Here is a 72,089-nt window from a genome sequence, read left to right as displayed (position 1 = left end):
CATGTCTGCTATGACACTAACTGACACCAAAATCGACATTTTAGCAACTTTTAATACTATTTTTCAAACAATTTAAAATGGCCGCTGTCAAACTCCATTGTCGTTTTAGGTAGATCTAAATCTCACTTTAATGCAATTATATGCAATTTTAAGAGACTTCAGGCGGCAGCAGGTCTGTATCTTTTTCTTTTTTCCCCCCACAGCGTTATTAAACTTTGAAAATCCAAAACGGTCATAACGACCGTCTTGGTCGTTATAGTGTTATTCTGGGTCACTGAAGTGTTGTGCATTCCTCTCCATTGTTTTTGCTCTTTAGTTATCAGCAAAATGAGGAGGAAAAAGGGACATCATGTCCTGTTTCGCTGCCTGCAAAAATAAAAACGACAATGATGAGGCAGACATTGAGACAGAGCCAGATGATCAAGGTGTTGAGAGAGTTGAAGAGAAAGAGCAGGAAGTGGAGAGTGCCACAGAGAGGAAGCCAGAGGACTTGTTAGTTGGAGAGACTGGTTTTCAAAGTGAGGGCACAGAGCAGGAAGGAGAGATAGATGAAGATGCCGAGAGTGAGGCTGAGGGTGACATGCAAGCAGAGAGGATATATGTGCATCCACAAGCACTAGACCATCAGGTTTGTGATGTTGAAAAAATATTCGCCTGCGTGTAAGGCAGTGTAATTACAGTTCATATGGTTTGTCCATGTAAAAGTGTGTAGTCTTATGATGTTATGGTGTTTCTTGATTGCTAAAGTATATGTCTATCCATCCATTATCCAAGCCGCTTATCCAAATTCAGGATGCTGGAGCCTATCCCAGCAGTCATTGGGCGGCAGGCGGGGAGACACCCTGGACAGGCCGCCAGGCCATCACAGGGCTATAGTATGTGCCTTATATATCATCCATCCATTATCTTAACCGCTTATCCTGCTCTCAGGGTCGCGGGGATGCCGGATCCTATTCCAACAGTCATTGGGCGGCAGGCGGGGAGACACCCTGGACAGGCCGCCAGGCCATCACAGGGCCTTATATATATATATATATATATATATATATATATATATATGGTAAATGGATTGCATTTTTATAGCGCCTTTCTAGCTGCAACAGCCACTCAAAGCGCTTCTATGTATATATATAAAATCCAGGTAGTCGAGTAAATCTTTATGAGACAGTACAAGCCTGTTTCATGCCATAAGCAATCATCAGCGGTCAATAAACACACACACAAACACACACACACACACACACATATATATATATGTGTGTGTGTGTGTGTGTGTGTGTGTGTGTGTGTTTGTGTGTGTTTGTCTTTCTCCACAGATATCAGCAAAAGTAAACCCACTGATGTGATTGCATGGAGGGACTATCAGAGAGCTGTAACAACTAATGCAACACCGGCAAATGTCCTAAACAAGGAACATAACAACAAACAGGTTAGAGAAAATCGGGAATAGATAAAATCAATAGGGGAAGTGCTACTAACTGCCATACACAACATTGCTCAAAGAGGACACAAAGAGTCTGCGGTCTCAGATAATAAAGGGAACTTAATGGCAATTCTAAATTGCTAGCCATAGCAAAGCAGTTTAAAAAAAAAAGTTTGACTACCATTCATAATGCAAAGTACACAAGCAAAAACATTCAGAACGAGGTTCTGGATTTTTTGGCAGACATGGTTCGAACTGATATTACAGAAGAATTGAAAAACAGTGAAGTCTTCAGCATCATGGCAGATGAAACAAAAGATGTAAAAAAACAAAAACAAAACAAAAACAGATTTCTCTAGTACTCAAGTACTATTGCAATTGAGCTATCCAGGAGAGTTTTCTCCATTTTGAATCTGCTGAGAGGCTAGATGCAGCAGGGCTTACTGAAAAAACAATCCACATAGTGGAAAGTCATAGTCTAGAATACAAAAACAACCTTGTTGGCCAACCATATGATGGTGCTGCCGTCATGAGTGGTAAGCATGCTGGGGTCCAGGCTAGAATCAAAGAGCAAGCGAAGTATGCCTTTTACATCCATTGCAATGCCCACTGTCTAAATGTAGTTTTAGTAGATACAGTCAAAGCTGCCCCAGCGGCAGAGGAGTTCTCCTTTCTAGAAAAACTGTTCGTATCTGAGTCTATGTCCATTCTAATTGGCTAACTATACAAAGAGATATACGAAGGTGCACCAAGAGAACTCCAGTGATTAAGTGACACTCGATGGGCCTGTCGATTTATAGCTCTAAATAACATTATAGATAGATTTCTTGCCCTTAAATCATCCCACAAGTTATCAGAAATGATAACTTGTGGGATGACGTGTTGAACCTTTATGAGCAATGCGATACTGCAATACAGCCAGCTGCAAAACGACACAAAAGGCTAAGCTCTAAACTCGGTGAACACTGTGTACTGACTACTGTTGGTCAGAGAGTCAGAACCAGATAAAGACAGGCTGCGTGTAGCCTTATTCTACCCCATCATTAATCAGATGCTCAGTGAGCATAACAGATGGTTTTCAAAAACAAACTGTGACATAATGAATAGCATCCAAGCTCTAAACCCCAAAAGTGATGCCTTTCTGAAAGAGGCAGCTCTGTTTTCATTTGCTCGATTGTATGATTCAAATATTGATGACCTGGGGCATGAACTACATCAGTTCAGCCAAATGTCGGAAAGGAAAATACAGACTGGGATGCAGAGACCTTCTAGTGCAGTAGAGCTGGTACTGTTCTTTGAGCCTTACAAAGAAGTGTTGCAGCAAAGAATGTGCTGTAACTTGAGCAGAAGCTAACAAGAATGTTTTATTGGAGTTGCCAGCCACTTCTTTTCACCTAACAGTAAGACATTTCACCAGAGGGCTGTAGCGTTCGCAACGATCACGCTATTCTCCCCAGTCCTCCCTCCCCCCCAAACATGCCCCTACCGACCAGAGGAGGCGCTAGTGCAGCGACCAGGACACACCCACATCCGGCTTCCCACCTGCAGACACGGCCAATTGACCTTTCGCAAAGTCCCGCCCCCCTTAGTTACTGTTGCTATGCCCGTCAAGCATTTCAGAACTATCCAGGAAGTAGCCGGAAAACACCAAAACATGAAGGAAGAAATCAGCGCATCGTGTGGGTAAAAGTAACAGTAATAATACGTTAGCTGTATTAGCTATCAATAATAGCTAGTAGCAAACTTAGCTTGGAGCAGACAGGTATTGTTGTTGATTTTGGATGGATTAAGCTGGCCATGGGGTCTGCTATACCAGTGGTTCTCAACCTTTTTGGGGTCCTGGACCCCTGCGTATTTTTGATCTACCCTGAGGACCCCTCCACCTGAACTTGGGGGAGGGGGTTGCAATTTGATAGAAACAGTAGAAACTGCATTTTAAATTGCATTATAGCATTTATTCACTCTTTGGGGCAAAAATAAGAGCTTTCAGTTGTAACTTAGATATAGTTAACAAAACAGAATTCTTATGCAGTAACTTTCAGATATGTGTAACAAAACAGAATATGTATTCAGTAACTTTCAGATATATGTAACAAAACAGAATATGTATTCAGTAACTTTCAGATATATGTAACAACAGAATTTTTATGCAGTAACTTTTAACAATGCAAACGGGAGCGAGATCTCTTATTAAAATACAACAAATTACACTTGTGAAACAGATGTAATTAGAGAAAAAAGTCCTGTTACCCTTTATAGCTTAGGTAGATAAAGGTCTCAGTCACATTTGAGTAAAATAATCCTATTTCTATAAATGTCATAGGATCTTTTTTTTAAAAGATATTTTATTTTCACGGACCCCTTGCAATTACACCACGGACCACTAGGGGTCCGCGGACCCCCGGTTGAGAAACACTGTGCTATACTGCCAAATCTATTGCCGACGTTGCGCTTCTTGCGTTCTGGGTTTCGGGAAGGGAAAGAAAATTACACCCCCTCCAAACCTTTCAGATATCTAGTATCCGATCTGCAGATCCCATAGGCACACCGTTTCAGCAAGTTGCTGTGTGTTTGAAAGCTTGACGGACCGTTGCTAAGGTAGGATTAGACAAGCACCGTTCTGGGGCGGTACTTTGCGAAAGGTCAATTGTGTCTGTAGGGACGCCCAGCCAAGCCGGCAGTAACACAGGGATTCAAATCAGCGATCCCCATGTTGGTAGGGAACGGCATAGACCACCACACCACCCAGACGCCCTGAACTAAAAGAAATTGAAAGCTTTAGCACTTGCTTTTGTCCTGGGTCGATTGTGCCCCTCTGACAACACAGCTGGCCCCAGCCTGGCCCTCCCAGTAAAACTGGTCTAGAACCGTTTTGACACTGTCGCTGCCCTATCTGACTCGACTGTAGATGTGAGTCGCGCATGCGCACAGTTGACTCAGAGTGGACAGCGACAGAAAACAGTGTCGGTCGAGCGAGCGAGAGAGTGAATGTAGAGGGAGCGGCGATAGTGAGAACAAATGTTTATCGAAGGTTTTTAATCACCCCAACCATGAGAGTTTCTTCATCATGCAGTCATAACTGTGCACAAAAAGACAAAGGGGGAAAAAGGCTCTTAGGTCCGGTAGTTTGCGAGAAGCCACAGACAGACACCCCCACACATGCGCACCAAACAAGAATAAAATCAAGACATATTTTATCGTTTAAATTAAAGCACAAAAGAATAAAATCAAAATGTAGTGCAAGATTTAAAGCTTAGCAAAATTCAAAGTGCAAGGATCGCAGTTTAGCAGAAAGCAAATGTGAACGTGAACATGTTTAATCTGGATGTTGTTGACGTTGTCATCTCTGAGGGCAGGAATACCGGCTCAACTAGACTCGTTTCACAGAGAAAAATCAGTGTTGCTAAAACCGGAATGGTGTCTTTATTTTGCAGTGCACTCTAGTAGACCACAGTGTTTGTTTAGTTTGTGGTGCACTTTAATAGACCATGTTGTGACTTCTCTTATGTACACTATTGTAGTGTTACTATTCGTGGGTTACTAACTTAATCACTAATATATATAAGTACCCAGAGACGAGGATGCGGCACAAGTCTGATCTTTACTGACGGAGATATCGCACCACTACTAGGCTCGACCAGTGTATTACAGAACTCAGTAGTGGTGACAGTCCAACACAATCGAGCACCGAGTGCTCGATCCAATACACCACATCCCTCTTTTCCAACTGAGATGTGGCCTACTCATCAGTTGCTTCAACAGTAGACCCTTTACCGAACCATTAACACTATGGCATTAACACTGAACAAGTCTTTTCTACTTGCATACTTCAATGATTGATAAAGCATGTTTTTTAAATGACAGATGACTCTCATTAAACAACATGAACCATTTCCTTTTCACATTCTGGTGGTTAGCATGTAAACATTTTGAACATTCAGCAATCTTGCAACATTTCAGGTTAAACACGCCTTGTACTCTTTGTTTCACCTTCTTTTTTTTTCTTTGTCTTAATAAACACTTGAATGATCACACAAAAGAACCTTGAGGTTAGTCATTGTATCTGGCAGGGCGCCTAACTGCTCTGCCGCACTTTGTGCAGCATGTGGGTGTACTGCCTGTAGTCACCGGAGGAGGGTGGTGTGGTGGCAGGTCATGTGGTGGTGAGTCGACTGGCACAGGCGCTTGTGAGGGTGAGGGTTGTACCTCTGGGTCAAAATGTTCATCACTGTCCGTGTCTCTGAATAGGCTCGGATGTATCCTCCTCAGATGTCGCCTGTTCCTTCTCTGCATCGTCCCAGCCGGTGTCTGCACAGTGTAGGACCGTGGTTCATCTCGCTGTCGGAGGACATCGGCAGGCTCCCAGCCGCGCCGCGTTTGCATGTGTACGGTGTCTCCTGGGGTCAACACTGGCAGGGGCTTTGCACGCTGGTCATAACGTTGTTTTTGGCGGAACTGCAGGTTCCGGATCTTGCTGTGAATGTGCTGTGGGACTGATTGTGTCAGCACAGCACTGGAGCACGGAAGTGTGCTTCGTAGAACTCTCCCCATCAACATTTGTGCAGGTGATACGTCCAGTCCTGTCACCGGTGTGTTCCTCAGTGACAGCAGCACCAGATGTGGGTCAGTGCCGGTCTGCATTGCCTTCTTCAGCGAATGTTTCACTGTCTTTATGGCTCTCTCAGCCATGCCATTTGAAGAGGGAAAACCTGGGCTGGAGTGTGTGAGCTTGAACTCCCATGAAGCTGCAAATGACTTCATCTCATAGCTGGCAAATGGGACATGGTCACTCACTATCTCCCTAGGAATCCTGTGTCTGGTAAACACAGACTTCATCTTCTGGATTACTGTGTATGCTGTTTTGTCAGATATGTTGAGCACTTCAGGATATTTGGTTAGGTAATCAACTAACAACAGGTATGACTGACCGTGTAGCTCGAAGATGTCAGCTCCGACTTTCATCCATGGCAGTTCTGGGACCTGATGCGGCATAAGTGGCTCAGCCTGCTGTTTGGGCTGCAGCTGCTGGCATTGCACGCACTTTTCCACCATTGCCTCTATATCTCGTGCCATGCCAGGCCAGTAGAGAGACTTTCTTACTCTGGCTTTTGTGCGCTGCACTCCTTGGTGTGCAAGATGCAGCTTCTCCAAAATCGTGCTCCTGAAGCTCTGGGGTATGATGATTTTGTCTCCGACCAAGACAATGTCATGTTCCATGCTTATAATGTCCTTTACTGCCCAATAGGCATGTAGTTTTCTGTCCAAACTTTTCTTTTTCATGGGCCAGCCTTTCTTGTGTTTCTCACACACAGCTTGCAGCACGCTATCTGCTGCCGTTGCTTTCTTTAATTGGCTGAGTGTTTCCTCGCTCAAGGCATCTGTGGCATCCAAGGCATACACAACTCTCTTATCACAAGGGTTTTCGTCAATATGGTCACCTTCTCTGCTAGCTGTAGCGCGTGAGAGTGTGTCGGCAATGTACATGTGCTTGCCTGGTGTGTATGTTACGCTCAGATCATACCTCTGCAGTTGTAACAGCATACCTTGCAGCCGCACAGGTGCTTTGCTCAGCGGCTTGCGCATGATGACCTCCAGAGGCTTATGATCGGACTGGACAGTTACTGGTCTGCCATAGACATACTGGTGGAATCTCTTAGCAGCAAACACTATAGCGAGCAACTCTTTCTCTATCTGTGCGTACCTCTTTTCTGTGTCGGTGAGCGCTCGTGAGGCATAGCACACTGGGCGGCCGTCCTGCATCAGACAGGCTCCCAGTCCATCCTTTGAGGAGTCTGCTTGTAGAGTGAGAGGCTGCTTGTGATCGTAGTATCTCAGCACAGGGGCTTGTGTGAGGGTGGTCTTTAGTGCCTTTAGCGCTGAGCTGTGGTACGGGCACCATTGCCACGCTACATCCTTCTTGAGCAGCTGTCTGAGGGGTGCCGTGAGTGAGGCTTCGTTTGGTATGTATTGCGCTAGGAATTTTGTCATTCCCAGCAGACATTGGAGACTTTGTTTGTCTTCCGGGGTTGGCATGTCGACAATCGCTTTGATCTTTGTGTCGTCAGCTCTCTGTCCTGCTGCCGTGATGACGTGTCCCATGTACTTTACAGTATCAACTTTAAACTGGATCTTGTCCCTGTTAAATTTCACATTTGCGGTCTTGGCTCTCTCCATTACATTCTGCAGGATTTCATCGTGTTCCCGCTCTGATGATGCTGCGATGATCATGTCGTCTGCTATAATGTACACACCTGGGATATCGCCGAAGGTCTCACAGTTCTTTTGTTGAAACACTTCGCTGGCCGATTTGATCCCGAATGGGAGTCTGAGGAAGCGGAACCGGCCCCACGGCGTGTTGAAGGTGCATAGCTTAGACGACGGCTCATCTAGCTTGATCTGCCAGTATCCATCCTTTTCATCTAGGATGGAGAAGATGGATTTTCCTATTAGCCTGCTGCGCATGTCTTCCGGTGTAGGAATGGAGTAGTGTTGACGCTTGACTGCCTCATTCAGGTTGCAAGGATCTAAACATACCCTTAGCGCACCATTTTTTTTCTTTGTGGCAACAAGACTGTTCACCCATTCTGTAGGTTCATTGACAGGAGTTATGACTTTCCTGTTCTGCAAGTCTGTGAGTGTCTCTCTTAGTGAGTCCATGATGGAGAGTGGTACGTTCCTGCATGCGTGAGTCACAGGCGTGACGCTGGGGTCAATGTGTATGTGATGAACTCCAGGAAATTCGCCTAATCCTGTGAAGACCTCCGCATACCTCTGCAGCAGCTCCTCTTTGGTGGCCGGAGGTTTTGCTCGTTGTGGGGACTCCACTGCAAGCGCCTCGACTCTTCTCACCAGCTGCAGCTCTTCACACGCATCTCCACCCAGGATTGGCTTGCCAGCTCGGCTAGACACATGGAAGTCCAATATAGCCGTATGCTTAGACGTGCGGCAATCTAGAGATGCAACACCATCTGAGGGTAGTCGTGCACCACCAAAAGCAATCAGCACAGTCTTTGTGGGCCGTAACTGAACGGGACCTGGTAGCTGCCGGAATACGCGCATAGGAAGCACATTTGCATCGGCGCCTGTGTCCAACTTGAAGTTAATTGCTACGCCTCTGACCGTGGCTGTTTCATGCCATACAGTGCCTTTAGCTTGGTGGGCTGCTTTGTTTTTGTATTTTCCAATCATGCCTATATATAAGGAATCAATTTCACTTTCTAGATTATGTCTTTGTCTTGTAATTGCCGCTTTTTTCAGTGCTTGATTTACACACCTTGGAAAAATGATTGTTCTTACCACATTTGTGGCACACTGCACCATAAGCTGGGCATTGACGGGGCTCATGTTTATTTCCACACTTGTGGCAGAGAGTTGTTGCTACATGCCTCTTGCTGCTCGTTTTGTTCTTGTTCCAGCTGCCCGTGCGCGTTTGCCCTGTTGCTTTCTTCAATGCCTCCACTGAGGCGTCTTGGACAACATGTGACGTCTGCATCGCTTGTATTCGTGACTTAGCGAGCTCGGCTGATCTACATATCTCTACGGCCCTGCGCAAAGTAAGCTCATTATCACGTAACAGTCTTTCTTTCAAACGCGCATCATTTATGCTGAACACTAATTTATCCCTTGTCATGTCATCTTCATGTCTGCCAAACTCACAGTCTTTGCTCTTCTGGCGCAGCTCTGTGATGAATCTGTCCACCGATATTCCTGCTGACATCGTGTGCGACCAGAATTGATGGCGTTCGAACACGACGTTCTTCCGAGGGCTGCAGTGGTCCTTGAAGGCTTTCAGAACGTCCTCCATCGATTCGTCGTCTCTTTCCGGGATGACGGTGAGTGTGTTATACACACTCACCGTCATCCCGGAAGGATTGAGCATTGAGCCTCCTCGCCGATGGTGTGAAGCAGAATGGCTATTTTAACCGTCTCTTCCTTATCCAGCGCACCTGAAGCGGTCATGTACAGCTGGAAACGCTGCTCCCATCTCCTCCAGTTTTCTGCGACATTCCCGGTAAGTATCAGCGGTGGTGGCGGCTTGAACTGTTCCATGTTTGTGCGCAGGCTAGCACGTGTTAGCTAGCTGCCTCAGCTACCAGCGAACTCGTTGAAGTACCGCCCTCGAATTATACCGTAACTCCGTCTTCTGACACCATGTTGTGACTTCTCTTATGTACACTACTGTAGTGTTACTATTCGTGGGTTACTAACTTAATCACTATTATATATAAGTACACAGAGACGAAGATGCGGCACAAGTCTGATCTTTACTGACGGAGATATCACACCACTACTAGGCTCGACCAGTGTATTACAGAACTCAGTAGTGGTGACAGTCCAATACAATCGAGCACCGAGTGCTCGATCCAATGCTCCACAGACCACAGGTCAACACGACAGCGCCCTCTAGTGGTGACATCAGTATAAGCGCACATGCACATAATCTTGGCCTAGCCAATATTCTAACACCCCCACTTGCTCTATACTGTACACATCAGTCACAAAACATTTACATCCCAAACATATATCTTACAAATTTTTCAATCTTGAACTTCATTACAGGCTTGGTCATGACACCTGCAACCATATCTGCTGTTGGACAGTCAGCATCACTATATCCCTCAAGTTTGAGTTTTCATCACTTTTCTTGTAACACAACTCTTGGTTGATTGTGCCCTTCAAGTATCTTAACACTTGTTTGGCTGTTACCCGGTGTTTTCTTTTATTGCATAAACCCAGCGGACCCCCCCCCCCCCACTGCTTTTTCACCTTCTGGCAGTGTGGTCAGTGTGAAAGTATCGTTTTCCATAAGAGAATCCATTTCCTCCTTCATAGCACCAGCCCACATTTCTGACTTTGTTGAACTCATTGCTTCTTTGAAGGTTTGTGGTACATTACAGGCCACTCTGTAGCAGTAGTCAATATTGGTTAATATCTGGTCATTACACTCGACTTCACATTCATAGTCTTCCAAGTACTTAGGAGTTTTCCCTATCTCTTGTGGGATAACGTGCCCCATGACTCTCTCCTCTCTGTTCTGTCTGAGTGTCCTCATTACTCTCTGGATTTTCAATTTTAGGCTCCTGGCTCTCTTTTGGACTCTGGTCAGCCATCTTGGCTTTTGGCATGGGGGGTACATATTCCTTCCCATGAAAATCATCATCAGTCATCTCTGGATGTGTCTGAGCTTGGCGTTCAACACCACTTTTTGTGACAAATTTGACTAGCCTGTGTTTTAGGACCTTGCCGGTGTCTGGGCAGTAGACTAGGCGTGATGGGCTATTCTTATCATATTCTACAAAAATCCCCTTTTCACACCGTGAATCTAGCTTTTTCTTGTCTTGCTTGTATGCATAGCCCACATCACAGTTTAGTTTAGACTTATCACATTTTCCCTTAATTTTCATTCCCTCTACAGTGTTCAGATAGTAAAGTCTATTGTACACTTTGATGTCAAACCTGGTGCCATCCTTGTGGATGAGGTGGTTGTGTCCTTTCCGAAAGTTGACTGCAGCTCCGTTGCCCATTGCTGCTTTAACAGAGAAAATGTCTTGTGGATATGATGGAGTATACAGCGCCCTCTTCAGCGTTGTCTTCACCCGGCGACCCTCACTGTCCAGCAGGCAGACCTTCGCTTCACCTCTCTCCAGCGCGACACCGCTTGTTTCCGTCCCGTCAGCCAACTCCATAACGTGTGTCTGTGGCTGGAAACTATCATCAAACCTCCTAAACTTTCCGATGTCGGTGATCATGTGTGACGTGGCGCCCATGTCCACCATCAGACCCCTCTGTTTTACTCCACTGACCTGACAGGCATCAATTTTGAAAGCGGAAGTGTGATCCTGTGCCTCCACCGCTTGTTTCACGTTGTCTCGTCTTCTCCGTCTGCACGTGGCGTCTGCACGTGAGTGGAGCGCTGGCAAACACTGCACCACCGCCTCTGTGCTGGACGCTCTCGCCTCCAGTAACGTTGCATGTCCGGGCTTTGTGTCCCTTTTGGCCGCAGTTGTAGCGGGTTATCTCCGAGCTCTTTTCTCTCTCTCCCCCCCTCACTCTCATTGCTGAGCTGATTGTCTTCATTACGTTGTCATCATTCGGGTTGCCATTAAACTTTTCCGTGCTCTCCAAACTTCTCAGCTTGGTTTTGAACTCCGCAAGAGTGATCTTCTCATCACGCTGCGTTATGTGGATGGAAAGCGGCTTAAATGATTCGGGCAGGCCTTTCACAATCATAGCAAATAACAGTCCATCGCTAAGAACCTCGTCTGCGTTTCTCAGGGCTGTTATAGCCGTTTCTGCACGAATGATGTATTCTGTGACGGTCTCATTTGTCGCTTTCTGGAGAGGCGTTGGCTCTGTGTAGAGGCTCATCACACGTGGCTTCCCTTTGCCAGCGTAGTGGTCCCTCAGTATCTCCACTCTTCTTCCCTCGACGGCTGCTTCTCTCATAATCAGGGAGAGACTTTTGTCATCCAAAAATTGTATCAATTCAGCATATGCATCTTCATTGTTCTTTGCGTCTTCGGCGACCACGTCCTTATTTTCGTCACCAGGCTCTTGTAATATGGTCTCTTTAAGACCGAGCAAACGCAGATGGCCTAAAAACTTAGTTTCCCATAACTCGTAATTTTTCTCATCTCCGTCAAAGCATAGTCTGTACCATCGGCTTCCATCTTCCCTTCTGGGCCCATAACCTGTTGACGTTGTCATCTCTGAGTGCAGGAATACCGGCTCACTTAGACTCATTTCACGGAGAGAAATCACGCGTGCACTTCATCGGTGTTGCTGTAACTGGAATGGTTTCCTTATTTTGCGGGGCACTCTAATAGACCACAGTGTTTCTTTAGTTTGCAGTGCGCTCTAATAGACCACAGGTCAACACGACAGCGCCCTCTAGTGGTGACATCAGTATAATAATAATAATAATAATAATGATAAATCAATCTTATATAGCGCTTTTCTGGTACTCAAAGTCGCTTTACAATAAATGGAGTGAAACAAGATGACAGATGAACATAACACAGACATACAGGGGTGGATGGGAAGGGGGGCTACGAGAGGGAGAAGCAGCAGCCAAACACGATGCCAGCAGTACTCTCCGACTTGGACAGATATAAAGGGAAAGAAAAACTAACATCATAAATCACATAAATTAGAGATGCATTCAAGCGCTCAGTCCCCAGCCTGCCCCAGACCAGGGGTGTATGAGCGGATTGGGGGGGGGGGGCATGAGAAGGCAATGGAGAAAAGGTGTGTCTTGAGACAGGATTGGAAGAGTGGGAGGGATTCTGAGTCTGTAATGATTTGGGGAAGTGAGTTCCAGAGCCTGGGAGCTGCTCTGGTGGAGAAGGCTCGGTCACCAAAGCCGCGGAGGTTTGACCTGGGGGTAGAAAGAAGGGAGGCTGGGGTGGATCTGAGGGACCGAGAGGGTTGGTAGGGGGGGAGGAGATCGATGAGGTATGGGGGAGCCAGTTTGTGAAGAGCTTTATAAGTAAGAACCAGGATTTTGTAATTGATCCGGTGGGAGATGGGTAGCCAGTGGAGGTCTTTAAGGACTGGGGTGATGTGGTGCCAGGATTTGGTGAAAGTTAAAAATCGGGCGGGTGCGTTCTGGACCAATTGGGGTCTCTTGATAGAGCTAGCACTGATGCCATAGAGGAGTGAGTTGCAGTAATCAAGGCGGGAGGAGATGAAGGCATGGATCAGTACCTCAGCAGCAGGGTGTGTGAGAGAGGATCTTATTTTTGCAATGTTGCGAAGGTGGTAGAAGGAGGATTTGACCATTTGGCAGATATGTGGTTCAAGGGAGAGGGTGGGATCAAGGATCACACCAAGGTTGCGTGCCTGGGGGGAAGGGGAGACAGTAGTGCCATTGATGGTGAGTGCAAGGTTGTTGATTTGGCTGAGAGTGGACTTGGAGCCAATGAAGAGGAGTTCAGTTTTGTCACTGTTGAGTTTGAGAAGGTTTTGCTGCATCCAGACTTTAACTGCAGACAGACAGGAGTCGATGTGAGAGAGAGGGGTGGATTGTGAGGGAATTTGATGCTGAGGTATATCTGGGTGTCATCAGCATAACAATGGAAGTCCAAGTTGAAATGGCGGAGAATCTGACCAAGAGGGAGGATGTAGATGATGAAAAGGAGTGGGCCGAGTACAGAACCTTGGGGAACACCTTGTGGGACTGTGGATGGAACAGAGGAGTGGTTGTGAAGTGAGATGAAGTGTGACCTGTTGGAGAGGTAGGACTGGAGCCAACTGAGTACGGTGCCTTCAATACCGACATCTTTCAATCTGGTGAGCAGGATGTTGTGGCTCACAGTATCGAAGGCTGCACTCAGGTTGAGGAGGATGAGGATGTTAAGGGCTCCAGTATCAGCAGAGGTGAGGAGGTCATTAAGTACTTTAAGGAGTGCAGTTTCAGTGCTGTGGAGTGGGAGAAAACCAGACTGGAGGGGTTCGAGTAGGTTCTTGGAGTGTAGGTATAGGTTTGCAGTTGTGTGGTGACAATGCGTTCCAGGGTTTTAGAGAGGAAGGGGAGATTGGAAATTGGCCGGTAGTGGTTGAGGCAGGATGGATCAAGACCGGGTATAAGAGCACATACACATAATCTTGGCCTAGCCAATATTCTAACAGATGTAAAAATAGTGTTGGAGCAAGGCACAAATCTTCTGGAAGTTTATTCTAGCTTTGTCGCATAGCTAAATGCTGCTTCTCCGTGTTTGGTTTTTGGTTTTGACTCTGGGGACAGTTAACAGACCGGTCCCAGATGACCCGAGGGCCCTAGACGCTTCATATTGTAAAAGCATTTCGATGATGTATTTTGGCCCTAAACCATTTAGTGATTTCATATCATAGAGATGTGATAGACCTACATAGATTTTTAGTGTATCTGTGAAGTATGGTGGCATGCTGTTGACTGATATTGACTTGGGCGCAAGCTATACTCCCCCCCCCCCTATTTTTCCCCTTTTTCTCCCCAATTTGTATCTGGCCAATTATCCCGCTCTTTTTGAGCTGTCCCGTTCGCTGCTGCACCCCATCTCTGCTGATCCGGGGGTGCCCCGACCAACCAGAGGAGGCGCTAGTGAAGCGACCAGGACATATACCCACATCCGACTTCCCCCCCGCAGACACGGCCAATTGTGTCTGTAGGGACGCCAGACCAAGCCAGAGGTAATACGGGAGCGCACGTTATACTTTGCGAGTACACGAGGGTCCGCGTGACGTAAATGTCGTCATCAGAGGGTCCGCACGTACCTCCAATTTTTTGTGTCCGCGTTGGTCCACGTGGACAAGGGCGCAACTGTGCATGCCCTGGTAAACAAAAAATGGACGCTGACTTTGAAGAGAGGCTGTGTGAAGGGGTCCGTCGTTACCCTCATCTTTATAATTCGTCACTAAAACACTACAAAGATAACCAGATGTGCACAAATTCATGGAAGGAAATTCCGGTGAAAGAAGAAGGTGTGTGCCGACAGAAATGGAAGTATTTGAGAGACAGATTCATAAAGGCAAGAAAGAAGCTGAAGGGAAGAAGCCGTGCACCAGGCGGGAATATTTGTGATCCACACCATTGTTTCCCTTTTGAGCTGGCTTTCAAACGTAACACCGATCTGCTGCGCATGTGCGAAACGCGTACTCCAAGCGGACTCCAGTAAGCAGAAATACTATGCATTCGCGCTGTCCGCGTATGCGTCCACTTGGAGTATATCCAGGCCCTTAGAGAGAGTATTTTCTGTCAGAAAAATGCTCATTGTTTCACATCTGAAAAGACATTTTACCAGAAAAGGGGAAGTGCCTCTTTCTCACGGGGTATAGGAAGTGTTTCCTGAAGTTGAATGACTCGCCTGTAAGTTTCAGCTCTACATTCATTTTCTGAATAATGAACTGTCAACAAAATAATAATGATGAAAAAATAAAATATTTTTGTCAAACTTCTATTGATTGTCATATGAGAGAAGTATTCTGGAAGTCATGTAATTTGACTTGATAATTTTATTGATGTTGGCATAATCACAGAAAGTTGAATCAGTTCATCTGGACACAGTCTCACTGCGGAGACTGAAGACGTCACTTGGATGAGTGATGGAACGTCTCTCTCGATAAACGTGTCCGGATGAACTGACTCAACTTTCTGTGATTTCCTTAGCTGGATTATTGAGCATGCATGAAAGACATCTTTGCACAAGTTGTTAGCAAACAAAGAGTAGACAATGTTATGGTGATGGTGTTGAGTAGAATGCTCCAAGAAGCACTACTGTGGACTGACAGCAGGCCGACTCAGTCAGTCAGCCAGCCAGGTCAAAACACTGCTATCAAGTGAATGATTTTTAGTTTTGTGTTATTGTTTTGGGTTACTTCCGCATATATTCTTTTTGGATTCACTTGCACATATTAGTGTGAAGTGTGTGTGGTTTTTTTTTTGTCTGTGTGATTAAAGTTTTTAAATTTGTATCTCAGGTATGAGTAGGGATGTTGACTACCCATTTTTTAACTGTTCAAGTTCAGTCCCCATTGGTGTCACGCTTAAACAGGCCAACTCCAAATGTGCAGAAGCATTGTATTTTGGCAGCAGTGTGCGTGCAGACATGCTCGTGTTGTAGCTTTACGTCTAGTAGCTGAGGTGCTAACGCGAGACTTAGCACGAGAACGACCAAGCCAGTCATTTTGACCATTTTGGATTTTCAAAGTTTAATAAGTTTGTAGACCCGCCGCTCCCTGGTCCAAAAAATGCATATATTTGCGTCAAAATTAGTTTTAGATCAATTGCACACAAAAAAAAAGTTAGGATAAGATCTACCTGAAATGACCATGAGCTGTCAAAATGATGGCTTGTAACTTGCGCGTGATCATGCGCGTCATGTCACTATTTATAACGTGTGTTGGTCGCATCATTTCCTTTGTGAAGTGTGTTGCTCTGTCCTAGCAACACACCAGCGTTCTCCAGTGCAGAGCAATAGTCTGAACTTGATTTTTGATTATGGCCAACATGTCTGGTTACACATGTCGTTTCAGATGCACCATCACTACCACCGAGGCGTTGGACAGCGGCCATTTTAAATTGTTTGAAAAATAGTATTAAAGTTGTTAAAATGTTAATTTAGGTGTCGGTCATTTCTCAACAGACATACTAACATATGCAATGCATTAATATCTCAACTGGGTATTTATCCTGACAGAATATAGAGTTTAACCACAGTCGCTCTAGTACTTTTTAAGTTCCGGTCATTGTTTGGGACTGCTCCAATGGTTATTTACAGTTCTTTTTTTTACATTTCACGTTTTATAGGCCTTGTTACGTTTGTTAGATTAGCAATATGTGTTTTCCGTTTTGTTTTTCAGGTAATATTTTCCCTTCTTCTATTTTGCTGTTCAAGTTCGACCGTGTCTCTCAGGTTTACATTGTTTAAAAATAGGATTAAAGTTGTTAAAATGTTCATTTTGGCGTCAGTCGTTTCCTAACAGACATACTAACACATGCAATGCATTAATATCTCAACTGGGTGTTTATCTTGACAGAATATAGAGTTTAAAAGCCGGCCGTCATGTTGACCGCCCATGGTCATTTTAGGTAGGAGTGAAATCCCGGTCGTTCTGGTGTTGAGATATGCTCATCCAGCCTGGTACTCAAACAAAATCAATAGCGGCCACTGACAGCCTCGGTGCTGAGACTGTTTCTAGGTCTATTCAAACATGAGGTTGGGGTGTTTCCTCTTTGAGCAACCGGTGGTTTTCAGCTGTTCAAGTCCAGAAAAATGCATCAGATTATAATATAGATATTCAAACAATCTATTAATATCTATTATATATTGTTTTACTATTCAATTTCATAAATAGTAAAGGATGCTGAATTTCAAGTTTCAAAAGCCGGGAACCACACACTTCTCCCACGTGTTTTTGTTATTTTGCTTTTGCGCCACATCAGTGCACTAATATGGAATGGAAACCCCTGAGGGCACTCACCACTTGTGAAGGATGGCATGTTGATTGATGAGCGTCCGTTTCTCCTGTCAGTCCGCCAAGTTCACTGCCAGGCTCCACGGCTCCGTGCAGAGCTACTGTCACATATAGGTAACAAATACACAAGGTCCATTCTCACGTGTCTGGCTTTGTCTCTTCCTTCCAAGCATCATGTGATGAACAGCCACACTCTCAACTGAAAAAAAATGAACATTTACTCATACTTTGCATGGGGCAAAATGTTACATTACAATTCTTGACTCTGTGGTTTGAATTCAGATATGTAAACTAGAGTGGGTTCATTGCATTAGTGTCGTGAATTATACAGCATTTTACTGTCGCGCTGCTGAACCATATCTATATATCTTGCTGTTCGTGGTTAACCACACGTTGAATGTGCTTACTGTTGAGTTCATTCATTTTTTTCTCTTATTATTGAGATGTGTTTTTTTTTTCTGTTGGGCGAGTTGGCTAACCCAGTGTTTTATGGTTTGTTGACCATGGTCTCTTTTTCTAACGTGTTTTTATCTGAGTGGTGGGGTGAGGTTATGTTTGATATTACTGTTGTGGTGTTTTTTTTTTTTTAAGAAAAACACTGTAGAGAGGGCGTAATGGTGGAATAATACATCCATCAATAAAGACTACAGGCCTTTGTTGTTTTAGCACAATGCATGGTAAAATAGGATATACCTGTATTATTGTAATGCTGCTGGCAACTTGACCAGCTTCATCCTGCCGGAGAATGACTTATCTCTGCACTAAGACATACTGTCTCTTATAGTTATTATATATTATAAGGGATGAGTATCTCTGCACTAAGACATACTGTCTCTTATAGTTATTATATATTATAAGGGATGAGTATCTCTGCACTAAGACATACTGTCTCTTACAGTTATTATATATTATAAGGGATGAGTATCTCTGCAGTAAGACATACTGTCTCTTATAGTTATTATATATTATAAGGGATGACTATCTCTGCATTAAGACATACTGTCTCTTATAATTATTATATATTATAAGGGATGAGTATCTCTGCAGTAAGACATACTGTCTCTTATAGTTATTATATATTATAAGGGATGAGTATCTCTGCAGTAAGACATACCGTCTCTTATAGTTATTATATATTATAAGGGATGAGTATCTCTGCACTAAGACATACCGTCTCTTATAGTTATTATATATTATAAGGGATGAGTATCTCTGCAGTAAGACATACTGTCTCTTATAGTTATTATATATTATAAGGGATGAGTATCTCTGCAGTAAGACATACTGTCTCTTATAGTTATTATATATTATAAGGGATGAGTATCTCTGCATTAAGACATATTGTCTCCTATAGTTATTATATATTATAAGGGATGAGTATCTCTGCAGTAAGACATACTGTCTCTTATAGTGATTATATATTATAAGGGATGAGTATCTCTGCAGTAAGACATACTGTCTGTTATAGTTATTATATATTATAAGGGATGACTATCTGCACTAAGACATACTGTCTCTTATAGTTATTATATATTATAAGGGATGAGTATGTCTGCATTAAGACATACTGTCTGTTATAGTTATTATATATTATAAGGGATGACTATCTCTGCAGTAAGACATACCGTCTCTTATAGTTATTATATATTATAAGGGATGAGTATCTCTGCAGTAAGACATACCGTCTCTTATAGTTATTATATATTATAAGGGATGAGTATCTCTGCACTAAGACATACCGTCTCTTATAGTTATTATATATTATAAGGGATGAGTATCTCTGCAGTAAGACATACTGTCTCTTATAGTTATTATATATTATAAGGGATGAGTATCTCTGCAGTAAGACATACTGTCTCTTATAGTTATTATATATTATAAGGGATGAGTATCTCTGCACTAAGACATACCGTCTCTTATAGTTATTATATATTATAAGGGATGAGTATCTCTGCAGTAAGACATACTGTCTCTTATAGTTATTATATATTATAAGGGATGAGTATCTCTGCAGTAAGACATACTGTCTCTTATAGTTATTATATATTATAAGGGATGAGTATCTCTGCATTAAGACATATTGTCTCCTATAGTTATTATATATTATAAGGGATGAGTATCTCTGCAGTAAGACATACTGTCTCTTATAGTTATTATATATTATAAGGGATGAGTATCTCTGCAGTAAGACATACTGTCTCTTATAGTTATTATATATTATAAGGGATGACTATCTCTGCAATAAGACATACTGTCTCTTATAGTTATTATATATTATAAGGGATGAGTATCTCTGCATTAAGACATACTGTCTCTTATAGTTATTATATATTATAAGGGATGAGTATCTCTGTACTAAGACATATTGTCTCCTATAGTTATTATATATTATAAGGGATGACTATCTCTGCATTAAGACATACTGTCTCTTATAGTTATTATATATTATAAGGGATGACTATCTCTGCATTAAGACATACTGTCTCTTATAGTTATTATATATTATAAGGGATGACTATCTCTGCAATAAGACATACTGTCTCTTATAGTTATTATATATTATAAGGGATGACTATCTCTGCACTAAGACATACTGTCTCTTATAGTTATCATATATTATAAGGGATGACTATCTCTGCATTAAGACATACTGTCTCTTATAGTTATTATATATTATAAGGGATGACTATCTCTGCACTAAGACATACTGTCTCTTATAGTTATTATATATTATAAGGGATGAGTATCTCTGCACTAAGACATACCTTCTCTTATAGTTATTATATATTATAAGGGATGAGTATCTCTGCATTAAGACATACCGTCTCTTATAGTTATTATATATTATAAGGGATGAGTATCTCTGCAGTAAGACATATTGTCTCTTATAGTTATTATATATTATAAGGGATGAGTATCTCTGCAGTAAGACATACTGTCTCTTATAGTTATTATATATTATAAGGGATGAGTATCTCTGCACTAAGACATACTGTCTCTTATAGTTATTATATATTATAAGGGATGAGTATCTCTGCAGTAAGACATACTGTCTCTTATAGTTATTATATATTATAAGGGATGAGTATCTCTGCAGTAAGACATACTGTCTCTTATAGTTATTATATATTATAAGGGATGAGTATCTCTGCATTAAGACATATTGTCTCCTATAGTTATTATATATTATAAGGGATGACTATCTCTGCAGTAAGACATACTGTCTCTTATAGTTATTATATATTATAAGGGATGACTATCTCTGCAATAAGACATACTGTCTCTTATAGTTATTATATATTATAAGGGATGAGTATCTCTGCATTAAGACATACTGTCTCTTATAGTTATTATATATTATAAGAGATGACTATCTGCACTAAGACATACTGTCTCTTATGGTTATTATATATTATAAGGGATGACTATCTCTGCAATAAGACATACTGTCTCTTATAGTTATTATATATTATAAGGGATGACTATCTCTGCACTAAGACATACCTTCTCTTATAGTTATTATATATTATAAGGGATGACTATCTCTGCATTAAGACATACTGTCTCTTATAGTTATTATATATTATAAGGGATGACTATCTCTGCACTAAGACATACTGTCTCTTATAGTTATTATATATTATAAGGGATGAGTATCTCTGCACTAAGACATACCTTCTCTTATAGTTATTATATATTATAAGGGATGAGTATCTCTGCATTAAGACATACCGTCTCTTATAGTTATTATATATTATAAGGGATGAGTATCTCTGCAGTAAGACATATTGTCTCGTATAGTTATTATATATTATAAGGGATGAGTATCTCTGCAGTAAGACATACTGTCTCTTATAGTTATTATATATTATAAGGGATGACTATCTCTGCATTAAGACATACTGTCTCTTATAGTTATTATATATTATAAGGGATGACTATCTCTGCAATAAGACATACTGTCTCTTATAGTTATTATATATTATAAGGGATGACTATCTCTGCACTAAGACATACTGTCTCTTATAGTTATTATATATTATAAGGGATGACTATCTCTGCATTAAGACATACTGTCTCTTATAGTTATTATATATTATAAGGGATGACTATCTCTGCATTAAGACATACTGTCTCATAGTTATTATATATTATAAGGGATGACTATCTCGGCACTGATGATTGGGAGGAGACACGTGCTAAACTGTCATTTATGTATGCAAAGAAATGCAATGCTTCTCAAGCCGTGTGTAAAAAGTGAGATTGAGGGGGCGTCCCGGTAGCGTGGCGCTCTATTCCGCTGCCTACCACAGAGGTGGAAAAACCAGGTCCATAAAATAAAGGCCAAGTCGTGTATTTGCTCCACCCATGTTACTAAACCAGCTGATTTCATTAACTAGTATCCCCTAGCTAATTGAGGAGTGATGCTGACGACAATCTGCTGGTGTTGTACACGGGTGGAGCAAATACACGGTTTGGACTTTTACTTTCTGGACCTGGTTTTTACACCTCTGGCCTACCGGCACGGGGATCACTGGTTCGAATGTTACCTCCGGCTTGGTCGGGTTTCCCTACAGACACAACTGGCCGTGTCTGCGGGTGGGAAGCCGCATATGGGTATGGGTCCTGGTCGCTGCACTAGCGCCTCCTCTGGTCGGTCAGGGCACCTGTTCGGGGAGGAGAGGGAACTGGGGGGTGGGATAGCGTGATCCTCCCATGCGCTACGTCCCCCTGGCGAAACTCCTCACTGTCAGGGGAAGGGAAGCGGCTGGCGACTCCACGTGTGTCGGAGGAGGCACGTGGTGGTCTGCAGCCCCTCCCCGGATCAGCAGTCTGCGGAGCACCTGACGCGCCTCTTGTTACATAAAGCTCGTTTTCAGAAGCTGCAAGTCATACGGCTTTAGGAGTCACACTGTGCGACACGGCACAAATTTGTCCACGTTTCTCCTCGAGATTGTGTGTTAGACGTGAAAGACGTAGGCGCGGGAAAAGCAGAAGCACAGCGTTTTTTAAGAAAGGCGGAACGGCTGAAGTGTCGAGCGGGCGTAACCTCAGCCACTCTAACCCCTCCAATAGAAAAGCATGAAACTTAAACTGCGATGAATCAGAAGCTGTAAAAGATATCACAAATCTGATCAGCAGAAAAGTCTTGTGACCTGTTTGAAGTTTAAATGAAGTTCCTAGCTGAAAGTATGCCAACGTAGTTACATTTGAAAGAGCGGAGGATTTGAGGATTTCAACATTCCCTCCATTCATTTCAATGGGACATTTTTTCATAAAAAGCTCAATATTTTAAAATGTAAATATTAGCTGCCTATATACCATCCATCCATCCATCCATGATCTGAACCGCTTATCCTGCTCTCAGGGTGGCGGGGATGCTGGAGCCTATCCCAGCAGTCATTGGGCGGCAGGCGGGGAGACACCCTGGACAGGCCGCCGGGCCATCACACAGGATACCCACACACACACACATACACACCTAGGGACAATTTAGTGTGGCCGATTCACCTGACCTACATGTCTTTGGACTGTGGGAGGAAACCGGAGCACCCGGAGGAAACCCACGCAGACACGGGGAGAACATGCAAACTCCACACAGAGGACGACCCACCAAAGTTGGACGACCCCGGGGCTCGAACCCGGGACCTTCTTGCTGCGAGGCAACCACACTAACCACTGTGCCACCATGCTGCCCCTGCCTGTATACACATAATTTAAAAAGTCTAAATATAATATATAAAGTATAAATATTAGCTGCCTGCCGCCCAGTGCCCGCTGGGATAGGCTCCAGCATCCCCGCCACCCTGAGAGCAGGAGAAGCAGTTTTGATAATGGATGGATGGACGCACAATTGGGGAGAAAAACGGGGGGGGGGGGGCGTAAATCTGTATTTAGATATGTGCAAACAATGGTGTGACGTGATCTGAGTGTGATTCCTGATGCATTCAAGTGTGTAATTGTGTCGGTAGAGCCCTATACTTACATCCTGTTTTTAAGGAAAAAATGCAAACCTATTTGACATATTTAGAGCCTGTCCTTTATGTTGAAAATGAAGTTGCACGTTGCTCATTTTTCACACCAGACTTTCATAGGTTCCGTACTGACAGCTGCACACCTTGTGCAGCGATGTGGTTGCGGTTTCAGACTTTCACTTTAGGGTACAATCACCACATTGAACATCACAAGCTTGTTTGCTTTATAGATGTGCTGTAAGCGTGATGCGTTTACTGTAAAGCAGTGCCAGGTATCACTGCTTTACAGTGCTTTTACTTTGTTTCTTCCACTAATTTAAGGTCAAGCCCTTTTCTTTCTTTTTTTTCCCCCCCCACCGAGCAAGTTTACTCACACAATGACTGATTTGCTGAGATGCTCGCACATAAAACCAAGGGACGTAAGGCAACAACTGGTAGTGTCCAAGTATTTCTAGGAGAATATCTGCTTATCCAAACAGAATCTGTTTGTCTAGATATATCAAGAGGACGGGAGGAGTAACAAGATTTGGGAGAAAATAAGTATCTTTGTGTAAAAAAAAAAAGACTTAAAAACACTGGAGTTTAGGTCCGCCACTTCACATCTGCCCTCGCAACATAACTCCGTGTTCTGAATTCATTTGTATGCAAAGGCAAAAAGAGCAGTGAATCACTCAACACGGCAGCAAATGCTTGTAAAGTGGTGCTACATTGAAAACAGGAAATCAGGAGAACCTTCATCTCGCCCACTTCCTTCACCTGTGCATTTCAAAGGGCAAAGTTTCCGCAGCAACACCATGCTTGCAGTGAGGGAATGGTTTTCTGATCAGGCCACTCCAAATGAATTCCTTTGCAGGGGGAGCTGCTCTAAATGCATCAAACTCCGACACATGCCAGTCACATCCTGATGGCGAAGCGCTACGAACAGTTTTATAGTTTTAATGTGTTTAGAAAACTCAGTTGGTACGATAAATTCAAGGGTAGAAAAGTTTATTTGTATAAATATGTAAGAGGAATTTTTTTTTAAGACTGCATGTTCATGACTGTCGTTCAAGCTGCTCAGTGAGATGGACATTAATGTTTAAAACCATATATAATACGGTGGACACAATCATTGAAAAGGTTTTCTGCTGAAAATCACAATAATGATATTCAGGTAACACTCAGCGATGTCCTAAGCATACTGCTTTTGATTTGATTGACAGCGAGCAAACTTGAGAACACTGGTGGTTGAGCATTGTACAGCATTGATGATCTTGTGACATTATGGCCCCAGGACAGCCTATACACAAAGATAGTAAAATGGAGTTAATAAATAAAAAAAAACAAACAAAAACAAAACCTACCAATACTGACTACAAACTCCTGAGACAATACTGTCACTTTAAATACTGATACAGAGAGTAAACAAAGATTCTCCAGCCTAGGAGATGGTCACCCCTACTCCACTCTTCACAAGTTAGCCAACTTATCTTTTCTAGAAATTGCGACTACATGCAAAAATAACAATGATAACAATGAAAGCAACAATGGTATTACAATACAAATGACAAAGTTAAATATAACACTGAACAAACCATTTCTTCATGATTTTTTTTTTAATTATATATAGCCGGTCTTAATTCGTGATGATCTGGGATCTTCCAGACATAGTGCTAGAGAATAAGACGGGAGATACACTTATGAGCCAAAACGTTATGACCACTAACAGGTGAATCGAATAACGTTGATCGTCTCCAAACAAGGGCACATGTCAAGGTCTGGGTAGATTAGATGAAAAGTGAGCCATCAGTTCTCGTAGTCTGCGTGTTGGAGAAGTGAGCAGGAGTAAAGATCTGAGCGACTTTGACAAGGGCCAAATTGTTGTGGCCAGGCGACTGGGTCAGACCATCTCTGAAACAGCAAGGCTTGTGGGGTGCTCTCAGTCAGCAGTGGTGAATACCTACCGACAGTGGTCCGAGGAGGGACAAACCACAAACTGACGACACGGTGTTGGGCACCCAAGGCTCATTGATGCGTGAGGGCAACAAAGGCTATCCCGTCTGGTCCGAGCCAACAAGGTCTACTGTGGCATAAGTCACAGAAAATTTTAATGATGGGTACAGGAGGAATGTGTCACAACAGACAGTCCATCGCACCCTGCTGTGTATGGGGCTGCGTAGCCACAGACCAATCAGAGTGCCCATGATGACCCCTGTCCACTGTCAAAAGTGCCTACAATGGGCACATGAGTGTCGAAACTGGACCTTACAACAGTGGAAGGAGGTCTCCGGGTCTGATGAATCCAGTTTTGTTTTAGATCACGTGGATGGCTGTATAGGTGTGCACCGTTTCCTCAGAGGAAGTGATGGCATCAGGATGCACTGTGAGAAGGCGACAAGCCAGTGGAGGGATTGTGATGCTTTGGGCAATAGTCTGGGAAACCCTGGGTCTGGCCATTCATGTGAACGTTAATTTGACATGTGCCACCTCCCTTAACATCATTGTAGATCAGGCACACAGAGGCCTTCATGGCAATGGCCTCTTTCAGCGGACTAATGCGCCCTGACACACTGCACATATTGTTCGGGAATGGTTTGAGGAAAAGGGCGAAGTGTTCAAGGTGTTGCCCAGCTTTCTAATTCTCCAGATCTCAGTCTGATTGAGCATATGTGGGATGTACTGGGCCAACATGTCTGATCCATGGCGGCTCCATCTCACAACTTGCAGGACTTGAAGGATCTGCATCTAATGTTTTGGTGCCAGATACCACAGAACACCTTCAGGGGTCTTGCAGAGTCCATGCCTCGGCAGGTTGACACTGTTTTGGTGGCACACGGAGGACCAACAGCATACTAAGGTACGTGGTCATAATGTTTTGGCTCATCAGCGTATGTATTGATATGTGCTGACAAGGGGTCTATGGTTTCTTCCAACTGGCTACAATGCTCTTGGGGGAAACATAGTGCATTTCAAATGGGCTTCTGGGGCATTCTTAGCAGCCATTGATTTTGGAAAGGATTGTTGCTTTGGAGTCTTCAAGTGCTTTTAAAATTTGGCTTTGTTTTACTCAGCGCAGGTGTAGAGGCCTGGATGTTCAAAACGGAATTTTTGCCTTTGTCTCAAGCTTGCTTTGCAAAACTGAGCCCGTTGGAACAGAGTTTAGATGCTTTGTGATGAACTGAGTTGCTCCTGCACAATAGGTTTTCAGAGGATGATGTTGTAGCCACTGGACATGGTGTCTGCCTGACAGTTTTTTTTTTCTGTTTTGTTTTTTTGTTGTTTTTTTTTTTCAAATCAGTCGGGGATGACTCAGTGGCCTGTGCGCACTCTGCTGGGACCTTCTGAAGATGGCTCGCTAGGCAGGGCATCCTCTGTCTGAGCAGAGGTTGTTTCTGAGCCTGTGTTACTGTCACTGGTGCCCTCTTCCATGGCTGCCTCTGGAACGCTCTCCTTGTCTTCTGATACCGCCTCCTCGCTGCCTTGATGACCCTCCAGCTCCTCTGAAGCTTTCAGCTTCCCTGGACAAATTAAATATTAGCAAATGAAAACATTAAAAAAAAATGTTAACTTGATGGAAAAAAGATTGTCAAATCAGCAAATAAGAAACTGAATCCAAACAAGAAAAACCTAAGTCATCGAGCCAGAGAGGAACATCCATCCATTCCATCCATCCATCCATTATCCAAACCGCTTATCCTTACCCAGGGTCGCCGGGATACTGAAGCCTGGCATTGGGCGGCAGGCGGGGAGACACCCTGGACAGGCCGCCAGAACCCACACACACACACACACAGGGAGAACATGCAAACACCACACAGACGACGACCCCCAAGGTTGGACTACCCTGGGCCTCGAACCCAGGACCTTCTTGCTGTGAGGTGACCGCGCTATCTACTGCGCCACCGTGCCACCGGAGAGAAACATCATTTCATACAAATCTAGTGAAATTCACCTGTGGTGTCTGTGGGGTTTGAGTCTGTGTCCTCGGCTTCCTTGTTGCTACTTTCGCTGAGAGATCTGTGCTGGGATTTGTTGCCGTGTGTTGCACAAACGTGTTTTTCCTCCTCTGCCAAGACACAGACAGGGGCCTCTCGAGGACCTTGGTCTCCTGCCTCCTTCTCTCGTTCAGCCATCCGTTTGCGGGACGCCTCCTCTGCTGCAGCAATCTCTGTAGAGATCTTCTCCATGTCCACCTCCACTTTCAAACAACAAAGCTGGACAGAGCAAGAGTAACACAGGTTTGAATTTATCAGCAAAGCAAAAATTATCACTTTATCTTAAAAGGTCAATAAATACACGTTACTGTGTAAGGTTTGGTACATATATAAGGTTGGGGCAAGATAAAGAAGATAGGTTTATAATCAGATTTAAGGGTTGTAAATTGTGTCAGGTTTCAGTTTTGCTAATCCAATGTGAGCGCATCCTTGGCTTGTAAAGTACTAACAAAGGAAAAATGACGCCGCCTGTTGTATGAACTGTGAAATGCATTCATAAATGCATTGAGCCATGTTGACTCAGAACCACTGCACTATGAGGTCTGCAAATTGTTCACTGATGACAGCCATATGTTTGTCAGGCCTTGTCGCTGGAGCCAGCGTCAGCTGTACACCCTAGCCCGACACATTAGCAACACACTGCAATAGTAAAATGTGCAAATTAGAGTTTGGGCAACAGCTTTGTTTTTCTCGATTGCTTTGGCTTAGTCCTTGAAACAGCGTTAACATTTTCAAAGCTCTAGGTGCATTTGTCAAAACAGCTTATATGGTGTAGCACAATTCCACAGCTCTCCTTCCAAAGGTCATAATGAACCCAATGCATGTAACTCATGCCGCAAAACAAACTTAGTCTCATAAAAAGTCAATGCCCTCAAAATGAACAGTGCTTTTGGCAATTGTGTAAAAAAAAAAAAAGGTGGTCAAAATGTTTAGATGTTTTGTAAGTATTGCAGTGGACCCTGGAAATGTTCCTTATAGCCACATTTCATTCTTGTCCTATTTTTTCATGGACACTGTCAAGCTGTTGTGCATCAAACTGAATATTATTCAGATGATTAACAGTACAAGGTTTTACATTACACACATTTCCATTGAACTTGTCACTATTTTTATTTACATGAAATAACTCTTATACCACAGTAATAAGAACTTACACAGCGCAATAATACATCGATACAAAAAAAAAGGACAACACAGTAATGTATAGCCCAACACACAGTAAAGCTGGAGTGCTACACTAAAGACTCCCTCTCACTGGATGTCCTGTCGCTCGATTTTCCATCGACGTCCCACCTGACATTTTCCCTTGCGACGCAAATGGGAGGAAAAATCCTCTTGCATACCACAACCATCCCCCGCAACGTTCTGCTATGGTGTCATCACTAACAGCATCCACTGCGGCGAGCAGAGACATCTGGTCTTGAGACCGATGATCATACACTTTCCACCTCCATACAGACAGAATTTCCCCAAATGGATTCAGGACTGGAGAATATGGTCGAAGGAACACCATCAGCGTGCTTTGGTGGACGGTAAACATTCCCTGAAGACATTTACATGGTGGAAGATTAAATTATCCCACACAAAGTTGGCTAGTCGTGCCTTACCAAACCTTTCATTCTCACGGATAAGATCTCTGTGGGGAGGGTGTCCGGGTAGTGTAGCGGTCTAGTCTGTTGCCTACCAACACGGGGATCGCCGGTTAGAATCCCCGTGTTACCTCCGACTTGGTCAGGCGTCCCTACAGACACAACTGGCCGTGTCTGCGGGTGGGTAGCTGGATGTGGGTATGTGTCCTGGTCGCTGCACTAGCGCCTCCTCTGGTCGGTCAGGGTGCCTGTTCAGGGGCGGGGGGAGAGAGAACGGGGGGGGGGGGAATAGCGTGATCCTCCCACGCACTATGTCCCCCTGGTGAAACTCCTCACTTTCAGGTGAAAAGAAGCAGCTGGTGACTCCACGTGTATCGGAGGAGGCATGTGGTAGTCTGCAGCCCTCCCCTAATCGGCAGAGGGGGTGGAGCAGCGACCATGATGGCTCGGAAGAGTTGGGTAATTGGACGGATACAATTGGGGAGGAAAAAAAAACCAGATCTCTGTAGCGGGTGTCCACCAACGTCAGGAGTTTCTGGGCGTTGAATCAGCCAATATTGGGAATATGTGTACTAACATTATTCTCGGATATCGCACCACAAATGGTAATATTACCCCCACGTTGGCCTGGCACATCCACCATGGCCGATAATATTTTGGCAATGTCTCCGGCCAGATTGAAACCAGCCTCCTCCACAAACAGGGGTGTGAGGGAGTTCTCTTCCTTCCAGCGCCATTCTTCTCTATAATACAATAAACAAAATATCAAATCAGTTTTAATGTAGAATCATACAGTTACGGTGAATTAACAATGTTCTGTATTCTCTGCAACTTAAATAAATATATACAGGCTTACATAGTGCAGGTATATATAGGCCATAATGAAGGAAAACCCATAACACTGCACAATATATACTAGGTGTAGTGCACGCTACTGCTTTACCTGTACATACTGGTACCGCAACTCCTCCACTCTTGTCAGTTTCTCTCAAATGGTACCTTGAGTTTTTTCATGGTCATCTGATGTCTTTTCAACACAATCGATTGTAGAGATGCTTAAGAGTTGATATTTGGAAAGACGCCATTGTCTTAAGGTTGCACTCCGGATCTCTGTAGCATTATTTGCCACCGCCGTGTTGCAGATGTCTTGCTCTTGAGGTGTAAAAACTGCTCTTCTGCCACTGGCACAAGGTAGTCATCTAGTCCTACACACTGGAATTCACATAGATGTTACTGCATATGTACTGTAATGCACTGTCCTGTTGTTCTGTGCCTTGTGTTTCTTACAGCATGAGTTTCAGACATGCATTGGTATCCTGACTTTATGTAATTCTGCTGTATTTTTTTGTTGTTGTTGATTTCCCTCCCTGTTTTTCTCCCCAATTGTACCCGTCTAATTACCCCACTCTTCTGAACTGTCACGGTCGCTGCTCCACCCCCCCCTCTGCCGATCCGGGGAGGGCTGCAGACTACCACATGCCTCCTCCGATACATGTGGAGTCGCCAGCCGCTTCTTTTCACCTGACAGTGAGGAGTTTCGCCAGGGGGATGTAGTGCATGGGAGGATCACGCTGTTGCCCCCAGTTCCCCCTCCCCTGAACAGGCGCCCCGACCGACCAGAGGAGGCGATAGTGCAGCGACCAGGACACATACCCACATCCAGCTTCCCACCCACAGACATGGTCAATCGTGTCTGTAGGGACATCCGACCAAGCTGGAGGCAACACAGGGATTTGAGCCGGCGATCCCCGTGTTGGTAGGCAAAGGAATAGAACACTACGCTACCCAGTACCCCCCCCCTTTTCTCCCCAATTGTATCCAGCCAATTACCCCACTATTCCAAGCCGTCCTAGTCACTGCGCCGCCCCCTCTGCTGATCCAGGGAGGGCCGCAGACTACCGCATGCCTCCTCCGATACATGTGGAGTTGCCAGCTGCTTCTTTTCACCTGACAGTGAGGCGTTTCACCAGGGGGACGTAGCGCGAGGGAGGCTCATGCTATTCCCCCCCAGTTCCCCCTCCCCCCGAACAAGCGCCCTGACTGACCAGAGGAGGTGCTAATGCAGCGACCAGGACACATACCCACATCCGGCTTCCCACCCGCAGACACGGCCAATCGTGTCTGTAGGGACGCCCGACCAAGCCGGAGGTAATGTGGGGATGCGATCCAGCGAGCCCTGTATTTGTAGGCAACGGAATAGACCGCTACACCACCCTGATGCCCTCTACTGTATTTTTTTTACTTTATAATTCTACTATATTGCTTTAACTGGAATACTGTAACATGAATAATTCCAGTATTGATTGAGTACATACCTGTTTTCCCTACAAAATGTTTGGATAATTGAAGACACTGTAGGACGGTTTACATTAGGCTGCACTCAGCAACCAGCCTCTGCCATTGTAAGGCCGTGGTTCATTACATGGTCCACAATCATGGCTCGTATTTCATCTGGGGCAGATCTATGTCTTTGTACTCTTCTGCCTCTACTCTGCTGTCTTACCCTCACTACACCACCACAGCTCCTTACTCCTCTTCCGCTTCCTCGAGCAGGCAGTTGCCGCTGTTGATTTTTTTACCTGGCCCGGTTTCCCTATGTTCAGAAAATGTAGTGATTCTGTTGTGGTCAAGCTCTAGGAATACGTTTGGCAAAATCCATACTCATGAATAGCACCTGTCAGCTAAACTGACAGAATGTGTGATTGGTTGATGTAAGATGTGAGATACTCCCCATTCGTTAGTGAAGTTCAAGTTTCACCTGGCAGGCAATTTACCAGTTTAGCCAACGTTAAAAAATATCCATATTACTGTAATGATATTCATATATGCCCGAAAGATTTTGACAACTGAATGGACGATTGTGCATATGATGACTTACACAGTGGAAGTAGTCATACATGTTTTGGAGAGTACAGCTATTCAACCGAGAAGCAACATAATCAGTTTTGATCAGCAAGATGTAATCATTTGAGAATTGTGCCAAAGCAACTGAGAAAAACTGTGAATACAAAGCTAAGTGGAAAAGACGCCATACCCTTTTGAGCTCATTTGTGAAAGACTCCGTAGCTTCAACAAACTTCCTTTTCTTATCCTGGTGGCGGTCTTCAATTTGAAGCAGCTCTGCCTCCAACTTTCGCTGTCACCCAAGACACAGAAGGCATCACTTTTGTTGTTACATACTTCAGTTTAAAAAAAGAAACACAATGAAGAATTGATGCATATGAGTCAATGTACCTCGCCATATGGTGTAATTCCAGAGGACCCCCGAGAGAAGAATGTTTTTGTTTTTACCTGATGCACCATCAGAGACTGGACCTGGCGCTTAAGGACCTGCATGCGAGCGGTTGTAACGACGGACCGGACATCTGGGACCACGCTCTCACTGAGGATCTCGCTGATCAAACGGTGGTTGCGCTGGAAACGAGCTGCGGCAGAGTGCTTGGTGGAGAATCCATCATCGTAATCTGGAGAGATGAGAAAGGAAAGCATTTGGCTCCTTTGCCGTTTTCAGTAATGATTTTCATATACCTGTCAGAACATAAACTGTGGGTGGACATGTGTTGCCGATTTTCCATTGACAAACTGGCCCTGCGATGGCCTGGCGGCCTGTCCAGGGTGTCTCCCCCCCGCCTGCCGCCCAATGACTGCTGGGATAGGCTCTGGCATCCCCGCGACCCTGAGAGCAGGATAAGCAGTTTGGATAATGGATGGATGGATGGATGGAAACTGAACTTAATGATATGTGATTTGTTGTGTGCAGACACAAATGTAAGTAGGATTTTAGTCGTAACTGAGAATCCACCTTCGAGGCCCGTTGCAGTTGAAAAGCCATTTTCCATCTATCTCAGCATTCAGGGTCTAATAGCATCGTGATGAAAAATAAAAACTTGGGGTTTCAGGCGTTCATGTAGAATGTTATGGCCTGTTGCTGCGTAACAGAAGCAGATAAATATTGTCTATGGGTAAAAATCATGATTTTTTTTTACATCAATCAATTTAAATCATTAGTTTAATTTTTTTGTGTCACGTGTCATAGCAGTATCTGTGTATCATTCGATCATTTCATATCCAATTTAGAATCCAAAATCAGGGCGTCCGGGTAGTGTAGTGGTCTATTCCGTTGCCTACCAACACTGGGGTCGCTGGTTCGAATCCTCGTGTTACCTCCATCTTGGTCGGGCATCCCTACAGACACAATTGGCCATGTCTGTGGGTGGGAAGCCGGATGTGGGTATGTGTCCTGGTCGCTACACTAGCGCCTCCTCTGGTCAGTTGGAGCATCTGTTCAGGGGGGAGGGGGAACTGGGGGGAGTAGCGTGATCCTCCCATGCACTACGTCCCCCTGGCGAAACTCCTCACTGTTAGGTGAAAAGAAGGGGCTGGCGACTCCACGTGTATCGGAGGAAATGTGGTAGTCTGCAGCCCTCCCTGAATCGGCAGAGAGGGTGGAGCAGCGACCGGGACGGCTTGAAAGAGTGGGGTAATTGGCCAAATACAATTGGGGAGAAAAAAAAAAGGGGAGGGGGTCCAAAAAAAGAAAAAATAGAATCCAAAATCAGAAGACTAATAACAGGATTTTTTTATTGTTGTTGTTGTGGTTTTGATTTTGTTCTTAAGTTAAAAATAGAACATGAGAAAATGGGATATTTGTTGTCTTCGATTTTGTCATTTAACAGTTCCGATTTGTTGTGACCAGGAACTGATTTGACTTTTTTTCACACGTCTGGACAGACGTGAGAAGCTGCCCTAAGTCATTCAGTCATTCCACCCCGTCTGGTAACTACTGAACTTGAAGGAGTTTTAAACTGCGGTAAAGTGAACTGCCGAGTGTGAGTGAATGCCGAGTGCTTCTCAGCGAGGCGAAGGTCCTGAAAGATACATATACACATTTTCCTTCATGTTCTTTGTTCCAGACATCGGTTTGCATTGTTCTTTTTCCTCATTTTTTACCTGTGTAAGTTCTATTTTGCCAATAGGTTATCAGATAATTCCTAGAGATTGCTGTTCCCAATATCCTCTCTTACAGTATTAAAGCGGGATCATCCCACTGTACTTCCATCCATCCATTATCCAAATCGCTTATCCTGCTCTCAGGGTCACAGAGATGCTGGAGCCTATCCCAGCAGTCATTGGGCGGCAGGCGGGGGAGACACCCTGGACAGGCTGCCAGTCCATCACAGGGCCGACACACACATTCACACCTAGGGACAATTTAGTATGGCCGATTCACCTGACCCACTTGTCTTTGGACTGTGGGAGGAAATCGGTGCACCTGGAGGAAACCCACGCAGACATGGGGAGAACATGCAAACTCTACACAGAAGGCGACCTGGGACAACCACCCAGGTTGGACTACCCCAGGGCTCGAACCCAGGACCTTCTTGCTGTGAGGCGACCACACTAACCACTGCGCCACCATGCCACCCAAATGTAGAGAATTCAGGGGCAGCTGGGAATCGAACCCAGATAGCCCGGACCGCGGGCAACTTTGCTAACCAGTCAACTAAAGGGCTCAAAGCAAAAGGGAAAATTTGCATACTACAAATTCAATGATTTCCCCAAGTTGTACTTTGTTGGGGAGAAAAGTGTAATTTACAGATAAAAGAACAGCTGGTCTTATCTAAAATGTAGGACTTGATCAACAGAAATATAGAATTAAATTTTTCAATTGCAAAATAGAAAATACCCCTAAGCTCCGTAGGCAGGCTGGTGTGTTTGTTTCATCTGTTTTTGGGCTTTGCTGAAACATTTTTGCATTGTTTTGCAGACACTGCCACTTGCAGTGCTCTACACTTAATGGTGTTTCATTAAACTGTGTTTAAATCTTACCAGAACACAAAGCCAGTCCATTCACATGATTGGCTTACCATCATCTTTGTCAATCATTTGATTAGTTAGAAGCACATTAATATACAGAAAATATACACAAGCTCTAACAGCATGTTCCCAAAGCCAAAATAAGTTACATTTCGCTGACTTTTTGTAAATAGATTAAAAACTAAAATATAGTGCTTGCATAAGTATTCAACCCCCACATATCAATACTTTGTAGAGTACCCTTTTGCTGCAATAAGAGCCATGATTCTCTTGGGGTAAGTATGTACAAGCTTTGCACTTTCTTCTGGAGTAATTTTTGCCTGTTCTTCTTGGGAGAATTTGTACAGGTCTTGCAGGTTGGTGGGATGGTGCCTCTGGACTGTGATTTTCAGTCTGTGCCACAGATTTTCAATGGGGTTGAGGTCTGGACTTTGACTTGGCTACTCCAAAATGTTTACCTTTTTGTTGCTGAGCCATGCCATTGTAGCTTTAGCCTTGTGCTTAGGATCATTGTCCTGCTGGAAGGTGAACCTTCCCCCAAGCTTCAGTTTTATGGCAGGCTGCAACAGGTTTTCTTCTAATATTTCCCTGGATTTAGCTCCAGCCATTCCTCCCTCAATTTGAACAAGGTTCCCAGTGCCTGCAGATGAAAAGCAACCCCATAGCATTATGCCGCCACCACCATGCTTCACTGTAGCGAGGGTGTTTTTTTAGAGCATGAGCAGTGTTAGGTTTGTGCCACACATAACACTTGAAGTTTTTGCAAAAACGCTCAGCTTTCGTCTCATTTGACCACAAAACCTTTACCCACATCCTACCTGGGTCTATCTCATGCTTGGTAGCAAACTCCAAGCATGCTTTTATATGCACAGTTTTGAGCAACGGCTTCTTTCTTGCCACCCTCCCATACAGGCCAGATTGATGGAGAGCCCGTGATATGGTTGACTCATGTACATTTACTCCAGTTTCAGCCACTGGCCTCAGGAGCTCCTTCAAAGTGATTGCAGGATCATCTGTGGCTTTCCTCACCAGCCCACGTCTTGCTTGGACACTTAGCTTTGAGGGATGGCCTGTCCTACAAAGCGTCTGGGTGGTGTGACACAGCTTCCACTTTCTGACAGTGGATCCAACAGTGTTCCGTGGAACATCCAAACTTCAGTATTATGCTCCTTCATCTTCATTTTCTGATGGCGTTCACACTTGGCTAATGAACTTTACACAGAGTGCTTTTTATACCCATAAACGAGACCATTACATTAATATTTTACAGGTGCACACTAAATATGTCCAATTGGGTTTACCTGAGTGTGTTTTAGGAATAATTTGTCATTTGTGTAAACTTGGAGCTTTCACAGCACAAGGGCTTGAATACTTACGCAAGCACTATAGTTTAGTTTTTAATTTATTTATAAAAAGTCAGTGAAACATAACTTATTTTGGCTTTGGGAACATGCTGTTAGAGCTTATAGGTTCACAAAAATAATATGGTTCCGGAACAGATGTGCATATCTTTTATAATCCAGAAATGAGCTATGACTGTCAAGGGGATTGAATACTTTTGCAAGGCACTGTATTGGGTTTGGATGATGGATAAAAGAGTGTTCAAGCTATGGAAACTAATTGTATAGCAGTTTTCTAAATGGTACAATTTCACAATGCTATGAGAATTATTATATCTGTAAATGATAAAATTTTCAAGTAATGTGACATGACCAAGTACGCTTAATGTTGGTTGCACTTGGTCATCTGTCTTCTCTTAACTCAGTTTCAACTGTGACATCCAAAGATTTTTTTAGTAGCTTAGTTAATAGTTGTTGTGGTTGCTAACTCCCCATCGCCTCTTCTGTCATTGCATGAAAATGTGAAAATCCCCTCCAAGACCATAAATTATGTAACCACAGATACATCACTCTGAAATTTGACCTTTCTCCATATTTCTCAATAGTTTAGTTCACCATTATCATGGCATCCACTTCCTAATGTCTTTTTCTATCACTGGTACAAATTTGGTAACATTTTACTGCACCAGTGTGAATAAATCCCACCTAAAAATCGTTCCCAACACCAGTTGATTTGTTTTATTGTTGCTGATTTTAAAATTAGATTTCTCAAGGGGGGGGGGTAAGTTAAGATGTTTCCAAACTTAAGGTAGGAAGTACAAACAATGAGAAGGATCAACCAAAATTATGAGGAAAATTATTAAATGAATGACTATACTTTAAAAAAGACTAAGTATACAGATTGTTGATTTGATTTGCAGAATACTCAAAAAAGAATACTGCATTTGCATTTTTTGTCATCTTGATGGACAAATTGAATCTGTATTTCTCCAAGTTGGTGCTTGCCATGACAATGATGAACTAACCTACTGAGGAATTTGTTTGGTGAAAGATCAAAATTCAGAGAAATATATCTGTGATTGTGACATTTTTGGTCTTGGAGGGAATTTTGAAGTGGGATTTCGTCACGTTGGTGCAGTAAAATGTTACCAAATTTGTACCAGTGATAGAATAAAACATTAGGAAGCGGATGCCATGACAACGGTGAACTAAACTATTGAGGAATTTGTTTAATGAAAGGTCAAATTTCAGACAAATCTATCTGTACTCATTTTTGCTCTTGGAGGTTAATTTGAAGTGAGATTCCTCAAAGATTTTAAGTAAAATATTTCAAATTCTGAGTTCCAATTCCAAGTCTGAGGCCATGGTTCTCTACCAGAAAATGGTGGATTGCTCTCTCCAGGTTGGGGATGAGTTGTTGCCTCAAGTGAAGGAGTTCAGGTATCTCGTGGTCTTGTTCACGAGTGAGGGTGGAATGGAGCGGGAGATTGCCAGGTGGATTTGTGCAGCATCAGCAGTAATGCTGACATTGTACCGGACTGTTGTGGTGAAGGGGGAGCCGAGCCAGAAGGGCAAAGCTCTCAATTTACCAGTCAATCTTCATTCCAACCCTCACCTACGGTCATGAGCTTTGGGTAGTGACCGAAAAGGTGAGATCGTGGCTACAAGCAGCTGAAATGAGTTTCCTCTGTAGGGTGTCTGAGCTCAGCCTTAAGAGATGAGGTGAGGAGCTTGGACATCCAGAGGGAGCTTGGAGTAGAGCTGCAGATCCTTTGCATCGAAAGGAGCCAGTTGAGGTGGTTTGGGCATCTGATTAGGGATCCCCCAAGAAGAGCTAGAGAGCGTTGCTGGGGAGAGGGGCGTCTGGAGTTCCCTACTTAGCTTGCTGCCACCACAACCCGACCCCAGAGAAGCGGCTGATGATGAGATGAGATGAGATGAGATGAGATATTTCAATTTTTCATGCAATGATAGAAGAGGAGATTAGGAGTTAGCAACCACAACAACTGTTAACTAAGCCACTAATAATTTTGCAGCTGTCACACTTCTGTCAACTGAGTTAAGAGAAGAAAGATGACCAAGTGCAACCTACGTTAAGGGTACTTGTTTGTGTCACATTACTTGCAAATGTTATCATTTACAGACATAATAATTCTCACAGCATTGTGAAATCGTACCATTTAGGAAACTGTGCTATACAAGTAGTTTCGACAGCTTGAACACCCATTTACCCATCATCCAAACATGATATATTAATGTCCTTTTATCCAGTCAAATTACTGTCAAAGATGATAGGAAGGCAATCATGTTGGAATGGATTGGCTTTGTTTTCTCGTAAGATTTGATCACTGTTCAGTAAGACACCATCAAGTGTAGTGCATTGGAAGTGTCTGCGAAACAATGCAAAACTGTTTCAGCAAAGCCCAAAAATAGATTAAGTAAACACACCAGACTGCCTACAGAGCTAAAAAGTTATTTTATTTTGCAATTTCCACAAACAGGTACAGTGGGATGATTCCACTTTAATACTGTTAGAGAGGACATTGGGAGCAGCAATCTCTAGGAATTATCTGATAACCTATAGGCAAAATATCTCTCTTAGATGAATGATGAAACGTTTCTCTAAATAAATGTTGTGTCTAGATGAACTGAATCAACCTTCTGTGATTTCTTTACCTGGATTATTGAGCACGCATAAAGACATTTAGACTCATTTCGGCGAGAATTGCCTTAAACGAGTACAAGTGAACGGCACACAAGATGACAAACTACAGAAACCCCTGAGATTCAGCCTCAGGTGCAGACAGCAGGATTACACCTAAGAGCCTGCAAATTAAATCTTTGGTCAAGGGCCACCGAGCTAGCAAGATCCTCCAGAAGGCACAGAGCCAGCTGTTGAACGAACAGGCAAGACAAACTAATGTTACTATCGATGCTTTGAAAGCCAAAGAGGAGCAGATCCAACAGACTCACGTCGCGTCTAGATGAGACCACTTTGCAACATATGATTTGAGTTCATGGAGAAGGCTCGTATAGCACAACACAGAAAGTTGAAAACCAGGCAGCAAAAGGAAGTTTCAAGATTCAAGATTTATTTGTGATTTCATTATGTACCTGTGTACATAAAAAAAATGAAATGCCATTTATCCCAGCCCACAGTAGTGCAACAGAAAAGATAAAAATTGCCTAAAAACGATACCACTAAAAACATAAAAACAGAGAGAACAAAACAAAAAAGCACAAACAGTTAACAACACAGTCCATTTAAGTGCAACACGGTCCATTAAAGTTCAATGTTGACAGCTGGTGTCTGTCAACGAGCGACCAGCACTGATGGGGGGGATGTGGGGGGGGTGCGTGAGGGAGGCACAGTTTGTTAATGATCCTGATTGCTTGTGGGCAGAAACTATTTAGCATTCTGCTGGATTTAGCACAGATGCTCCTGTTCCTCTTCCCAGATGGCAGGAGGGAAAACAGGTTGTGAAAAGGGTGGTGGGGATCTTTAGTGATGCTGGAGGCTCTGCGAACACAGCGTTGATGGTAAATCTCCAACAGGAAGGGGAGAGGGGCCCAAATGAGCTTGCTAGCTGTCTTCACTATCCTGTTCAGCTTGTGTTGTTCGTTCGCTTTGCAGTTACCAAACCAGGAAGTGAGACCGTAGGTTAGAATACTTTGAGTGGTGCTCCTGTAGAAGGTAGTGAGGGCTGGAATGGGGAGGCTTGCACTTTTAAGTCTCAGAAGGGGATGGAGCCGCTGTTGGGTGTTTTTAACAATGGCCAAGGTGTTAATGGTTGAGGTCAGGTCGTCCGCCAGGTGCACTCCCAGGAACTTGATGTTGCTGACCCTCTCCACAGTGGTGCCATCGATGGTCAGCGGCATATAATGGGGCCTGCTGGGCCTCCTGAAGTCAATTACCATCTCTTTTGTTTTATTTATATTCAGGGAGAGGTTGTGGGATTTGCACCATGCCGTTAGCTGCTGCACCTCCATCCTGTATGCAGATTTGTAATTATGGCTGACGAGACCCACTATTGTATCATCTGCAAACTTGATGGTGTGGTTGCTGTCAAATTTGGCAGTACAGTCCTGGGTTAGCAAGGTGAACAAGAGGGGGCTCAGGACGCAGTCCTGGGGTGAACCCGTGCTCACTAAGATGGAATTTGATGTGTGGCTGCCCACCCTGCCTGTCTGCTGCCTCCGCATCAGGTAGTCGAGGACCCAGTTGCAGGAACCAGTGACCACATTAAGCAATTTCAGCTTCTCCACCAGTTGTTGTGGTATGATGGTGTTAAATACCGAGCTTAAATCAATGAAGAGGATTCTGATGTAGGTGTTCTTCCCTTCCAGGTGTGACAAAGTGAGGTGGAGTGTGGTAGATATTGCATCTTCCATGGATCGGTTGGCTCTATATGCAAACTGCAGGGGGTCTAGGTTTGCAGTGAGCCAGGCCTTGATGTGCTGCATGACAAGCTGCTCAAAGTACTTCATAACTATGGGAGTGAGGGCCATAGGGCGGAAGTCATTCATACTGGCTGGGTTTGACTTTTTGGGCAGGGGAAGGATGGTGGCATTTTTGAGGCAAGTGGGCACTACTACTCGACTGACTGAGGTGTTGAAGATGTCTGCAAAAACATCTTTCAGCTGTTCTACACAGTCCTTAAAAAGAGACTGACATGCCCTTTCTGAACACATTTTTTAACATTGGGAGTTTGAATCTTAACCTAAAATAGGTGTGGTTTTATGAATTCAGAGCTATTAGCTGCCTTTCTTCCTGGGTAGCCGTTTGGGTGTGGCTCGGTACCGCTCATCACTTGCCGTAGAAAAAAATGAGAAATTCAGTGGCGCGAGGATTGAATCACTGAACTAGCTAGGTTACACAATAGTCTACAACACTCGCCCTATTAGTGTTACAATAAGACAGACAAGGCTAAAAACAGTAGCTAACTCACAGCAAATACATCTATTATAGATGATAGATATTTTGCTAAATAGATAGACAGATAGATAGATATATAGATACATAGCAATACATCGTAGCAAGATCGATAATAAAGTCTCAGCAAAATAGCACAAACTCGAGCCAAGTAGCTAGCAGGAGGGGGTGAAAGAAAGGCTTCTCCGTGGTTTTATAGCATCTCGCTAGAGACACACCCTATATGCAGATTGACTGGTGTCTACGTATCCACCGGCACAATTTGTCATTGGACACCATCTACAGTCAATCACAGATCTCTCTTGAGTGGCTGCATACGCGCTGTTTTGGCCACTGAATTTCCCCGTGGTCACATTACAACTCGGAACATCCTATCAATAGGAACTTTCAGATTTTGATGTCAGTATCACTTTAAGAACACACCCAGGTATGTTGTCTGGTTTGACCTACTTGCTGCATGCCAGTGACATCAGCAGACAATGGACAGCGCCCTCAACGGCAGACAGAGAGACGGATGCCAGATACACACCAGTGATGTGGACAAGTGGGTGAAGAATCTGTCCGACAGACAACTCACCCAGGCGGAGAAAGACATCCTTGCTAAGGGGCTGAATTTTGCTGTCATGCCGAGACAAATCCCGACAGTGGAACTGATCACAGCCACGGAATCGGTGATCTGGAACAACAATATCGGGCCCAGAAACAGAGAAACTGCGGGCAAAAGTTAAAGCCTGCCTGAGCAATGCAAAGGCGCCGCTGTCTAACATCAGCAGAGATGAGAGGAATGCTGTCATGAATCTCAGTAAGGACAATAACATCATCCTTCTGGCAGACAAAAGCACTGTTGTATTAAACCAGAAAGACTATCATGAGAAGTTTATGATGTTACTTAGCGACATGAATACTTAAGAGCCCCTGAAAGGAGATCCAGGCAGTGGTTACAAGAAAAAGGTGATAGATTGTCTGAAGCTGTTGAACAGCACAATGCTACTGACAAGAATCTTTTTATACCACAGATTATATCCAGGGGAAGCTACAACTGGTATGTAAGACCTGTCGTTTTGGAGATGCTCTGACCCAGTCTAGCCATCACAATTTGTCCCTTGTCAATGTCACTCAGATCCTTACGCTTGTCCATTTTTCCTGATTCCAACACATCAGTTTCAAAAACTGACTGTTCACTTGCTGCCCAATATAGCCCACTCCTTGACAGGTGCCATTGTAATGAGATAATCCATGTTATTCACTTAGCTGTCAGTGATTTTAATGTTTTGGCTGATTGGTGTATGTATTTTTCAGGAGCTTCGCCTTGCTCAGAAGCTGTCCTTGCCGTAATTACGCTACTTTTGCAACGAAATTCAGACGGCGGCTGGCTTGACTATGGTTTCACACTCGGCGGGTCACTTTACTGCAGTTTATATCTCCAAGTTCAGTGGCGACCAGACAGAATGGAACAACTGAACGACTTAGGGCAGCTTCTCACGTCTGTCCAGGCGTGTGGAAAAAAAGTCAAAAACTTCCTGGTCACAACAAATCGGAAATGTTAAATGACAAAATCGAAGACAACAAATATCCCATTTTCTCATGTTCTATTTTTAACTTCAGAACAAATCAAAGAAAAACAGACCGTTATTGGTTTTCTGAATTTGAATTCGTAAACGAACAATGAATGATATAATAGGTTGTTATTCATTTTCTGATTTTGGCTTTTAAATTGTATATGAAATGATCGAATGATACATGGATATATAGTAGCCCTCCATGCTCCTTGGATGTTCAGCAGTTTCTGGGCACTGGGGCGCCAGTTCCTAATTTTTTATATATGTATATATATGTATGTGTATATATGTATGTGTATATATGTATGTGTATATATATATATATATATATATATATATATATATATATATATATGCAATTAGCTGGGGCTAATTAGTTCACTGGATATGGTTGGTGTCTATTTGCGCAATACCTCAGCACAAAGAACCTAAGTTTACATGAAATTCACAAAAGGAAAACACTTGGCATATGTTTACCTCTCATTACAAAAACAGTGAACTCGAATTCATTCAATGAATCAATTGAATGAATCACTGAATGAATTTGAGGCAGATAAGTACCTATGTTGTGCCCATTTCCAGAGGGACTGTATTCGCAATACTTCTGCGTCTTAGTTGGGATTCACCAAGTGCATTAGGGTGACGGGCAAATGCCATTGCTTAAATCAACTACAATGACAATGAGCAACAATTACAATCAAGCAAACGCTTTATTCAATATCAATAGCTTTGAAACTTGCAAAACAGCCTACTGCGGTCATTTGTGGAAAAAACAGCAGTCACTGTCATGTAAACCATTCTGTAGTTACATGATATGCCCCCCCCTGGCGTGATTAAGTTGCCATTGCCATTGCCATTGGCGCGAACATAAATTTAGCTATTGATGTTGGTAGAAGTCTTTTACACACTTGTTCTGCCATTTCTGCTTGCCAGCCAAAACAACTTTGGATCATCTTCAAACTTCCTGGTACCTGCCTTCTTCCACTGTATTTGACTGCAACGTTGGAAGAAATAAAACGCATCACTATGTGATTGTTTTCTGGAGAAACTACAAACTACATCGTTCATGATTTGGATATTTGTGAATTAGCTGTTGACTTAAATGTAAGCGAGTAATACAAAGTATCTAAAAGGACAAGTTCTACCACCTCAGTCTAATATGTCACTATGTAAATAACTCCATCCATTATCCGAACCGCTTATCCTGCTCTCAGAATCGTGGGGATGCTGGAGCCTATCCCAGCAGTCATTGGGCGGCAGGCGGGGAGACACCCTGGACAGGCCGCCAGGCCATCACACAGGACCGCCACACACACACACACAAACACACACACACACATTCATACCTAGGGGCAATTTAGTACGGCTGATTCACCTGGCCTACATGTCTTTGGACTGTGGGAGGAAACCAGAGCGCCCGGAGGAAACCCATGCAGACATGGGGAGAACATGCAAAGTCCACACACAGGACGACCCGGGATGACCCCCAAGGTTGGACTAGCCCCGTGGGTCGAACCCAGAACCTTCTTGCTGTGAGGCGACCGTGCTAACCACTGCGCCACCTAGCCATCCGTAACTAACTCAGTTTAGGTCATCAATGGACTGTACATGCAGCGTGCTAAAAACAAAACCCACAGGGAAACCAGCATTTAGGTTTTCACTGTCCGGGGTGTTACTCAATCACCTGAGTTTTAACAGTGTTTTTCCTGTAAATCATTGTCTTCTGTTAAAAAACAGGCAGACCCTAGGCAATGATCATTTCCGTCACATGGGTATAAATCAAATGTCAATTTCTTGCATTTTTTTCCTCAGCATGGTGTGTCTGTGTATCTGTATGTGTGTGGCAATGTCACAAATCTGACTGAGTTGTGCAGTTATGACCAAAGCATGGCTAAGACGACTTACAAAATTAAAACTTTAACATAAATAAATATCTTAATTTAATATTTTTGCAAAATAAAGGCAGAAATTGCACTGTGTAGCACTTTGTACACATAGCACCAACGGAAATGTGGAAACCCCCCAGCGGCACAGAGGTGTGGGAGGAGGGCTCAGGATAACGGTCTGTGGGTATATGGGTTACAGTCAACTCCGCGTGGTTGCCCCTACTGTAATTACAACTCTCTGACACGGGTACAAAACTTTTGTGGAGAAGGTACAGTACTCAGCGAGGAACACTTACCATCCGGATCCTCGGCTGGCTGAATGCTCATGTAAGGCTCACCCTTGTCCAGTCTGGACTGCCTCTGTCGGCTCTCCTCTTCCAGAGCTGCCTCAGCACGGCTCTTTGCATTGACATAGGCCAGGTAGGCTGGGGAGTTGTGATATGCCTTCATGCTCTCATTGTACTCAATCTATGATGGGAGAGATGACAAGGAAACAGAGAAGGCGGGCAGACATAACATGCGGTCCCTCAATGCTACTCAGCTACGGCAAGGAAACAGATTTACTCAGACTGTTAGAAAGGAAGGAATAGTGAGTGGAGGGGTCCACAACTGCCGGAGACACACATCTCTACTAGTCACCCATCAGAATGGGGAAAAAAACACCCCTTGTAAAACAACCAACCTTCTCTGCTTCGTAGTCATTCAAATAATCCTGTTTCTCCTCATCAGTGAGGTCCCTCCACATGCCACCGATTATCTTCCCAATTTCCCATAGCTTCAGATCAGGATTGGAGGCTTTTACTTGATCCCAAACCTGGTGATGAGAACCAGACATGGGTTTGGGGTTGGGTTGGGCTGGGTTGGGTTGGGTTGGAGGGGCTGTAAACAGTTATCTCTTTGCAGAGAGGTAACAAACCAGAGGAGGCCGTGTGGTTTAAGCTCCGTCTCCAAGCTGATAAATCCCTCTGTCTGCCAAGGAGTTCCCTCGCTATGTCCCTTTTTAACTTGGTTCGGCCTAACTCCTGGTTTCACACCCACCTCGCTGAACCAGGGCCAGGCACATGCATTTAGTGGATTGCTTGCTCTGTGCTGACTGGATATCCTAAAATCAATGAACTGGTGTGTTGCAACAAAGCAAGTGATTGTGTAACAGGCAGCAATTACATGTTATGCACCTACCTTTCGACTATATCTCATGTATGGCATCAGTGGCTTATCAGGTGGCTTGGGTGGCTTTGGAATATTTATACCAGAGGAATTCTGGGGAAGAAAAACATGGGAATGAATCTCAGGGCATTGTGCTTGAGTGATTAGGCAACTACTTGATGCTCTCCCACTGTGCGAGGCTGAGAAGCAGCTTGTAAAAATACATGCAGCAGGTACATGGTTGATTAATTTGACATGAAGCTATGAAAAAGGGCTTTTGCATCAAAGTAAATTGTTATAAGTTCAATTAACTCAGTTTAATTAAAGACAGTTTGAGGCCAACCATAAGTCTGAAACCCCATGATGGAATAGCACTGACTGGGGGAAAAAAAAATACAAAAATCTGACTTAAGCTGAGATTTACCCACTGTGAGACATAATGCCATTATCAGAACCAGCCAACCACAACTAGCATGCAGTGACTGGATTACTGCTCAGCAGCTAGAGCCATGCCGAGCAGAGAAGTCTGTGACACCATGGCAACACTGATGGCATGGGTTACTTAACATGGCTGTTGGCTGTTAGCAATGCAGACTTTGAAAGGCAAGCAGTATTTGGAGTACACATGAATGGATCCATAGCCAGCCTGCGCTTTGATGGAGGCTGCAGAACAAGTTTCAGAAAGTTGCAGCAATGGGATGAGTAAGGTCAATCCTCATATGAAGTCTATAGTATCTGCTCCTTTCTTTCCTTTTCTGTGCAAAGTGCAAAAAAAACAAACCAAAAAACTTCTATTTCTCAAAACAAAGTAAAATCTTTTAAACAGCTGCAGTGGTGTTGACGCTGACAGGGGCTTACTGCAATATTCTGTTTTGACAGTATATTTCATCCTGTTATATTGCGCTAAACTGAACTAGGATGGAACAATAATAATCACATTAATCTATTAATACATTACCTATAGCCATTCAATTAAACTCAGGGTCCCAGGGGGCTGGAGCCTATCCCAGCAGGCATTGGGCAGAAAGCAGGAAGATACCCTGGACATGTCACCTGTCCATCCGCAGGGCCCAAGCACAGAGTTCCTCATACAATTCACACCTATGAGCAATTTAGTTTCCAATTCGCCTATCATCCATGTCTTTGAATTTGGGAGGAAACCAGGGTATCCGGAGGCAACATGCAAACACCACACAGATGGGCTGGAATCAAACCCAGGACCCTGTTGCTGAAAGACAAAAGGGCTGACCACTAAGCCACCGTGCCGCCCTTAAAGACGATTTGAAAAACTGCAAAAGATTTTGTTTTCTTTAGTTGTTTCTTCTTTTCCGTCACTTTTTTTTCTCTATGTTAATATTCATACCGTTACCCGACTGTTGCTGCCTTGGCTCCCTCCAAGTCTGTAGTTGTTGTAGGCCAGATGACTGTATGGATTGTACCCCACAAACCCAGTGGTGTTGGGCATTTGCTGATGCAAACAAACGAGGCAAATACACAAATGAGAAATGACATAAAAGAAGGAGGTAAAGCCCAGGACAGACTAAAATAAAGAGATTTGTATTCATGCAAGGAAAATAAGAAATGTTAGAATTTTTTTTCTGTTTATCACAGCAATGGCATACAGTCATATACACTTTGTGTAAATAACCACCGGTGTGTCTTCATGCATGCTCAGTAATCCGGGTAAGAAAACGAAAGAAAGTTGAATCCGTTCATCCGGACACAACACTTATCGACATACGTTTCATCCCCCAACTAAGTGACGTCTTCAGTCTAAAGTGACGGCAAGTGTGTGTGGGTCAGTTCAGACTGAAGGGGTCTATTAGATTGAGTGATGACACGTTTCTCTCAATAAACACGTTGTCCAGATGAACTGATTTAACTTTCCTTTAACCACCGGTGTGGTTGGAAAAGGCAAATGCTCCGATTTCTCGGGACACAATGGTGGACATTTTTTGAGACGACTATAAACGGTGCTGCACCGAATTCTCCTAATAGCCATTTTCCATATCATCCGAGATACCAAATCAACACTTGGGATGCCAAACTCGGGTTGTACTTACTGTCGTGGGGGCCGGGGGAGGGGGCGGGGCGTAAGACGGCCTCTCTGTTGCAAAAGATAAGGGTTGAAAAGAAGACGTCAACACAAATGGGACGTCCCCAGTCTCCTGGGACGAGACTGTTAATTCAGATTCATTTACGGTCACACCGATAGTGTCCTAAAAAAACGTCAATGTAAACGCGTGAATGTAATCTGCGAACTTCAAACTGCAACAGTGTTACAGATGTACGCTATGTGGATGCGTCATATTAGCCTTTCGCCTCACGGTCGAGCGTGAAGTCTGCCTCGCGCCGCTGATGGGCAGCTGAGTTTGGATGTAAAATGTGTGGTGAGGTGGAGCAAAGTAAAGCGCAACAACAGCTCAGAAATGACACATCCAGTCCCTTACTTGACATGTTCGCCGCGATGAGTTGACGTCAGCCTCTTTCGGTCATTCGGTCTGTAATAAACGCATTTGAGAAGAGGATGGCATTTTAAAAAAAAAAGAAGGTGTGGATGAAGGCTCTTTAAACTGGGTCGTTCACTCTCCGAGACACAACAAAAGAGACGCCGATGAGTGGCAGCGGGCTAACGTTAGCCTAGCTTAACTGCGTCGCACGCACGGAGGCGCGTCCGCGGGCGGCGCTGGGCGCGACGGGGCTAAAGTCGTTAGACGTACTACGCGTTAGCATGGAAGACGAGCTCGCTGTTTGCAGCCATATGTCGCCGTTGAGTCGCCGGCGAGGATGGGCGTTCAAATGTCTTGCGGCGGGTCCTCACTTGCGGTCATACGTGACTAGTTCCAGGTGGTGGCACGACAGCTTTCACTTAGCTAGTGGTGCGCGGCGTACAGGGCTAGCTGGAAGCTAACGTGTAGCGGCTAGCAGCGGCTAGCACGCCACAGTAATGGTTTGCTTTAGGCTTCCACGGCGAAACGGAGCCCATTTACCAGAGCTGGCGGAGGAGACCGTTATGAAATCCAGCTAGGGCCACACGAAGCGTCGTTACTGTCCGAGCCTAGCTTAGCCGGCTAAGGGGACCAGCGAGCCTGTCTCGTCGGCTAGCCGTGAATCGTTAGCCTAGCAGGTCATCGCTTCCAGCATGCTGACGTCTGGCGGGGCTGCCTAGCCTAGCTTAGCTTAGCTTACTTCAGCGAAAAGGGGAAGAGAGAGAGAGAGCGAGAGAAAAAAATGGCATCCTTTTAAGATATCGTTAGCATGCAGCGCCGAGTCAAGCCACCACGTTAATACGTCGAGTACCCACGGCTCTCGGTTTGTGTCTAGCAGGCAAGTATTCCGAAGTAAGTGGCCAGCAAACTCACCCTGAAAACCCCTTTGTCCCCCACTAGAGTGAGTTGTGTACGTTGTTGCTAATAACGGGGACCGTTATAACCGGCTAGCTCAGCCGCAGGAACGGTCCCCACAATAAACCAATGAAACGGGGTCCACTCAGAAGATTCCAGTAGAATCTTCCAGACCTGCACCCCCACACCCCCCTCTCTGCACAGCTGGTCTGCCTGCTGCTGCTGCTGTTCAGCCAGTGGAGTGTTGCTGGAACCCAGCAGCACTCACTGATGTCAGCAATGACATTCCTTTTTCCATTTCATTTTGCTTTTACTATGCAGACATTTTTCATCTCAAGCAAAAAAAAAATAAATGACGACGTGCCGTTGCCACCAAATGAGATTTGATATTTTACATGTTTTTTTTTTTGGTTACCTGTCTTCATACTGTGCCATTAATCCAAGTAGTAACAGCGTGGATGTTGTTTATCACAACAGCTGCTGGTGACCTTTCACACGCTTAAAGGCATTTATTATGGCCCCTGTTTTGGCCCAGCATTGATGCGTCGATATCGCCACATGTCAAAGTGAGGAGCGTCTCATAACGGTGGAGCGGTCCGCTGTTTTCTAGAAAAGCGTTTTCCTTCCCAAGTTGATGGTAGAGCATTTGAACTGTTTTTCTTGTGTCTCCGGGACATGAGCTGCCTTCATTATGCTGTACAAGCTTGTGGGCTTTGGAGAAAATCAAGGTTTGTCTAGTCACCGGTGCCCGGCTGATTAAACTGAAATACTTTACATTCTTGTTCACATTGTTTGAGAGCCGCAAATGTCAAAAGTTGTAATGGTGTGGGTCCCCAACGATAACAAACCAAATCCCGGAGGATTTGGCCCACGTCTTTGTTCATTTAACGTTAGTAGTGCCATTTAACTTGAGTAGTAGCTGCTTTTGGCATCTAGACACTGTTCGAGACATTTATCTAAGTGTTGCACATACCGTACATTAATGGCCAGAGATAAGCTATGACTTGATTTATGTCATGGTGTGAAAGGTTGAATCTGTTGGCATTAGACACCTGGGGAGGGTGCGCATTTGTTGGCAGGTTTGAGGTCACATACTTCATGTAAGCTACAATGCATGATAAGGGGCAGCGGGCCTCCCGGGCACAGCTGTGGGATTCTGGATGCCCAGAGGCAGAACGGGGCCAATGACATTTTGAATCGAGCAGAGGAATCCGCGTAAAGCTGTCCTTGCAGAGCAGACTCGGGGCCCGGTCCTTCTTAAGCCCGTAGAGCTCTCCAAAATAGACCCAGGCAGTGGAACTAAGCAGCCTTGAAAGTTTATTCTGGTGGTGGACGGCGGAGGTATTTTTAGAAGCTGCTGTAGTCAGATTATTATGATGTATCATTCCTGGACACATCGAGTATTACGAACTTATGTGTCAGTTGTTGAATTTGAATTTTATATCTCAGTTCGGCGAGGGTCATCAGAAACAAATCGTGTTTTCCCTGAAAAATTAGATGGGGGGGTGGGGGACATTTTTGGATATTGCGCTGCATTTTCGGTTACAGCGAGGGACATCTGTTCCCTCTGCTGTCCTCTGTTTACCAGGCATGCTGACTTGGCTGGTTTCATTACCAGTACAGACCTAAGTATGCTGCTTTGTTTCAGGCCTTGAAGCATCACAACCAGCTGATGCTGGGCTAGCATTTAGTAGAAACACATAGGCAGACTAAAAAGCTCTGTAATGTGTATGGAGATGTAAATCTTATACAAGGTCTGTCTTAGGGCACAAGATGTTTCGTAAACAACAGCAAAACTTTATTCTTAATTTTTTTTTCTTGTCATTTGCTACTTAATTAATGTCACCGCTGTGCCGAACCTTCTTTGTTAACGAACCACATGCACCCAGCGCAGTCTTTACAATTTGAATACATTTACTTCCCCGGTCCTACATCAGCTAGGATCCTCCGTTATACTCATCAACATTTTCCATGGGGCGTCCGGGTGGTGTAGCGGTCTATTCCGTTGCCTATCAACACGGGGATCGCCGGTTCGAATCCCAGTGTTAACTCCAGCTTGGTCGGGCGTCCCTACAGACACAATTGGCCGTGTCTGCGGGTGGGAAGCCGGATGTGGGTATGTGTCCTGGTTGCTGCACTAGCGCCTCCTCTGATCGGTCAGGGCACCTGTTCAGGGGGAAGGGGGAACTGGGGGGGGGGGGGGTAGCGTGATCCTCCCACATGCTACATCACCCTGGTGAAACTCCTCACTGTCAGGGGAAAAGAAGCAGCTGACGACTCCACATGTATCGGAGGAGGCATGTGGTAGTCTGCAGCCCTCCCCCGATCGGCAGAGGGGGCGGCGCAGCAACTGGGACAGCTTTAAAGAGTGGGGTAATTAGCCAATTACAATTGGGGAGAAAAGGGGAGACCCCCCCCCCCAAAAAAACCCCCCAAAAAAACAAAACATTGGCGCAGTGGTTAGCACGGTCGCCTCACAGCAAGAAGGTTCTGGGTTTGAGCCCTGGGGTACTCCAACCTTGGGGGTCGTCCTCTGTGTGGAGTTTGCATGTTCTCCCCGTGTCTGCGTGGGTTTTCTCCGGGTGCTCCGGTTTCCTCCCACAGTCCAAAGACATGTAGGTCAGGTGGATCGGCCGTACTAAATTGTCCCTAGGTATGAATGTGTGTGTGTGTGTGTGTGTGTGTGTGTGTGTGTGTGTGTGTGGGCCCTGTGTGATGGCCTGGCAGCCTGTCCAGGGTGTCTCCCCGCCTGCCGCCCAACGACTGCTGGGATAGGCTCCAGCATCCCCACGACTCCGAGAGCAGGATAAGCGGTTCGGATAATGGATGGATGGATGGATTTTCCATGGCAGTTTTTCATACGTTACATAGCTCCAATTTTTCTCATCACAGAAAGTTGAATCGGTTCATCTGGATACAACATTTCTTGACAGAAACGTTTGTTTTCTTAGCTGGATTACTGAGCATGCATAAAGACAATTTTGCTCATGTCTTCTGGGGAGCTCAAACGCCAAACTGTTTTGAGGTTCGATTAGAGTTTCTATAAACCGGGTAACTTTCGCACCAGAAAAAAAATTATTACAGTGTATAAATAACCACCCAGTATAATGATAAAACGGAGACAACAATTTTAATTTCTGATGGGTTTTAATCGAATGTATTACAATATCTACATTTTCATCAAGTTATATCAAGTATTTACAGTATAACAGAATCATTCCATTAGTTTAACTCGCGGTCAATTCATTGGTCACCTCAATGTTCGTGGTCCTTTTCCGGACAAGATGTGCAGATCTTAACAGTTTTAACCTCAGTTCATTGTTACACATTCAGAAGGTACTTTATATCTTCTAAACCAAAAAAAAAAAAAAAAGATCAATCGATAATGTCCATGGTAGACTGGGATAGTCTGATCTCTCAGAAATGCAGTACAGCAAGGTCAGAGATCAAGTAATGTACGAGTAGAAGAAGAAGAAGAAAAAAAATATATACGTTTGTGAAGTTAAAACTTTTAAAGGCCTTGGATCCAGTAGGAAAGCGACACCGTTTTAACCGTTTTTCTACCGAGGTGGTGTGCGCCGCCGCTAAACCTCTGAAAGTCATGTTACTGTGTGATAAATACAGTCTGATAACGTGGGTTTGCTGATGAATGAGGGGTTATAACAAGCTGTGGCCATGCAACCTGCATGCAACTTACTGAATAAGGAGCACTGACTCTACAAGCGTTACGTCTGACTCGTGGTCTTTTTATTTTTATTTTTTTTAACTTTTTTTTGGGGACCCCCCCCCCCATTTTTTTTTCTCCCCAATTGTATCTAGCCAATTACCCCACTCTTCCAGGCCGTCCCCGGTCACTGCTCCGCCCCCTCTGCCAATCTGGGGGGGGGGGGCTGCAGACTACCGCATGCCTCCTCCGATACATGTGGAGTCGCCAGCCGCTTCCTTTCACCTGACAGTGAGGAGTTTCGCCAGGGGGATGTAGTGCGTGGGAGGATCAAGCTATTCCCCTCAGTTCCCCCTCCCCCCCGAACAGGCGCCCCCGACCGACCAAGGGAGGCGCCAATGCAGCGACCGGGACACACACCCACATCCGGCTTCCTACCCGCAGACACGGCCAATTATGTCCGTAGGGGCGCCCGACCAAGCCGGAGGTAACACGGGGATTCGAACCCACGATCCCCCGTGTTGGTAGGCAACAGAATAGACCGCCACGCCACCCGGATGCCCACTGACTCATGGTCTTTTGAAGAACTTCATACATTTGGTTTTCGCCATGTTTTTGTAAGCTGTACCATCTGAGTAAAAAAAAAATTTGTGTGGTTATAGTTGTCATCTGATGACAATCAATAAATGTTTCCGCTCACATTTCTCTTGTAAGGTGAATACGAGGCAAGAGAACAGGCGATGAGCGCTATGTAATAGGCCTCCCGTATGGATCACCGCAGGGAACAAACTCGGCACCGTGAAGGGCACAATGACAAGATCACTAGACAGGAACGTGTCTTTGAAAAATGTTATATATTTGCGGTCAAATTCTCAACATTATTATAACTAATCGCTGAGCAATGTTCTGTTCACATACTGTGAATACGCTGAGAGAAGGAACATCTTGTCAAAACGAGTTTATATGACGTGAGTGAATATTCAAATCACCAAAGAAACTTCCAGATCGCCTCCGTCTCGCTGAAAGATGACTCCAGTTTTGTCTGACAGAAGTTCAGAGTTCTCGTGGTTATTACGTCTGCGTTAGCTGGGTGGCGGTGGGAAAGTCCTGGGACTGGTTTTGCACCCAAGTATGCACAGAGGATGAAATGTTCAGTATTATAAGCGTTTCTGTCCCTGTATACAGAAAGTATTCGATATCTACGTTGTTGTCTCTAGGGTGAAGTGGAGGAGAGAGTACACCCGAAAGGGCAACCTCGGTGCTTTCGTTGTTTTACTTTGAAACCCCTAGTAAGCAGGGATTAAATTCCACCCATAACAAGGGGTTCACAAATTCTTAACGCGGACACCCCCAGAATTCCACCACCTAGAAGGGATCCTGAATAAGAACAACCTTCGTGCGGAAGACGTCGACCCTGTGCTCACACCAAAAGAGTCGTGGGCAGAAAAAGCAGCCGGCGGTCGTTTATTTGCTGAGCGATGGGAGCGATGATTTAGACTGAGCAGAGGTTCCCCATGCAAAGTAGCACCGAGACGGCGACCGATTCAGACAGAGTCCTGCCCGCCCTGACATCGCCACTACAAACCTGACAGGCAGCAAGGCCCGACTAAACACCACTCCTGCCTGGGACAACCGCCGCAGGCCTTACAGCGAGAACAGCGACTGCTGATGCTCATGGTGCTCCTGGTGCAAGTGCAACATGTGAGCCAAAGCACCACAAACCGACACCGAACAGAGCTCGCCTAAATGACGCCGGATTTGGTCCAAAGTAACAGCCACTCCTCCTTGTTTTTTTTTTAATTGTGTATGAGTGACATCTGCAAACCAATACAACCCACAAAAAATATTAGTCAAATTCAACAAAAAGATTGTGCAAAAATACAGAAAATCAGACATGTGCTAAATAGTTTCTGATGGCTTTGTATGCCATAATTGTGTAGGGCCGAACTTTTCCGAGCCGTCCCGGTCGCTGCTCCACCCCCTCTGCCGATCCGGGGAGGGCTGCAGACCACCACATGCCTCCTCCGATACATGTGGAGTCGCTAGCTGCTTCTTCCCCCAAACACGCGCCCCGACCGACCAGAGGAGGCGCTAGTGCAGCGACCAGGACACATAACCACATCCGGCTTCCCACCCGCAGACACGGCCAATTGTGTCTGTAGGGACGCCCAACCAAGTCGGAGGTAACACGGGGATTCGAACCAGCGATCCCCGTGTTGGTAGGCGACAGAATAAACTGCTACGCTACCCAGACGCCCCATAAAGCTTTAGCTAATTTTGAGGTAAAATCAGACTCGATCACAGAAGGTGAAGCTTTTCTGAACCCAACAAGTTGTCGTGTGATGAGGAATAGGCTCCAGCCGCTCTCGCTCATCTAATCCGCCAGGCGTAATTCTGTTAACGCTAAGATGCACACACGTATTCCGCAGTTAGGACACCAGGAATGTCGCTGTGTGAGGGAACGACCTTTTCCACTTCGCTGGAACCTTTTTCTTTGTCGAACTTGGGCTCTCATTGCCATTGTGACACTGACACCAACAATGATTGTCAATGCAGACGAGATGAATCGTTGCAGGAGTCAATTAGTAACTCAAGTCAACCCAAGAGGGTTGGTGAAAGCAGGCTATCCATTTCTGGCAACGACAAATATCAGCCTTGTTATACTACCCAGTCTACTCAGACCCCTCCAGCCACTGCCAATATATTAACCATCTGGCACGCGGGATGGAGAACTGGGGATGAAGATCTAAGGAGCTTGAACAAGTAACACACCCAATGTTATGTCCGTGAAGAACATATAATCCATTGGCTCATATCCCAAGGTTTACATACAACCTGTTTACTGGCCGAAAGTGATAGAGCAAATTAACCATCGCCTCCATTATCCTTGTGCTATCTTGCCCGCCGCACAAAAGTCCTCTAAAGGGAGTTTTACTTTCGTTAGTCGAACATATACTGTAGTTCATCATCGTTCAAATTTGTTTGTGTCCATTAAACATAGTATAAGCATGCAAATTCACTACACTGGTCAGTTAGACAGTCGAGCAGCTACGACCATACAAGCAAGTACTGTAATACTGCAAAAGTAATGTTTAGGGGTTACTGCCGAATTGTATTTTTTTCCGTAATAGTAAAAACACAACTGTGAGAGCTTTTTTATTGAGCAGTTAGCGATGGTCATCACAAAATCTGATCCTAAATTCCGCCACTTCTTGATTATCCCTCCTTTTTGATAATCCCTAAAACAACGGCCAGAGAGTGAAGGGGCCTTTTTTTTTTTGGCACAATCAGAGTAGCACCACCAAACTGCGGTCTATAGGAGGGTAATCTTGTATGCCGAAGCATATTCATACAAACATGAATAGAAATGGCAATGCTGCAGCAGCTGGAGGAACCAGATTATGCTATCAGCAGCGAGCAGCGTGGTGAGCCCCCGGCCTGCCGGGCCCTGTGCAGCAGCCAGCCAGGGACAGCAGGCCCGTCTATTCTGTCAAACTTATCTCTCTTCGCTTTGGTCTCTAAACGCTGTGAAGAGCTGCATCTTATTCAAAACAGGGATTTTTTATTTTTTTCTGATTCCCTCTCTCTTCTTCTTCTCCTGTCTGTTCCAGTTTATCTGCTTTTCTCATCTTGGCCATTTTGGCTGCTGAACCAGGCCCTGTGTCTCCAAAGAACTTTTGTTGTTTGTCTTAGCCCTCTTAAATCCAACGTTTGGTGGGGCGATGAGACACGGGAGAGAGACGACGTAGGCCAGAAGTTTAAACATCAGTAAAAAAAAAAACACAAAAAACGACAGAGTCAATTCAGCGCTGTCTTTTTGCCTTTGTTATGACACCATAGCAGCAATGATGGGTTTTTCTGTCACATTCTATTCAAGCAACCAAAAACTTTTTTTTTCTAACAAAAAAAAAATCACATTTAAAGATCTTATCTTGGGTGTTGGGTTTTTTTTTTTTTTTCCTGCTGTCTGTTACTCAAAGCGCATCTGTCTAAAGACTATCAGTCTAAGCTGACGTAGTAAAAATCGAAAAGAAGTGCTCAAAAGACTTGGAAAGATCACAATAACACACACACACACACACACACACAAGAAACAACAGTCATCCAGCACAACTTTGTGGTTTCCTTTTCGTTTTGTAATCTCAAGTACCGTAGGCTTCGGGTGGAAATGAGGCTTTTTGGGTTAAATCCTCTCCTCGTATAGTTAATTCTAGTCAGCACCAGTAGAATGTGGCTGGTCCGGCCCCCTGCTGCTCCTCTGCTCTCACTCCCTCAGGGTCGCAGTCAGCAGCTGGTGGCAGTCCAGATCCCCTCGTAGCTCCAATGGGCCCGGCAGCCTCATTCCCGTCTTCTGGTCCACGCACCAGCATTTCCCCCGCTGCCCGTCACGAGCTGGGTGGCACTGTTGGCGCAAGGCACAGTGGATGCACGGTTGTCATTGAAGATACATGAGATTTTACTGGCATCAAGTCTATCTTTATTCTTACAGTCACAATCAGCAAACATATTTGGCACTGGTCAGAAGGTTAAAGAGTCATCTGCCTATCTTGAAACGCCAGTAGATGGTGTGGTGGGAGGTTCATAATTACTTGATTAAAATGCATCCTCCAAGAACTCCCTCCTTTCTGTGAACTATCACTTCTTGAGAGAAAATATCGTATTTAATGTGTTTGTGTAAACTTTGCCTTTGCTGATTAACAAAACAAACAGAAACAGCCTTTGAGACCAGTTACCCTCTACTAGCCGTTTATATTGGGCCATAAAGGTGTCCTGGTGACTTGCCTGTGCTTCGTTTCCAAACGATGGCAAGGAGTTTTACCACCATACAATTACAGTTAAACAGTAAACAGATGCCTTTGAATTGGCCTCAGAAGGACACAATAAAGAGCAGACAGGGTTTCTTCAACCGTGTTACACAATCATCACAACGCAGGCTCTGGAGGCCAGGCGCCTTTCTGCAGAGTTTGCTTTTTATCACTGACTCTGCAGCTGTGGCTTTGATTGCGCATATGGCTTAGAGTACACCACGCAGTCTTATCTGTGCTTTTATGTGCTCCTGTCTACACAGTTCACCAACTTTGCAAGGGCAAAATTGCAAAAGCAATAAAAACGTGAATGCACTCCAAAAGATAATAGCATTCAAGAACAGCAAGGGAGTGATTATTGTCCAGCAGTTAGTGGGAAGCCACATCACTCACAACGTTCAGCCCTTTGAGTTCCTAGAAAAGATAAATCTTGGAAATACCATGCTTACAAAAAGCAATATTTTCAGACGTATAGTTATGTTGGACTTGACCTGGAAGGTCAATATCGCTTTGATTTAAGCACATTTTGTGTTGTAGTTGATAAGACTGATTTGTGGAGTTTGAGGAGACTATTTACAGAGACTGCTTCAAGTCACTGCAAGATATGAATATCCATGTGGGGTAAATATCAGGCAGAGATTGATAGGTTACCAGCTCAAGTAGCCAAACACACAATCCCACATAACAATTTGACGTGAATGCCACCTAAAATGTCACCAAGTGCTTAAGTCACAGACCTGCTTAGCATGGAAATCTCCATTTTTGTCACAATTGGGTATGGGGATGGCGTAGAGATCCTCATGGGTGCGAGTATTGGTTGCTAGCCTGTCCAGGGCCCTCTGCAGCTCGGCACGGCATGGAGCCTGCAGGGGAAAGAAGACTGGAGTCAGCTTGGTGGCAAAATTGCACAATTTCCCGCAAGCTTTCTGGAAAGGTCCGCAGTGTCAAAGAGAATGGAAAATTATTCAAACACTCAGGGGAAATAAGGAAGACAATTGACACACAGTTTGGTAAAAGTCTGAAAATTCGCCACCACTAAATAACAGTAGAACAGATCCGAAGCCACGAGAGATTCATCTGGATCTAAGGTCCTAAAAAGTATTACATTTTGAAATGAAAAATTAATTCAAACCCTGTATAGTATTCGGTGCAAACGCAGGGAATAAAAAATGCCATTGGTTTTACACTCGTGGATTTCCTCACCGTCATCATTCCACATATAATTTGACTCATTCACACACAGTTTCCAGCTCTGTGATTTCAGACCAGCCCTCTTTAGGTCACATATTAACATAGATCATGTGACGTTTTACTGCCTCTTGGCCTCTGCAGTGTACCTGCTGGGCACATTGCTCCAAAATCCACTTATGTGGAAACTCTGAAACTAGAGTATTGTTTGGAATGACAAAAACTGAAACCTTGAAACTAAAGTATTGTTTGAAATGATAAAAAAAACTCTGAAACTCTGAAACTAGAGTACTGTTTGAAATGATAAAAACTCTGAAACTAGAGTATTGTTTGACAAGATAAAAACTCTGAAACTAGAGTATTGTTTGAAATGATAAAAACTCTGAAACTAGAGTATTGTTTGAAATGATGAAAACTCTGAAACTAGAGTACTGTTTGAAATGACAAAACTCTGAAACTAGAGTATTGTTTGACAAGATAAAAACTCTGAAACTAGAGTATTGTTTGACATGATTAAAAACTCTGAAACTAGAGTATTGTTTGACAAGATAAAAACTCTGAAACTAGAGTATTGTTTGACAAGATAAAAACTCTGAAACTAGAGTATTGTTTGAAATGGTAAAAACTCTGAAACTAGAGCATTGTTTGAAATGGTAAAAACTCTGAAACTAGAGCATTGTTTAAAATGACAGAAACTGAAACTATAGAGTATTGTTTGAAATGATGAAAACTGAAACTAGAGTATTGTTTGACACGATAAAAACTCTGAAACTAGAGTATTGTTTGACAAGATAAAAACTCTGAAACTAGAGTATTGTTTGACAAGATAAAAACTCTGAAACTAGAGCATTGTTTGAAATGGTAAAAACTCTGAAACTAGAGCATTGTTTAAAATGACAGAAACGGAAACTATAGAGTATTGTTTGAAATGATGAAAACTCTGAAACTAGAGTATTGTTTGACACGATAAAAATTCTGAAACTAGAGTATTGTTTGAAATGAAAAAAACTCTGAAACTAGAGTATTGTTTGAAATGATAAAAAAAAGCTGTTTCTCAAAATGAGAAACAGCAGCAGCCAGTTGTATGTACACATGTCTTTTTAGTTCTTTGACTTTCCTTCCCCAATAAGCACATGCTTCCCATCAGTTTGGTGTCTGTCACGTATGCCTGCATGTAGAGTATTCATCTGGTCATTAAAATGTATACACAGTTTTACATTAATGACAGGTTAATCCACTTGACTGGTTACCGTACTTAAATATAGTGTGCGTTGCCTTTGTGATAAGACTGGTGTATTTGCAGGCTACTGGAGAATTTATGACGTTGGTTTTTTCCAATGTTCCAACGTTAAAATCACCGTTTTCCTGGTGGTGCCAATATTCTTTGGTTTATTATTTGACAAGGAGACCATTAAATATCACAGTCTGAAAATAGCTAATTTGTACAATTTATAACCTTACGGTTTTGCATGGGGCTAATATAAAGTCTAATATAAAACACCTGCCAGGAGCTGTGTGGGATATGGTGCAGAAGTGTCTGTTTCTCCATGTGCCAGATGTGAATGTGTTGCTTGGGGTGAAACTGGCAAAGCATCAAAGGGTGTTTTTTCTCACCAGCGCCGCCTTTGGGTCCTCCCTGGCATTGATACTCCTCTGGTTGGATTTAGGAGATTGCCGGGCCAGGGTTTTCTGTATGCACCGTTTGTCCTGCGGACTACACCGAATGTTGCTGTTGTTTGGGTGTTCGGGGATGATCTCATCCTGCCTGTCCATCGCTGCAAGACACGGAGAAGCATTGTGAGATTTGAATTTGACAAAATGAGCACACAAGGGCGTCCGAGTACCACGGCGGTCTATTCCGTTGCCTACCAACACGGGGATCGCCGGTTCGAATCCCTGCGTTACCTCCGGCTCGGTCGGGCGTTCCTACAGACACAATTGGCCGTGTCTGCGGGTGGGAAGCCGGATGTGGGTATATGTCTTGGTCGCTGCACTAGCGCCTCCTCTGGTCAATAGTGTGATCCTCCCATGCGCTACGTCCCCCTGGTGAAACCCCTCACTGTCAGGTGAAAAGAAGTGGCTGGCGACTCCACATGTATGGGAGGAGGCATGTGGTAGTCTGCAGCCCTCCCCGGATCGGCAGAGGGGGCGGCAGCAGCGACCGGGACGGCTTGGAAGAGTGGGGTAATTGGCCGGATACAATTGGGGAGAAAAGGGGAGGGGGGGGGGGGTCCAAAAATAAAAAAAATGAGCACACAATATGAGCAGGAACAAAAACAGCAGTGGAAGATGTTTGCAGATCTCATGTCACATGACTTAGGATCACATTCGGCCGCCTTTTTTATTGCTTTGATGAGATTTGATCTGCTTGGCCGTTGCCCTTACACATAGCTGCTTTGCTGCCGTTGTTTTCCTTCTACATACCCGCCCACACAGCTAAACATACAGCGGGGGAAGTGTGGGCTAAAAACTAGGCCAGGTTAACCCCAAGGACGCAGCGTGGCGCTCCTGCTCTGGGGGGGGGTCATCTGGACCTGGGCTCTCGCCTGGCGCTTCTTAACAATTGCATCGCGTCCGTGCCAAATGCCTTGGCATTATAAATGTTACCACGCCTGCCGCTCTGCCCATTGTGGTCTGTAACACATTCACCTTTACATCCCTGTAATCCTGCTGTTCTGGAGCCCTGCAGGCGTCCAGCCGCTTCCTCAGGAAGCATACCCACCCTTGGCCTCCACCCATCTAATAGAACCTCTCTCTGTGCCAGACCAAGGTCGTTACAGGGGTACTTTGCACTCGAACAAGTGGGCATGACTGGAAACGGGTGGGTGTCTGTGTGCATGTGTGTGGGATGGGCAAAATGTGGGACAAGATGTGCATGTGTGTTTGTGTAAGGCTGAACTATATAAGAGTGTGCCACCCTAAGGATAAAAGAAAAACGCTGCTTATGTATAGTAATTATAGCCAGTAACGGAGATTTATAATGACTCTGACATTTGACAGTCTCAGAATAAGTAGCTACTAATGTGTGTGGGGGAGTTCAAAGGAATAGCCGCTAATGGCAAGTAATTGCTGACTTTTGCCACCTTTGATCCTGGTCCACCTAACTATGCCTAATAGGCAGACCAGCTCTGTGCATGTGCATGTGCACGTGTGTGTGTGTGTGTGTATGTGTGTGGCCGTGCGTGTACACCTATGTGAATGAATGTATTTCTTGCAGTTCACCCGTGTCCTTTTAAGAGCCCGATGCCTGTTGTTCTGTGCTCAGTTTCTCATAACCTGTGGCATTTTGTGCACTGGCACCGCAGTCAAAGCACCTAAAATCATGATCTTGGCGATTTAGAGCTCAGCCTCGCTGATTGCTCAGACCTGGCTAATGTCTCGAGTCACTGCCAGGCATGACCGCTGCTGGCAATAACACATTAAAGGTAGGTCAGTAGTCTCTTTTATGTCATTACCACCACATTTGCTCACATCTACAGCGTTTGTAAATGTTCAAACTGACTCACTCAAGAACCCCAACCAAGCTCTAATGGTATAATGGTGCTTGAAGTACTTGAAGCAAGCCTTCGGCTTGTTTTACTCAGAAATAATGATTGGTCCACATTCCTAGTGATAACAAGCCTGGTTTTTCACACGGTTCCACAACAGAGATTTGGAGGTCATGGAGTTTATCTGAATTTCATCGACAGCACATTACTTGGCTTGGCCTGTCTTCTTCTTTGTTTTTAGCACTTCTTTTTTTTTTAGGGCACTTCTCTGTTGTATTTATAGCATTGTTGGTATTAACCTTGCTCATCAGCACTTTCTGCTACAACACACAGCAGGGCTTCAACCATTTCCCCAAACCCAAATTGTTCTTTCCACTCTTTTGTGAGTTTGCGGTTTTTCTGATTCTGTGGTCTCCCAGAGTGCCATTTCAGTCAAGCCAAAGTGATTTGGAAGTGGGTCAGGGGTTCCATGTCCTGTTAGCCACTACTTCTGTTTTCCAAATAGAAAATTACCTCTTCAGTGCAGTTTTATTTGAATTGGATCAACAGCTCTCAGGTTTTTGTCAAAGTCAAGCCACATAAGCTAATAATGCATCGCATGATGCACCGTCTATCACAAGTACACCGTGCAAAGACGAGGGAGCGACTTGATCATAAAGGTTGAACAAAATTCAAAATCAGGGTTTTCAATGTTCTTCAAAGCAGTCTTGAAGATACCCCACAAATGATAAGCGCTTCTGTTGTTGCTCATTTAAATGGCTACCGTTGAGAAAGACTTTCTGGTACAGCGCATGACTTTTTTACATCTTCAACTTAGCAGCCAAACTCGGAGGGAAAAGACATTTAACGCCGGAGAAGCAGCGACGCTGGTGCGGCTAGCGAGCAGATCTGCAGACACAAGAGCATTAGCAACTCAGCTTTATTTAACAACGACTCTCCGGGATTTGAAGTGGTCAGACGCCCGTGCAGTTATCCGCGTCAGCTTATGTGTCACTTAAAAAAAATTACAATCTTTGCGGTCGTAGCTATGAAGTGAAAACTCACCAAATTCAAATGCAAATGTCCTCCTTAAGTTTATTTTTGTTTGCATAATTACTACACTTGCATCGAAGAGCTGTTTACACGCAGTAGTTTTTCTGTGACCAAACGTGTCTTTGACCACAACTAAACAGGGTTCGGGTAATTGGCCTTTTTATGCATCTTTGACAAAATTATTTTGTGCACATTTGCGTCACCTAATAGAGGTCAATGCCAGACGTGAGGAAAGAAGCGTTGATGATGTCACAAAGATCAGCAGTGTGTCATTTCAAGCACGGCGCACAACTGAAAGCTGATGTGACTATGAGAGACCAAAGTAGGTAAGTGTTTGGTCATTTGTTCATTTTTCTATGCACTTTGCTTTGCACAATATTTGACTTGGTTCTGGCTGGCTGTTGCATCTGAATAGGGTCAAATTCATATCTGGTCTGTTTTCCTTGTATTTATTTATTTATTTTGGAAAACATATAGAACTAAGCAAGATGTTTTCACTGTTGTGCAAGCTTTCGAATTGACCTTTTTCATTCAAAAATATCAGACAAAAACCATTGGGTCTACTGAGTCAGCAGGGAACCCCTGGTTGACCTTCCATACAGTAAATTTTCATTAAGTATTTGAGGCTGATTTTTCAACTCATTCGTGATGAAATTCCAATTGCAGAAGGGACGTTAAAATGTTACAGGTACATAGTGGGTTTTCCTCATTTTGCCATGGCTTATAGGCTCCACTTTTCTTACAATTCTGTGCATCTGTGTTTTGAACGGATACATGTTCTTTAGGAATCTTACAACTTGGCCTTTTTTCAAGAATCCAGGACATATTGTCGAGACTTGCTGTCAGGCAGTTCACTACATCCTACCAAAGCGGACTTGAAGTTCGCTCTCCCTCGCTGTGGACCGTGCACACACAGCGCTCAGAGAAACCCTCTCTTGCAGAAGAACAAAGGACCACATGTCTTCACATTACCGCTGGCCACGGTTTTATTGGACGATAAGCTAATCCTGCTCATCCATTAATCAGCTGTTATAGCCGGGTAACTTTTACTGTGAGCCACACAGTTTTTTTTTCTTTTTTCTTTTTTTTCTACAGAAACAGAAGGCGACCGGATCCCTTTTCATTTTCTAAACATTGATGCAATTGTAACTTTGACTCCTTCGGCATCATCAGACTATCGGAGCATTGTGGATCTTTTCAGCCGATGGGCTGTGAAGAAAAAGAGACTTTCACGGAAAGCTGAATCAGTTCATCTGGACATCACGTTGTCCACATGAAATGATTCAACTTTCTGTGATTACCTCACCTGGATTATTGAGCATGCATAAAGACAAAAACAGACTTTGCTCCCGCAGAGCCACGCTTCAACGCCGGATCCGACACAGGACGCGCCACTGATCGCCGTGGACGAGCAATCTCAAGTAAGGCTGGTATCTGGCATAGTTAGTCTTAATTGTGTAGCTGCAGACTTAGTTTAATAGTTGGTCTAATTATCTCACGTGAGAAAAGTGTTGTTAGTGGAAATTGCCCGTGATCTAGATACACACTATGATTCACGTAGGAAGTGTTACATAGGCCCTTCTCCTTGATTTCTTTTTTTGGCAACAGGTATGGGCAAAAGTTCATGAATACTGGGATGGCATCCAGCGCTTTACCTGTGCCCCCATCCATAGGGTTAGTGGTTGTGTCAGGAAGGGCAGCCGACATAAAATTTTGCCAAATCAGTATGCGGATTGATAAGACCATGCCGGATCGGTCAAGGCCTGGGTTAACAACAGCCACCATTGGTGCTGTGCCCTCACATGGTACCGATGGAAACTATAAAATCCACTGTCTTGATGCATGCTCAATAATCCAGGTAAGAAAATTAAAGAAGGTTGAATCAGTTCACCTGGATACAACATTTATCGGCATACGTTTCATCACTCGTCGAAGTGACCTCTTCAGTCTAAACTGACTGCAGGTCTCCCCACCCTTATAAATAATACAGTTGCATAACAACCAAAACCAATGACCAGCTTCATATGCAAATATGGGTGTGATCATGAACTAAATTTTCAATGGCCATGTGTACTATTCACAGAGGATTTGAGAATGTTTGCAATCACAGCATTGGAAGACGGTGACAGATGTACTCTTAGAGGAAGCATTCCAATGGGGATACTCTGAAGAACAAACATTTCAAGAGCTGAGGCAGAAACTGCTTAGCCCCATGCCTCTCTTATCCTGACAAGGATAAAGAGTTCTATCTGGAAGCTAGCTTTTCAACCCACTGCCTAAGCACTGCCCTGTCACAGAAATACGACCAAGACAGATGAGTTGTTGCCTATGCTAGTTTATCTCTTGAGTAGTGTAGAGTTGACATTTTCAGACTGAGAAAGCCCTGCCAGCTACCGTTTGGTCCATGGATCATTTTCCCAGCTACATTGGTGGTCAGAAAGTTGTCATGGAGATGTATCATCAGCCTGTCTCTTTCTTGAACAGCCAGAGGTTAAGGGAGGGAAGAGTGTCCAACAGCCACATTGCAGCATGGACGATGGCGCTACAAGGCTATGATGTTGAGGTGATGTATGCCCAGAACCATAGAATGACTTTAGACCAGGGTTTAGCAGATTGCCACCTTTGCAACTGCGAAAAGAAACCAGAGGACCAATCTGTCCTCATCACCACCCCTTATCTTTCTTCCAATCAGAATCAGAATACTTTATTCATCCCCGAGGGGAAAAAGGGGTCCTATTACAGACACTCACGCTCTAGAAAAAAAAACTAACAAGATAACAAGAAAATAGAAACAAATAGAATCATCATTACTATGACAAAAATGCATGCAAGGACCGCCCAAAGGTCTATGTAGAGGGCCGTTCATTCCGCAGGTGTGGTTGATGCACCACAACAATACCCCTTGGGGTAAAGACAAGTCAGAATGCAGAGATAGCAGCAGTGCTCATTGTGTTGCAAAAGGCCAGCAAAACAGATATTGTGCAGCTGGTCATATGTTCCGACTCCCAACTATGCTCGCGATAGTTTCATTTCCTACTTCTCCGTGTGGAAACAGAATGACTTGAAAAATGCCAGTGGCAAAGATGTAAACCATTCTGAGCTTTTCCTGGCCTGTGACAAGATTGTAACAGATCACAGCATGACCATGTACTGGAAAAAGGTAAAGGGACACTCCCATACTCTGGGTCCTGACAAAACGGGCAATGATAAGGCCAACTGCCTGGCAAAGGCAGAAGTGACTGCTGGCCCTCTCTGGGAGTTTCAGGAAGAATGGCTCCCAAACAGGCAGAGTTGCGCAGTAAATGCAATTACTAGCCAGCAGGGCAGGGAGAGTCATGAAAATTCCGACTCTTAAGTTGCAAACAATCAATCTAGGCACACAGCCTGGCGATGCTGACCTAGTTGCTATGCAGGAAAGGAACCAAGTTATCCAAGAGATCCGACAGTTTGTAGCCGATCCCCAGAAGTTCCCCATTCCGGGATCTGAGCTACAACAGTCGAAGGACTTAAGCCACCTTCAGAATCTACAGCATTGCCTGAAGATTGACGAAGAACTACTCATATACATTCCCAGTGACCGGGGACCAACCCATTGGGTTGTCCCAACTGATCATAGGGGGGCTCATGATTTTGCACACTCACAATGCCCCATGCGGGGGCCATAGGAGTATAAATGCCACATACAAGACCCTCCAACAGGTAGCTTACTGGCCTTTCATGATCAGGGACATAACCGAATATGTCAGGGGATGTCTGGTCTGCTGCCAGTTCCATCCATCTCAGGCACTGACCCGAGCCTCACTGCAGGTTAGAGGAATCACCTTCCCTTGGTCTAACCTCCAGGTGGACTGGATTGGCCCCGTACCTAAGTCTTTTCGAGGTAACAGATACCTCCTCGCCGTCACCTGTGTGTTCACCAAGTGGATTGAATGCCTACCAGCACCTAATGACACCATTGAAACCATGGCTCTCCTGCTGTTGAACCATGTCTTCAGCCATTGGGGCCTTCCCTTGTCCATTGACTCGGAGAGAGGCACCCATTTCACAGCCAGTGTGATGAGAACTTTTTGGGAGATGTTAGGGGTCGAGGCGAAGTTCCACATCGCATACCAACCCCACTCCTCTGGTCAAGTTGAACACGCCAATCAGACCACTGTAAGCATGCCTGGGAAATATGTAGGCGGCAATGGTAAAGATTGGGACGTAAAACTTCCCCTAGTGCTGATGGCCATCTGGTCCACTCCACATCACACTACAGGAATCACACCTTCTGAGATGACAGGCCGAGAGATGACTCTGCCACTGAATCTTCTGTACAGGCCAGAAGATGTGAGTGTAGCCACAGCCTACATCGCACACTAATATGTGACAGACATACGACACCATCGTCAGTCCCCTTTTGCCTGGGCCCAGAGGAATCTGAACAGAAGGATTACTATGACAAGAAAACATCTGATTGAGAGTACCAGATAGCTCAAATCGATTTTATTTGTATAGCCCAATAACAAAAATTACAAATTTGCCTCAAGGTGCTTTACGGCAACACAAATCCTGTCTTTAAACCTTCACATCCCATAGTGTAGCATAGTAGTAGTAGTAGTAGTAGTAATTTAGGCCTGGGATTCTCAAAGCCTGTATTGAAAGTCACACGAGGAAAAAAAAAAAGCACTCTTGAAAGAAAATAAGTCCAAAACCAACCAATTAATTGTGGAAAAATTGATAAAAATAAATGGATGTTTATCCACCAATCAATGAGATAAATGACAGTAGTGGGATGAGGCAATCCTTCTGATGCTGGGCCTGTATTCTGTTTTGGCAAGCCTGAGCCATTGGCTAAGATGTGCATTAGAGAGTCTGTTTCTTTCCTGGTTCTTGATAGAGTTCACTGAAGAAAACGATGACTCACATAGGTATGTGGAGGGGAAAATTGTGAGTAGGAGCATTGCAATTGCGCTCATGTTATTGAATCGAGCTTGGGGAACCACGATGATCCAAAAGTCACTCATCCTAACATCCTTGTCTTATGCTTTGAGCAAATCAAATGTTCCTTTCTCCAAGACCTCCATCTGAAGAGTTGCCTCATCTATGGAAGGTATCAGCTTTTTGGCCTCTGCAGTTCACTGGCCATCAGCCAAAATGGAAAAAGGCTGTCTCAGGAAGAGGAGGATGTCACCTGAGAATTTAGGGGAGCTTTCAAATTGTTCCTTGAAGTTTTCTGCCAGGCTCATCACAAAATCCTTCCTCGCTGGATCCTCCCACATTTTGTTCTTCTTGCAATGCTCCCACAGATGTGGAAAGTGCAACTTTCTCCTGTGAACGTCTCTCCCCAAAAGGTTCAGCTTTGACTGGAAAGCTTCAATTGCCATGCACATGTCCACAACAGTGTGGTTCTTGCTTTGTAATTGCAGATTAAGGTGATAATAATAACCTATTTATATAGCACTTTTCTAAACAAGGTTACAAAGTTTTTCACAGAACAGGATAAGAGGGATATACCATGTAGCTCATGAGACATGCTGTCACACAAAAAAATAAAATGCCATCACCTTATTGTCACTTAAAAACATCTGATATTCTTAGGCTTTTTGGCTCCACAGTCTGGATAAAAATGACACAAGCTCATCATGCAGGTCGCACATCCTCTCCAACACGGCCTTCCCTCAGCCAGAGAACATCATTATACAGCAAAAGATAATTGTGTTCTGCTGACATTTCCTCCAGCAATGTCTTTATGCATGCTCAATAATCCAGGTAAGAAAATCAAATAAAGAAAGTTAATCAGTTCATCTGGACATGTTTATTGAGAGAAACATTTCATCACTCATTTAGGGGACCTTTTCAGTCTTTGAAGACTGATTCAACTATAGACTGATTCAATAGGTGACAAAGGCCTGTACTTCAATTTCACCAAGCCTGTGGGAATCTCAAAAAAATTCCTGCTAAACTAGTGCCCCTATGGAATCATGGGTAAGCTCTCGCCACTTGCATACTGCATCAGAGTGTCAAAGCCAAATCAGACACCAACATACAAGTGGTTCCACATAAATCAAATCAAACCATTCGAGCAGGATAAATATTAGTGTTATTAGCATTCCTGCTCCGGCCACTAAACCTGGCATGCGTCATTAACCCATAGGCATGCACTAGTAACACACAGTAATTAATCCTTTGTCCAACAGGAATGACTGCAGGCCATAGGTAAAGCCCTGCAGGGGACCACCCTCACGATCAACATGCATTCTGCAGTAATACATAACATCCTGCATGCCTTAGACAAGTTGTCAGGAATTGTGCAGTCAGATATTACCTATATATGTGTAGTTAGAGATCTGATGCAAGACCTGCTGAGTAAGATTAGTAGCTTACTCAGCAGGTCTTGAGTGGTGGGAAATCCTACCTTATCTAGTCCCTCTTAGCATGGTTGAGTATACTTAAATCTGCTACCACTACTCATGTGTACATCTCACAAGTACATCTGGCATATAGTGTTGGCAGTGCTATTCCCACACTCGTAAATCCACAAAACCTGGAAATAGGCTTCATACTGAATTTACCTATCATTGAGAAACAGAACATCCACAGGCTGAAATCTGTCCTGTCCAGATAACATTCGCATAGTACATATCAAAACACCACCCGTGTTAGTGCTCACAGCCGTTAATGTTTGCCCATGTGTGAAAGCCTATATGAACTGTTAATTTTACTAGAACTTAAAGACTCTGATGGACTAGACACACAGACCCCGCAAACTTCTGTTGCTCTCATGGACTACAATGAATCCCAGCCCCATGGACTACAATACCCGTAAGTCCCAGCTCAACTCCACAGATGATCTCTACCCACTTTCTCACCTTATACTGTAATCACGTTGTTATAGTCATACTGCCGCCACCTTGCTGTGGTAGAGAAGCTTGTATATATGAATGATCCCAAGAGCTATGCCATCTGCAGCTAAGCTCCTGGTAGGGTCACCCAAGGTGGATTGGTCAAGGGGAGGTTCCAGACTGTTATGTTTAATAACTTGTGGACTGCAACTTCAGTTCGAACACTTTTTTACTGTGTGCTGCACATCACAACTTCAACCACTCTCTTTACATCTTTTGCACCAAGCCTCTTTTCCGGCAGATTGTCGTAAAACTGCCATGCTTACTGCGGCAACTACAGCCACGACTGGTGTGGCTCATACACAACATCCCCCCCCAATAAGAAACCACTGAAACAACACAATTGTGTTTGGACTTGAACTCAACCTAACTAGTACCCGGACAAGTATCCAATGTGGGCAGTGGATACTTGTCTGGGATCACAGCCTTGTTCACTGACCTGAGGTTGACACACAGGCGCAGGCCTCCTGACTTTTTCCTTGCTACCACTAAGTTCGAAATCCAAGGGGATGCATCCACCTGCTCAATTATGCCAGCCTCCAAGAGTGTTTGCACTTCGGCAGTTACATCATCGAGCAGGGCAAGGGGTAGGCGGCGCAGGGGCTGAATGACGGGTCGCACCTCAGGGTTGAGGAGGGGCTGGTGGTTAATGACAGTGAGGCAGCCCAAGCCGTTGAACAGAGAAGGCCAATGTTGTTGCCAAGGTGAGCAAACAGTCAAGATGGCGAACTCGGTGATGTCCAGGAGAGAGAACCCCAGGTCACAAAGCACGTTCATGCCCATGAGGTTGGCTCCATTGCAGGACACTTGGAAGGTGAATGATGGGAGGGCCTTGGTCCTGTAGTGCACAGAAAAAGTGATTTTGCCCACCATGCCAATTTTAGAGTGTCCGTAGCCATACAGATCCTCAGTGTCAGCAGTGGGTGTCCGGAGTGGAAAGAGCCGCCGGATAGTGGCAACATTTAGGAGCGACTGCGAATCCAGCAGCAGTGGCAGGCACACCCCCATCTAATTCCACTGTGCACCACTTAAACGGCCGGGAGGTGGCGCTCACTGAATGAATGGTCATTGGTGCTGGCGGACCAAGTGAATGTGGCGCTGGACCTGGCAGCTGCTGGGTCAGAGTGAAAGACCCTGGCAAAATGGTTCTGTTTGCCACAGTGTTGACACCTCTGCCCCTTGGCATGGCAGGTCGGGGCTCGGGGTGGGGTATGATGAGAAGCCGCAATTACCACAGGTCCGGCGTGCTACTGCACGCTGGCGTCCGGCAAAATTCACCATAGGGGACCCAGGGCTCGGAGACCCTGTGGACGGCCGTACCGTCTGCGTCAGTAGCATGGGCTGGGAGAGGGAGGGGCTGGAGGGTGCTAGTCGCGACACCAAACCAGCTGCAGGTTCAGGCTGGAATGCTATTTCCACAGCCTTTGCCAGGGTTAAACCATCAGGGGACGTTAGAAGTTTCTCCCGGAGTCTCGGGTTATTAGTGTGTTCAGCTAGCTGGTCCCTTATCAGTTCATTCTCGAGTGCCTCAAACTTATAGATGCTGGCCAGGCCCCTCAGGTCGGCTACGTAATGGTCTGTCTGTCTGTTGCCGGCGCTGGCGGGAAACGATCCGCCGGAGCATCACGCTCTGCGGGGCAGCGACATGTCCAGACAGGTGTGTGACACATGCAGCGTATGTAGAGGCGGGTCCGAGAGTCCGAAAAATCCGCTTGCGCTCGTCGCTAGCGTCCGTTAATCCGATGGCTGCTATGAATGTTTCATACGATTCATGCCAGCGAGTCCACGGAACCGACGGCTCACCGGGCTGGGCAAGGGGCGTGTTACTTTTCCTGTCTCCGTCTTCTGACTACCTCCGCCGGAAGTTACGGGGGAACCGAATTTATTTCGGATCCAGGGCCGAAGGTCGCTGGCGCTGTCCGTCACCGCCTGGTGCTAGCTAGCTAGCTAAACTCCGGAGTACAACCCAACACGGTTCAATAGTTCACTTCGTCTGAAAATGGCGAGGACACCGTCTTCTCTTCGGAAACACATTTGATCCTTCTTCGCAGCTGCATAAAACGTTGACATAGGTCCAATATATCACAG

At 44.5% G+C, this 72,089-nt stretch overlaps 2 protein-coding genes across 3 annotated transcripts; both read right to left on the bottom strand.

Annotated features, from left to right (window-relative positions):
• Positions 1-26,608: 26,608 nt before the first annotated feature.
• Positions 26,609-49,034, bottom strand: LOC130113484 (SWI/SNF-related matrix-associated actin-dependent regulator of chromatin subfamily E member 1-like). 2 transcript variants are annotated; one of them, XM_056281100.1, is made up of 10 exons: positions 48,047-49,034; positions 47,660-47,703; positions 46,960-47,064; positions 45,630-45,710; positions 45,133-45,264; positions 44,747-44,918; positions 32,207-32,379; positions 31,950-32,051; positions 27,284-27,545; positions 26,609-26,849 (listed from the first exon to the last, which is right to left on the bottom strand). In XM_056281100.1, the coding sequence occupies exons 1-10, from the start codon at positions 48,051-48,053 to the stop codon at positions 26,641-26,643; spliced, it is 1,287 nt and encodes a 428-aa protein (XP_056137075.1). In that variant the 5' UTR covers positions 48,054-49,034; the 3' UTR covers positions 26,609-26,640. The 2 variants fall into 2 exon arrangements, with proteins under 2 accessions (XP_056137075.1, XP_056137076.1); XM_056281101.1 differs by having other exon boundaries at positions 46,966-47,064.
• Positions 49,035-52,074: 3,040 nt separating this feature from the next.
• LOC130113485 (insulin-like growth factor-binding protein 4) lies at positions 52,075-60,488 on the bottom strand. Its single transcript, XM_056281102.1, has 4 exons — positions 60,467-60,488; positions 60,212-60,372; positions 58,147-58,272; positions 52,075-57,006 (listed from the first exon to the last, which is right to left on the bottom strand). Exons 2-4 carry the CDS (start codon positions 60,368-60,370, stop codon positions 56,869-56,871), a joined length of 423 nt encoding a protein of 140 aa, XP_056137077.1. The 5' UTR covers positions 60,371-60,372; positions 60,467-60,488; the 3' UTR covers positions 52,075-56,868.
• Positions 60,489-72,089: the final 11,601 nt, after the last annotated feature.

The sequence above is a fragment of the Lampris incognitus genome, chromosome 5 (assembly GCF_029633865.1).
Source record: "Lampris incognitus isolate fLamInc1 chromosome 5, fLamInc1.hap2, whole genome shotgun sequence".
NCBI classification, from domain to species: Eukaryota; Metazoa; Chordata; class Actinopteri; order Lampriformes; family Lampridae; genus Lampris; species Lampris incognitus.
The sequence above is the reverse complement of the archived record's forward strand: the minus strand, read 5'-3'. Positions and strand labels throughout refer to the sequence as shown.

Excerpts from the sequence above, each read along its gene's own strand:
- LOC130113484 (XM_056281100.1), bottom strand. Across the intron at positions 47,065-47,659 it reads CTCCCCCGGCCCCCACGACA|CAAATGCCCAACACCACTGG; the intron begins GTAAGTACAACC and ends TGTTTGCATCAG. Across the intron at positions 26,850-27,283 it reads AAACCCCACAGACACCACAG|GGAAGCTGAAAGCTTCAGAG; the intron begins GTGAATTTCACT and ends TAATTTGTCCAG.
- LOC130113485 (XM_056281102.1), bottom strand. The coding sequence starts at position 60,370 with ATGGACAGGCAGGATGAGATCATCCCCGAACACCCAAACAACAGCAAC. Across the intron at positions 58,273-60,211 it reads AGGACCCAAAGGCGGCGCTG|GCTCCATGCCGTGCCGAGCT; the intron begins GTGAGAAAAAAC and ends TTTCCCCTGCAG. Across the intron at positions 57,007-58,146 it reads GAGATTTCCATGCTAAGCAG|TGCCACCCAGCTCGTGACGG; the intron begins GTCTGTGACTTA and ends TTGCGCCAACAG.